Genomic DNA, 72,089 nt, shown 5'->3' with positions numbered 1-72,089 from the left:
CTGAAACCGTACATGCTACCTTTATTTTGGAAAAAAAAAAAAGGGTTTTTTGCAGATGTGATTAAGGACCTAGAGATGAGGGGAATATCCTGGATTATGTGGTGGACTCTAAATGCAATCACATGTCTTGTGGTTGAGGGAAGCAGAGGGAGACTGCTGTAGACAGAAAAGGATAACCCTCTCCCACGATACTGCAAACAAAGGCAGCGATGAGGATGACTTCTCACCCCTCACCCTATGTGGAACATGTGAACAACTTCTTCTTTGAGGACCGTTGCCAGGCAGAGAAAATTCTTTGTGTACCTCTGCATTGCCATTGACCCTTAGATGACAGTGAGTGAGCTAGTTTATTTCTGCTGCTCCCGCCCTGGAGCTGAGCCCCTCCCGCGCCATTGGCACTGCACCTGTGGGGCGGACACAGCTGCGAATGGCAGCACCAAGGTAATTATGGGAAGAATATGCTAATAAGCAGATGCCCGTGATTAACTTGTCTTTTTTGTTGCCTGTCAAACCCAAGCTGCATTTGTTGGAAAAGATAATTAAATTGAAATCAGATGCCTACTGTAAATATTTTATTTGGAGCCTTATACAACAATAGAGCACATTGACTGAAGTCCGCCTTCAAATACCCTCCTTTGTTGGGGGCGTGGGCCAGTCTCAGGATTTGAGCTGAGACTGCTTATATGAGCTTCTTGCTAAACAATCAAGGGCTCAAGATTAGCTTGTTAATGCCAAGCTACTATGGCAATTCTTATTTTTTCCTTAAGAGTAGATAGACTTGACTGTGCAATCCACAGTGACTGGCCACTCAGGCCTAGCCTCACCCTGCATATCTTCTTTGAGGTCTCCTTTGACTATCACACCTGTACATCCTGGTTGTGAATCCCCCCTGCTTCCTGCATGTCCTTTCACTCTGAGGGAAGAGATTATATTTTAGACTCTGTTCCCTGACCCCAGAGGCTGTCCCAAACACCATTATTGATGCTGGAGCTCCGTATCTGGACACACATTCAGCCTCTCTCCTGCTCTGACCTGCTTTGGCCAGTGACAGTCCTGATGGTGATTTTGGTATCACAATCTAATAGGACAAACCTGTTAGATTCCTTTTCCTCATGTGATGTGTTAGTTCTCCAGCATCTTATAGAACAGGATGATGAAGAGTGCTTAAGTGGCAAGTGGTGATTTATTTTGGGCCCAAATGGTAGTTTTCTCTGAGAACTTAATGGAAGGAAAATATGTGTAAAAAAAAAAAAGAAGGCAGTATGCCCTGTCACCCCTTCTTCCCTAGATTCTTCCTTATGCCCTAGGTCCAGAGATGGATGTGTAACTGACCCCATCTCTTATTTGTTAGCAATAGAGAAAGGAGGATCAGAAAAGGAAGCACAGAGGAGGGACCCAACCATTAAATACAGAAGCCGAATGTGGCTATGTCCACTTTAAATTTCAGGAACTCCTTGTTCTGTAGACCTGTTGGTCAGAAAGCTTTCTTCTGCATACCTAAGACATGAGTCACTCCTATGATTCACTTTTATTTTACTTTATTGCTGACTATTTTAAAATTTTTATTAGCATAAATTAATTGTATAAAGGGGTTTCATTGTGATGTATATAATGTATTTTTGTTTGGCAATGCTGGGGAAATTTTTTTTTTTCAGTACTAGGGTTTGAACTCAAGGCTTCATACTTGCTAGGCATGCACTCTACCACTTGAGTCATGCCTCCAGTACTATACTTTTGGGGTGGAGGAATATTGGGATTTGAACTCAGGGCCTTGTGCTTGCTGGGCTGGTGCTCTAACATCAAGCCATGTCCCCAGCCCTCTGTGTTCCACTTTTAATTTGTAATTAGGTACATCAATGTAAAAAGCTTCTGAATGGCAAGAGAAGTAACAGAGTGAAAGGGCAACCTACAGAATGAGAGAAAATAATTGCAAACCAATATGTGATAAGGAGTCAGTTTCCAAAACATGTAAGGTGTTCCTAAAACTTCACAGCAAGAACAAACAAACAACAAAACTCCCCTAAAAGATTGGCAAAGGGCTATTTCTCTAAAAGTCACATATAGATGGCCAAGGGATTTATGAAAAGAATCATCTTGAAAGTGAAAATCAAAACTATAATGTTTTATGAGATGTTACTACACACCAGTTAGGGTGACTATTGTAAGAAAAACAAAGGACAGCAAGTGTTGGCAGAGGTGTGGAGAAAAGGAAACCTTTGTACACTGTTGATGGGAATGGGAAACAGTACAGGTGGCATGGGAAACATGAGGGTTCCTCAAAAAATTAAAAATAGGACTAACATATAATCCACCAATCCCACTTCTGGGTACATATCCAAAAGAATGAAAATATGGATCTTAAAGAGGCATCTGCACTCCCATTTTTATTGCTGCATTACTCACAATATCTAAGTTATGATAAAACCTAAATGTCTACCAACAGATGAATGGATAAAGAAAATGTGGTATATCTGTAAAATAGGATAAGATTCAACTGTTAAAAAGAAGGAAATCCTACCATTTGCAACAAAATCAGTGGACCTAGAAGACTTCGCACTAAATGAAATAAGTTGGTCACAGAGGGACAAACATCACATGATTCTTTATATAAGGAATCCAAGATAAAGGTACAGAAAGTAGGCAATAGAAAGTTAATTATCGGGGAGGGTAAGGAGAAAACACGGAGCTCTGTTGTTCAGTGGATATAGTTATATTTATACAAGGAAAGTTTCATCCATCTGTGCAACACAGAACCTAGTTAACAATAAGGTTTGTCCACTGAAAAAACTTAAGAGGGTAAATCTTATGTTAAGTGTTCTAACCACAAAGCAAAACAAAATCCAAAGGAACACAAGAGGTGATGGGTATATTAATTACTTGGATTAATCTTCTTAAGTAAAAAAATAATTTATAATTAGAGATGGGGAGAAGAGATTTCTCCTCCACCCTCTCCTATACATTTCTCTGTTGAGGCAAGAGTAGAGGTATTTAATTGTAAAAGTCTTTAATGATTAAATCTAAAGATTTAATTTAAAGATTCCCTCATCTGTAATGCCTCGAGGTTATCTTATGTTTAAAACATGTATTCAGATATTCAGTTGAATCAATTCATAAGTTAGTGAATCCATCAAGTATTTATTTATTTATTTATTGATGGTACTGGAGTTTGAACTGAGGGCCTTAAGCTTGCTAGGCAGGCACTTTACCACTTAAACCATAGCCCCAGGCCCTCCCCCTCCCCCAGATAATGTTTTGTGGTTTTGCCCAGAGTTGGCCTCAGATTGTAAACCTCCTACCTATGACCTCCTGGGCAGCTGGGATCACAGATGCATGCCAACACATCCGACTTATTGAAGGAGTTAGGGTCTCCCTAACTTTTTTCCTGGACTTGTCTTGAACCAAGATCTTTCTGATCTCTGCCTTCTGAGAAGCTGGGATTAGAGGCGTGAGCCATTGCTCCTGGCTCCAGCAAACACTTAAGAGTAATACCACATACCAGACAGTCTTTTTGGTGTTGGCTTTGCAGAGCTGTATAGCACAGCTGGGCCCTCTGCCCTCAAGGAATTTATAGTCAAGTGCAAGCCGAAACAGACCACATTTGAGCAGACCTGGCATGGCTGCTGTTTCTGCCAGTAACAGTGCAAGGTCCTCCTTAGGGTGGGCTTATCAGAGGTGAATAACATGGGGCTTTGTCTGGAAAAGTGACTCAGTCTCCATGAGCAATAGAATTGGCCAAGCTTCAGCTTAAACAGTTACTTCCCTGAACAAACACTGTGACTTCTTTATGTACCTTGAACATTTAATTGGAGACACACTGTGACCACTTTCAAAGGCATACCATCTGGATTCCTTTCTGAATGGCCTTTTTTTGTATGACTCAAGGCACACTCATTTGAGTGGACAGGTGGCCAAAAGGCCATCATCCAATGTTCTCACATAGGAACTTTGCAGATCTTGTAAATAGAAAAATTTTGCTTTGAAAATCTTGAGTGAGATTTGGGAATGAATAAAGAGCTGATCTATTTCCTTAGCATTCTTCATTTTGGTTTTTTGCCTGTCTCCACAGAGAAAGCATCCTTAAAGAACAAAACAAAACAATACTTCCCCCTTCCAGGATGTGATGTACTGAGGACAGCAGGGTGACCTGGCAGAAGCAAGAGGGCCAGGAGCTGCTGTGGGATGAAATTCAGGAGCTGTGACCAGAGGCTAGCCACCACTAGGTGTGAGCAGTGTAGGATGAGAAGACTTCAGAAGTGGAGCTGGTGGGAGATAAGTTCAATATGGGTGTGTTAGCATTCTGTCACTGTGACAAAGCCTATGAGAATATTAACTTAAAAGGAAGAAAGATTTATTTTGGCTTTTGGTTTCAGAGGTTTCAGTCCTTGTTGCTTGTCCCTGTTGCTTTTGGGCCTGTGGTGAGGCAGAACATCATGGCAGGAGTATAGGACAGAGGAAATTCCCTTCATGGTGGATGGGAAACCAAGAGAGAGACAGGCAGGGGCTGGGGTCCCAATATTCCTTCAAGAGCATGCCCCTACTCACCCAGCTTCCTTACAGAGTGTCAGCTTTTTGGCCAGTTCCCCAAGTCCCACATTCCATAGGGCAACATAAAGAGGGTGAGACAATGACTCATACTGAAGGGTTTAGATTATAGTAGAGAGCATGAGAACGCAAATGCGTGATGTCAGGCAATAAGCTTGTCTGACCTTTGTTATGCATGGAGATATTTTTTTCCACTGGACAGGAAATGCAATTGCTTTATCTTTATCTTCCAAGGCTGTTTGCTACATAGCCTTTCCCCCTTAAAGGGTAGCTCCCCAAAAGGGGTCTCTTTGCATGCAAAACATGCAGAAACCCAAAAGATACATGGTGAATTATTTGCCAATTAATTATATACTTCAAAATGTTTTTTCTAAGATTGTTTTCTTCCATGGAAGGAGAAGGTAAAGGCTTTGCAAGGCTTAGAGGCAGTGCCTGGAACATGGTGAGTACTGAATAAAAGTTGGTTTCCATCATTAAGAAAATTCAGGGCTGGGTGTTGTGGCACATGCTTATAATGCCAGCTACTTGGGAGGCAGAGGTAGGAGGATCACAGTTGGAGGCCAGTCAACACAAAGTTAGCACAAAACCCTATCTGAAAAATAAAATTAAAAGCAAAAGGACTGGAGGTATGGCTCAAGTGGTAGAGCACTCGCCTAGCAAGCCCAGGGTCCTGAGTTAAACCATCAGTAACGCACACACACACACAAGTTCCATCAAAAAAGTCTCTGCCGGTCAGCTGACCTTGACACATATCGTTTCACCTACACTTTCTATCCAATTTCAATGCTCCCTGGCCACCATCTATAATGCTGATTTTTAAACCACTTTCCTTCCTTTTCCTTCTTGTCTTTTAGGGCAGGAAATACCAACAACTTATCAAGGTGTCAGTTTAGAAAAATCTAGTGAAGACTTATTTTAGAGAACATATTTTTTGTGTGTGTGTGTGGTACTGAGGATCAAACCCAGAGCCTCATGAATGCTTAGCATGAACTCAACCACTGAGCTACATCCCCAATCCTAGAGAAGATTTAGATTTTCAATACTCTCTCCAAATAAAGTTTCTCTGCTATAGAAAGTAGAGCTACATGGAACACACCTGATCTCTTAGAATCAAGAAATTTTATAGACCATCTTCATAAGTAAAGAGACTTTTAAAATGTCTGCTACTGAACCTTATGCATAAAAATGCAGGAGTTACTTTAACAGAATTGAAAGCCATAATCTCTACTATTTCAGAAGGTAATTAAGAGCAAAAGAAACATGTACAATATAGTCAGGCAGGCTAAGATGAGCTAGATAGGCAAAGGAGGGTTGCAGGGAAGAAGGTCTCAGGGAGAACATCACAGATAGTCTACCTGAGAGATTAAATCCATCTTAAATCTAAAAATACTTACAGCAACTAGACCGATAGGAAGGGCATTTTAAAGTCCTTGTCATTTCCTGGCCCAGGCAAATGATTTCAAGAGACAGATTCTACTTAATGGAGCATATGAGCCAGGTGCCAGTGGCTCTTGCCTGTAATCCTATCTATTCAGGAGGCAGAGATCAGGAGGACAGCAATTCAAAGCCAGCCCAGACAAACAGTTCTTGAGACCCTATCTCAAAAAAAAAAAACAAAAAGAACTCTTCACACACACACACAAAAAGGGCTAGTGGAGTGTTTCAAGGTGTAGGCCCTGAGTTGAAACCTCAGTACTGAAAAAAAAAAAAAGCATATGTGATTTAAGATAGTTGGACTAGAAATGTGGCTCAAGTGGTAAAGTGCCTGCTTTGCAAGTGTGAAGTCCTGAATTCAACACCCCCCCCAAAAAAAGTCTTCGAAACTCATAACTTTGGAGAAGGGGGTGAAAGAAAAAGGGAAGAGTCTATTGTTTTTAAAAATAAAATTTAGTTTTATTGTATAGTGATCAAGTGTTTAGGTTTTTTTCATAAAAATGGCTAATTTTTTTGTAACCTAGCCCTTAAAATAATATTATAGTTACACGGTATTTGAGAAAAGGAAAAAATATTAGGAAAACAGGAGATGGGTGGTTTCCAGGGGTGAGATGCAGGAGAGGAGTATAAGGAAATTTTGTCTGTTGGGGTATAAGAATCTGCATCTGTAAAAAAAAAACAAAAAACAAAAAATAACTCATTGAAGAGTAACACCCTGATTCCCTATGAGTGATCTCAGGGCCTGGTACCAAGGAAGTAGTCAGAAGTTATTTGTTTGATGGAATTAAATGTTGGAAAGGCATGTGTGTGTTTTCATGGAGGAATGAAGTGCATTGACTGTGATAGGGCTCCCATGGTTCTGTTGCTGTTTCTCTACTTTGATCCTACATTGACAAGATTGGGGTGGTTCTGTACTGTAAGTTGTTGAATATTAGGGGAGCATGGTGATAAAGAATGAGTAAGTAAACCGAGGAAGGTTTAATTTGATTAAAGCCCAATATATATAGGCCTGAAGTACCAAGGTGAACCCCCCTTGGACTATCAATATATACTTTAAAAAATGAAAAATAGGTCTTTTCTGGGGCTGAGTACCAGTGGGAGGTGGGCAGGCACAAGGAAAGGGGGAATGAGAGTGAACATGGTGGATGTATTTTGTATCCAATGATACAAAGTGTGTACTTTTTGGATATGAAAATAGAAAAATGAAGTCTGCTGAAATTGTTCTAAGAAGTGGGGAGAGGGGGGCAGAGGGAGAATGATGGAGAGGGAAAATCTAACTAAGGTGTATTGTAAGAGCATATGTAAATATCACAATGTATCCCCCTGTGCAACTACCATATGCTAATAAAATAATTTTAAAAGATTGGCATGGCTTGTGATCATTTTTGTATTTGAACGGAACTGTTATAGACCTGCACTACAACAAGCCACTGTGTAAAAACTATCTTTAGTTCTGGTGACTATGTGGCAAATTGGTACAGGAGACTTTTCAGTGATTCCGATATGGGACAGAAAATTTTGTTTAGAAAAAAAGAAAAATTGAGCTTAAGCAGTAGAGTACTTGCCTAGGAAGTGCAAGGCCCCAATAATGAAGAGAGAGAGAGTGAGAGAGAGGGGGAGAGAGAGAGAGAGAGAGAGAGAGAGTCTCTATCTTTACCTTTATTTGTGAAATCATTTTACCGATGCAACTTTATCTTCATTTTTAAAAAGTGCTGATTTCACAGGGAAATAAACTAACCATACGTTTCCAATTAAAGAATTAGAACTGTACAGTAGTTCAGTGTGTGCATGACTGGTGTGAAGGATTAGGATAATAACTTAGCCCATACGCAGTGGTCCTGATGGACCTGCAATATGAAAGCCATAGCCTTCCATTCAGTGGAGCCTGGATGCAGACTTTACTGCCAAGGGCTAAAGATCAATGTCTATCAATCAGTCCAGAAGGTTAGAGATGTTTTGATCAAAGTCTCACTCAGCATATTCCTCTATTGAGTGGTAATCTCTTTCCTTTATTTGAAAATGTGTAATTTAATACCTAAATTATGCAGGAAGCACTTAGGATGCACCTAAGTTTGGGGAAGCTTGAATCTCATACAGTTTTTGTTACTCTCACTAACAAAAAGGCAATGAAAATTACAAGGAAAGAATTAGGTACAAAAGAAAATTTTAGAGGCCAAAAAATATCACAAAATCCAGGGAAACATTTTTATTAACTCCCTGTCATGTCTGAATTATATTAGCTTCCAGCATTTTATAACTACGTGTTTTTGATCAATTTTGTAATGCCTTTTGTACAGACAAATTAAAAAGATAATTCAGCCTTTCTTCTGACTGATGCATTTTTATTTGTTGTTAATAAATAATATGCACAACACATGTAGCTCCACATAGAGCTAAGCCCCCACTCCATTTGCAATACTGACTGAAAGAAGCTGCAGATACAGGAATTCTAACCACTATGATTTTGTGTGATTCCTATCAAAAAAGAAAAGCCAAATCACCTAGCTTGCAATCCTTGTGTGTTCCAGAGAGAGAGAGAGAGAGAGACAGAGAGAGAGAGAGAGAGAGAAGGACAGATAGAGATAAAGAAAGAGAATGAGGAGAGAAAGTGGGAGAGAGAGAGAGAAAGATATTCTGTTTTGACTCTTGCTTGTGATCACTGCCTCCTGGCTTACGATTCTCAAGTGTGATGATTAAGCCACTGCCCACTTGGGATGTGGGAACAGTGGGACCTGATTCTGTCATGAAAATTCTCTGACTGTGGCTAGAACAGTTTTATTTCAGTAGCTACAATGCTCAGTTCTGTGTAGGAATCAGCCCTATGAGCTCCATCCAGCCAGAACTCATGCCTGTCTGAGACTTGTAGATCCTCAGTGAGGGTACGGGTTCATCTCCTTTTCTGTGAGCTCTCATTTATAAACCCTTCAGGGTAGCTCCTGGAAAGTGGAAAAGACATGACCTGCCTGCTGCAGTTATGTTTTGGTGCTGGGGCGTTAGTGTGAATGAGGTGCTCTGCCAAATCTCTCCAGAGTGGGAGCATACTGGAGAGCTTCCAGGGCATCCTGAAATGCAAGATGTGCTTCCTTATGCTGGTCATTTTCAACTCTTTGTCCTAAGGCTTTGCAGCAACTTCCACTACCCCTCTCTTCTGGGTTATTTTGCCTCTCCAAGGTGGACTACTTGGGCAAAGTATCCTTTAAGGAATTGAACTGCAGGTCAATTCCCCTGCAGATTCCAGGACTTGTCCTTATAAAGGGTATGCATTGGAGGAGTAGAGCTGCTCCCACTGAAGCCTCTCCTCTCTAAGCTCAGGCCTTTGAAGGCATGTGCAAGGCCCTTGGAGAGGAAGCTCTCAGCCTCCGCACAGGAGTGATCTCAATCCTCCTTCAGCTGCTCAGAGCTACAGTATGGAGAGGATTCCTGCTGGCCAGAGCTGGTTTGAACATCATTTAGCAAACCCAGTCTAGGTTATAGGGGTAGCCATATTTTCTTTAATTGAAACTAAGACAAAGGCCCTCCCAAATTAATCCCATGTTATAGAAACATGTATCTCTCTCTCTCTTTTTCTTTTCCTCAATCTCTGTATAAGAGATTACTGGCTTGGCAGCACTGGTCCTCAGTCCTGGACAGCCCTGAGACTACCTGTCCCTTTTGCCTCTGACCTAGTTGCCATTTTAATTGTCCACATTGCTCAAGACTGTGGCCCTACCCATCTATTGTTGAATTTCTATCCATTTCTGGTCTAGAACTACATTAGTTATGACACTCCTCCCTAACAGATTTGTGGGGTTTCCTTTATCAATTTGCTGAATCTCAGAAATTTTCTTTGCAGTCACACAAGGTGAATGTTTGGGTGGAGGTGTGGTGGAGGTGGTTGTATCAGTGGTAGAGTTATTTGGTGGAAGTGGGAGTGATGGTGTGGGTTGTGAAGGCGGTGGAGGTGGTGATGATAGAGGCAGAGGTGGAGTCTGTGAGGCTGTGGCAGAGCAGACACAAAGCAATCCTACAGGAATTGTCTGCACTCCTGGGGTTGGACTTCTACAGAACACAATCTCCATTGAAGATGAGCTCACTGTAAACACAATTACACATTGTAGAAGAAATGAATTCTACAGTGGAGGGTGAGCAGATAACCCAAAAGGGAGAATTTGCATCTCAAGTCCCTGAGTTAAGATCTAAAAGAGATCCAGGAAGCAGATCATTTACAGAAAGAAATTTTAAAAAGAATTTATAACTCTGATTGTTGAAACACACCTGGTCCTGAGCATAAAAAAAGAAAACAAATTCATACCTAAATATAATGAACTTTTGGAACTTCAAAGAGAAAGAAAAAACCTAAAGTCTAATGAGGGAAATGACAGATTAGGGAAAGGAGGTAGGCGGGCAGCTGGTGGTCCTCTATGGACAGTGGCTGATAGCAGATCAACAAGGAGCGATTCCAGAAGAAAACGAGTACAAAAGACACATAAGAATTCTGAAAATATCAACAGCAGCCACAGGTCCTCATTGGAATATAAAAAATAACTAGAACTTGAACTTCAGAGAAAGGAAAATCAACCTAAAAGCCAAGAATGAGCTACAGAAAACAGTGATGAAGACGGATTCCAGGAACATGTTGGCAAATCCAAATTAGTGTTAATTATAAATAATAAGACTCAGAACTGATCTAGGTGGTTTGTAAGAAGTGGTAGAACTGAAACATTGGGAAACAGTAAATACTGAAGGTAAAAATTTACAAAAGAATCAACTCTAGGAGCCCTGTATTCTGCAGGGCAGGAACAGAGAGACCTATTACCTGTCAATGATGTGAACTAATCATGTTAAAATTAAACAATAACCTCTCAAAGAATGTGACTAGAATGTATGGCTTCTAAGCCAGTTGGAACAATATAGAAACAAAGAAAACTTTCCAATAACATAGCAGAAAAGGAGAGGGGAGAGGAAGCAAAGAAAATACATGGTCCATAAAACACAGGAAAGAGATGGGATGAGGTAGTCTTGGAGGAGGGCAGCTCTGTGTGAGGTGGAAGCATCTCTCTCTCTCTCTCTCTCTCTCTCTCTCTCTCTCTCTCTCTCTCTCTCTCTCATAGCACCCTGCCATAAGCCTCACAGGCTGATTGGGAACCTCACAAGCCGAGAATAGGAAATGGGAGTGGCCTGGTTGGCAGCAATGAGCAGAATCATTGATCTACCCGTGTTGGGTGTGACTCCTGCCACCACTCAGAACAACTTCTCCTTTCTCAGCTCTTGTCCTCTTTTCCAAACCAGTATATTGTACCTCTGTTGTCAGTAGGCGTCTGCAGGTCCTTCAGGGTCCAATATGTTGCTGGGTCCACAGTCATCTTAGGTGGATGAAATTATCCAAGAGTGTGGCACACGGTTGCGTTTTTCAGAGACAATAAGCTCTACACAACAGACATTTATAGTCTGTTCTCTACTAATCTGTGCTCCAGGTGCTTCCCTGTGGGTTGCACCACCCCTGAAGTTTCAGGAATAAATGTCTACACTTCCAGTTAGAGGGTAGATGAAAAGCAAAGGATGATAGTGTGCTTACAAGAAGAGTGGATTCCTTTCTGCTCACATTTTCACGTGGTTATAGAGTTTAAAATTGGCTCCTTAAAACATATGAACTCCATAACCCAGATATCACGCAGCCTGCTTCTATTTTAGGAAGCTATTTGAAACCTATTCTATCAAGGCAAGTGCAGCGGCTTGATGGATAGACATGCTTTCTGCCTGGGCCCATTTCATTCTACCCATTGGTTTCCTTTCTTTGAAAAGAGAGTCAAAGAGAAGGCAGGAAAAAGCACCTTTCCACCTGAACTTCTATTCTTGCCCTGCTAAAAAGATGATTCTTGCCAGCCTGGAGTTAGACGGAAAGAAGCCTGAAGTTCTTCAGTAGAAAAAGGCTGGGCTCCTAGGGACATCTTGCTGCTGGGTTTAAAGACACAGTCTGAACAAACCTCAGGAGGTTCTTGGTGATCCAGGACTAGCCAAGCAAGGAAAAGAAGGAGAATGTGCCATGTTTGGGGTCCTTGGCATTTGTTCAGGGAGGCCGCTCTGCATTTAGCTCATTGCATTGCCATGTGAGCTTACTGGCCTGGCCCATGCTTCCATCAGGAGTCCCAACAAGACCCAGCCTTTGCTTTGTCCTCATAGACTTGTTCCTCTTAAACTCTAAATATCTTTCTTGAAGGCCCTCTTCTCTTTCTGTATTAGGCATAATTTTAAAAATTTCTTGAATGCTATAGTTTGGATCTTAAATGTCCCCCAAAAGTCCATGTGTAAAGGTTTAATTGCCAGCTTGATTCTATTGGAAAGTGGTGGAACCTTCAAGGGCTGGGGCCTAGTGGGAAGTCTTTGGGTCTTAGAAAAGTGCCATTGTGGGTTTCTTTTTTTGTTTGTTCAATGGTGGTACTGGGGATTGAGCCCAGGGCTTCAGCTTGCTAGGCAAGAGGTCTACCACTTGAGCCAAACCCCCAGCCATGGGGACTAACCCTTGAAGGATAGTGGCCTCCACTGCCTAAATTCTGGGATTATACCACCATGCTTGGCCCTTACATATACTCTTAATATTTTTCAGCAGTTTAGTATGTGACCTTTTTCTCTTTTTAAGAGTTTTTGTTTTTTTAAAACAAGGTCTCACAATTATTGCCAAGGCTGGCTTTCAACTCCTTGGCTCAAACAATTCTCCTGCCTCAACCTCCCGAGTGGCTGACATTATAAGTGCATGCCACCACACCCAGCTTGGTGACCATGTTTGAACTCCTACTATGCACCAGCACAACCGGGAAGCTGCCTTCAACCTGGCAGCTGTTGAGGAATACAGAACCGACCCATCTATACCAAACCAAGTGTATTTTCACAAGACCATTTAAACTCTTGAGGTGCTGTGATAGCCACTGAGTCTTTCTAGGAGGAAGAAATCCAGCAGATGTAAAATAATTGAATGCTGCCCTTGAAGTCACCAACTTTTGTTTTCTAAAGGAGCTTAAGATCCACAGACTTTGTTCCTTTTGATGTATGGTCTTGCTTCCCACTATTAGGCCGCTGGCTGAAGGAGGCTTGCTCATATATTGGCCAATTAGTTTCCCATCGTCTGTATTATGCCCTTAATTTCCCTAAGGTAATCATGCCATTAGCCACAACACAGTCAACAAAGAACAACACCAGGGCATTAGACAGAGAGGGTTAGCAGGAAAGCAGGAAGCACCTCCTGACAGGGATCTGAAAACTTCTCTTGCCTTCATTTCCCTGCAAAAAACAGAGTGGACCTACTGACATAGCTGGCTGTGAGTTAAGACATGCATCCTCTGACTTGAGTCTATAATAATCTTCCTCTCCCTTTTACACCCTACTGGGTAGTCTGAGCACACACTGTATATTGGACCTTTTTTTCCCCCCTTAGGATTGGAGTACTTTGAAGAAAATTAGCCAGCTCTGTTGCTGGCAAGAAAAAAAACACATCCTTTTCTGTGTAGGTCCCAGATAATAACAGAGCCCAATTCTTTTTTGAATACCAAAAATAGAACAGGCTAAGCCAAGATAAGCAGATGTCTTACCCCAAATCCTGAACAGGGTACTAAAGCCATGAACTAAACAGCTCAGAGTACCTCGAACAGAGTCCTATCCCTGTCTGGTCCTTTCTTCACAAAGCTTGGCAGGGCAGATATCCCTCAGTGCATGTGATGTGTGCACTGTTCAAATGCTGGTTTTTTAAATTAAATGTTTGCCATTAAATTATTTTGCAGATGGGATGCTAATTATTGAAGGAATCTTATGATGAGATTGCTTTCCTAAAACAATCAGTCTTTATATTTATTTAACCATAAAACTGATATAATAGAATTACAGAAGATGTCAACAATGAAATCAATCACCTGTAACCTCTAAACTTGAATATGAATCTTTCAATTATGCTTTTTTTGAGCTTTTGTGTATGAGGCATGTATTTTATTCAACTGAAACTACAGAATCAATAATAGCACAAAGCCAAATGCCAGTGGCTCACGCCTGTAACCCTAGCTACTCAGGAGGCAGAGATCAAGAGGATCGTGGGTGAAGCCAGCCTGGGCAAATAGTTCACGAGACCCTATCTCGAAGAAACCGTCACACAACAGACTGATGGAGTGGCTCAAGGTGGAGGCCCTGAGTTCAAACCCCAGTACCACGTACAAAAAAATGGTACCAGGTTCTTCTTCTCCTCCAACCTATGTTACAATAACTTATTTTCCACTTTCAATAATAATTGTACATGTAACTTGTTCCTGTATTTTTTAACCATGATGGTAGACGTGAGTAATATTTTGAGATTATCAACCCCACACACATATGACTAATTCACAGCAGTAGCAGTAGGGGGCATGGCCTCTGTGGGCCGGCGTAAGGCCATGTGGCTGCTAATGGAAAACTAAGTTTTCTCTAGAATCATTTCCTAAATAAATTCCAAAGAACAGCATATTAGGTCAGAGAATCCTTTTATAATTACCAGCAAAAGTAATGTTTTAAATCCTAACTTTGAGTTTACTTCAATAGGGCAAATGACTTTGCATAACCTTTTTCTAGTGTCTTTTTTTTTCATATGGCATCTTCTGGTTAATAAGAATGACCTCTCCTTGACCCTTTCAATTTGATTTGTTCTACAAGTGCACAAATCAGGTAATTCTTACAAAACAAGGTTCTCAGAAATCAAAGCAGAGTAGTATTTGAGACATAAAAACTTGTTCTTGCTAAAAGTGCAAGAACAGACATCTTTTGTTGGAAAAGTGAGGTCTAATTGCTGATTCCCTGCCCTGCAGGATCCTGAATCAGAAAAGCATCTCCAAATTCTCAGGTCCAACACTGAGACTTAGCATGGATATGTGTGCCAGGCACTGTGTCAGGTACTTCATTAACCTTAGCTCCTATAGAACATAGCCCATCAAAAAATGAAAATACAAAGGTCTATATCTTCTTATAAGTTACTTATTTTCTGAAGGTACTTAAGGTGTGTTAGTCAGCTTTCTGTTACTGTGACAAGATACCTGAGATAATCAACTTAAAGTGAAGAAAGGTCTATTTTGGCTCACAGTTTTGGAAATTTCAGTTTATGGTCACTTGGCCCCATTGCTTTTGGGTCTGTTTTAGCACATCTTGGCAGGGGTCCATGGTAGAAGAAGCTGGTCACCTCAGTAAAGGGAAGAAGTGAAAAAGAGACAGGAAGGGACAAAGATCTCAATATCCCTTTCAAAATCATGTCCTTAGTGACCTAACTTCCTCCCCCTAGGCCCCACCTCTCAAAGGTCCCACCGCTTCCCAATAACACCACTGGCTAAGGAGTGAGCTCTTGAGGATGTTGGAGGACACTTACACAAGCTATAGCAGGAGGCATCCAAAAGCCTCCAGTCATGTGTTGAACAGATCTATGCTTCTTTCACTTAACCTGAAACATCAGTAAACCTGGTACTTTCTTGAACCTTAGACCTAGGGGAAATGAGGGTATTGTGTGTGGCTCTGGGCAGCTTGCATTGTGTCTCATTAAATAAATTTATTTTTTATGTGTTTAGGGATATGAAACAGTTACAGAAAACCCCTCACAAGGTCTGATTCAACTAAGGAGCACTGGTGCAATGATCATCTAGCTCTAGAATTCGAATGTTTCTAGGACCCCCAGGCTGCCCTCCTTCTAGGCTCCCTCCTTTTAGAAAGGTGGTCACATTATTTTTCTATTGCTGTTGTAGAACACCAGAGAATGCACACCATCTCAAAATTGTCTCCTGGAGGTCAGAAGGCCAAAATGGTTTACACTGGTCTAAAATCCAGGTGTTGGCAGGATGGGATTCCTTTCTGGAGGCCCTAGGGATAATTCATTTCCTTGTATTTTCCAGCTTCTAGAGGTCACCCATATTCCTTGGGTGATGGCCCCTTCTCTATTTTCAAAGCCACCAATGGTCAGTTAAATCCTCCTCACTTGGCTTCTTGGTCATGCCTGTGATCCTCTGACTCTCCTGCCTCCTTATTTAACTTCTAAGGACCTTTGTGATGATACTGGGCCCTTGGGATCATCCAGGATATTCTCTCAATTTCAAGGTATTTAACCTTAATTACATATGAAAAGTCCTTTTTTCCATGCAAGGTAACATTTATTTGTAGGTTCTGGGGATTAGTGTGTTGACAGTCTTATTCTGTCTACTACAGTGACACTATTATGACTTCTTGCATTATGATTTGGATTCCTGACATTATTCCATATATACTTTTTTGTGTGTCTGACCTTTTTTCCTATGTACTGTGTAAGATTCGCCATACTGTTGTATGTAACTCTACATCATTTATTCTTAATTATATAATATCCTGTTTGTGATTACACCACAATTTATTTTTGTATTTTAAGTGCATACACATTTGGGCCATTTCTAGTTTGGGGCTTTTGCATTTGATACTGCTGTGTACCTTATTAGGTTGGTGTCTGAGTATTCCTAATGAGCCACATTGCTGGGTAAGAATTGCTGGAGATGTGGCTCAAGCAGTAGAGTACCTGCCTTGAAAGAATGAAGCCCTGAGTTCAAATCCCATTCTGCCAAAGAAAATTAAAATGCACTACAATTGATGTGATCATAGTTCCTGGTTTCCCTGAAACAGTCCCAAATCACGCTGCTTGTCCGATCTGGTTAGAGCCTCCATCCACTCTCCAAAATAGGTTCGCTCTTGTCATATTGATGCTTAGTTTCAACTCCAATAATAATGCCAGTTTCCAGATGATAATTTGTGGTTCACCAGCAGTCTGCTCCACACCCAGGCCAACACTCGTGATTGGGCATCTTTCTTATTGTGGTTTAATTTGCATTTCCCCAGCTACTATATCTATTGTCCACGTAGGGCAATGAAACTATTGGGAAATCCCTTTTGAGATCACTTGCCCATTTTTCAACAGTACTTTTTGTTTTTTTACTGACTTTTTAGGAAAACTTTGGATATTCTGGACTGCAGATATCTTATCTCACTCTGTGGCTTGGCTTTTTCCCTCTCTCTGCCTCCCACCCTTCTCCCTTCCTTCTTTTAGGTGCTGGGGGTTGAACTCAGGGCCTCATGCATTCCAGGCAAGTGCTCTATCATTGAACTACACCCCAGCCCCCTTTCACTTTCTCTATGATGCCTTTTCAAGAACAGACTTTCTTACTTTAAATGGAGTTTAATTATAACTAATTATGTAATTAGTTATCATTTTCCTATGATTAGCTCTTTTTATGACCTCTTAAGAATTCTTTCCCTGGATTGGAGGCATGGCTCAAGCAGTAGAGCACCTGCTTTGCAAGAGTAAAGTCCTGAGTTCAACTCTGAAAGTAATAGGTATAGGCAAGGACTTCCTCAATAGAACCTCAGCAGCTCAGCAACTAAAAGAAACTATGGACAAATGGGACTACATAAAATTAAAAAGCTTCTGCACAACAAAAGAAATGGTCTCTAAACAGAAGAGACCACCCACAGAGTGGGAGGAAATATTTGTCAGCTATATATTAGACAAAGAACTGATAACCAGAATATACAGGGAGCTCAAAAACCCAAACTCTCCCAAAATCAATGAACCAATAAAGAAATGGGAAACTGAACTAAATAGAACTTTCTCAAAAGAAGAAATTCAAATGGCCAAAAAACACATGAAAAAAATGCTCCCCATCTCTGGCCATAAAGGAAATGCTAATCAAAGCCACACTAAGATTTCACCTTACCCCTGTTAGAATAGCCATCATCAAAAACACCACCACCAACATGTGTTGGCAAGGATGTGGGGAAAAAGGAACCCTCATGCACTTCTGGTGGCAATGCAAGCTGGTGCAACCACTCTGGAAAACGATATGGAGGCTTCTTTAAAATCTAAACATAGATCTGCCATATGATCCAGCATTCCCACTCCTAGGGATACACCCAAAGGAATGTGACACAGGGGAGAAATGACCCAAACAATGTATGCACATGTGAATAAACGAATAAAAATTAAAAACGTCTTGAGTTCAAACCCCAATCCCACCTTAAAGAAAAGAAAGAAAAAGAAATCTTTGCTCCCTCCAATGTCATTATTTTCCTCTATTTCATTCTTGATAACATGTTCTGCCTTTCATATTTAGATCTGTAATCTACTTGAACTTGATTTTTGTGTAAGTGGTCAACTGAAATTCTTTACTTGAAAGAATATGTGCTCAACCCAACAGCACTTACCTAAAATACTGTTTATTGTGCCACCTTTTTGAACATCAAGTATTAAAATATCCATTAGTCTGCTGGGTGCAGTGGCTCACACCTGTAAGCCTAGCTACACAGGAGGCACAGATCGGGAGTATTGTGACTCAAAGTCAGCCTTAGCATAAAGTTCAGGAGACCCCATCTCAATGAAGAATTGAGGCATGGTGGTTCACATCTGTGATCCCATCTACACAGGCAGTGTAAACAAGAGGATAATAGTCCTACTGGCTGGGACATAAATGTGAGACCCTATTTTAAAAAGTAATGCAAAAAAGGGCTGAATGCCTGTTTCAAGTAGTTGAGCACCACACACAAGGCCCTGAGTCCCAGTACTGCCTCTCTCTCTCTCTCTCTCTCTCTCTCTGTATACATATATATGCATATATATATTTCTGTATGTCATATTACGATGTATATATTTAGGCTTTCATCCTCAGTTTCTGATTCATAACTCCAAGCCATGCCGTATACATTAGAATTTCTCTTTCCCAAGATGGGTCATAGGAACTCTAATCTTTCCCTGCCTTTAGCTGGCCATAAAGAAATTCTCTAACCTACCTTGTGTAATCATAGGTCATAAGACCCTCCTTATTCCAGAGAGGTCCTGCCCTATGTCTCAGAGGAAGAATGCTAAGGGTCTGGACAGACAGACCTTGCTGGGTTTCCACATCCAGACTACTGGCAATCAGGTCTATGTAATGAAACCTCCATAAACCCCACAAAGACAGAACTGGAAGAGTTTTCTGAGGCTCTTCTGTCTCTAGAGGGCATGGAAGCTCCACACCCCCTCTCCCAGAGCTCCTCCTGTGCCTCTTTCCCTTTCTATCCTTTGCAATATCCTTTATAATAGACAATTAGACCTGTTCCCTTGAGTTTTTGAGCTGCTTAAGCAATTAATTGTACTCAAGGAGGTAGTTATGGGAACCTTGGCTTATAGCCCATTGCTCAGAAGCACAAGTAAAACCCTGGGCTTGTAACTGGCATTGAAAGTGTGGGAGCTGAGCCCTGCACCTGTGGGATCTGACGCTGACTCCAGATTGACAGTGAATGAATTCACTAAAATGGAAATGAATTGAATTATAGGACACCTGGCTGGTGTCCACTGCAGAACTGATTGCGTTCTTGTGAGGAGGAATTCCCACACTTTGCCAGGTCACAAAAATCTTCAGTGTCGATTGCAGCAGTGTGAGAGCAGAGGAAAAGTTGTTTTTCCTCCAGACAAGGCTGTCTGTTTCACATGTCATTAATCTGTTTATCTACCCTTAGGACAATATTGTGCTGTTTGAACTACTGCAGCTTGTGACAAATCGTGATATGTGGAAGAGGAAATCCTCCCTTGTTGGTCTTCAATGGTGTCTTAACTGTTTTTGCTTCTTTGAAAACTTTCAGAATTATATTATTATTAACATTCTTCAAAACAAATTCTGTTGGAATTTTTGTTGAGATTGCATAGATCAGTTTAGGAAGAACTTACATTTTTACATTATTACATTTTTAAAATATGAAATTGTTTCAGAAAAAGGAATAAATGTCACTGATAACTAAAATATTACAATTTTAAGTCACTAAAGTAGCATAAATCCTAGCTTTGCATCTAGACGCATGGCACCCAATATTAATTCCCATAATACAACCATAGCCATAGGCTATGGTTTTGATCTGAAATGTCCCCCAAAGGACCATATGCTATAGGCTTGGTTCCCTGCCTGTGGCGCTATTGACAGGTGGTGGGCCTCCAGGAGGTGGGGCTAGCAGAAGGGGGTGCTAAGACCCTGCCCCTCCTTTCTATCTCTCTGTTTCCCAGCTGCCATGAGGTTGCTGCTGCATCATGTGCTTCTCACCCTGATATTCCATCTCACCACAGGTCTAAAGCAAGGGGAACAACCAGCCATGGACCAAAACTTCTGAAACCGTGAGCCACAGCACGCCTTTCCTGTTTATGAGCTGCTTAACTCGGTAAGCAATAGAAAACTAAGACAGCCACCGTATTTTGGTGGTGTGAATCAATCTCAAGGATGTGATAAACCTCTTTGGTGTTTTGTTGGAAGATATGCCATTTATCTAGAGGCCTTTTGTTTTGTTTTTAGTAGGAACATTTTGGGAAGGTGGCTCTTGAGGGCTGGATCTCAGGATGAAGATTCTAAAAACTCTGGTACCATAGGCAGCTTCTGGTTTTCCAATAAGTGGTATCCAAGTAGTGTGTGGTTTGAAATAGCTTTTCCAGTGAAGTATTGGTCTGCGGTGGCTTAGTCCCAGAAAAAGCCCCCAAAGCCCAAGTGACACATACAGTTATCCACATTTTACACATGAGAAAATCAAGGGCGAGGTGCATTAAGTGACTTGCTTCAGCTCACACAGCCATAAGCGGTACTGTTGGTACTTGAATTTCGGAGGGTTGGCTCAAGAGCTACAGTTGTTACCCATGGCACAACATTGCCTTAAAAGAATTGCTCACACAAATTGTTTTTCTTTGTGAATAAGGAATCTGGAAATTGTTACTGGCCATGTTTCAGCATCTCCAGGACACAATTTGTATCTGTTACTCCCTTAGTCTTTTGTTCATGATCACAAAATGGCTGCCACACTCCAGGCATCTCTACATCTCTACTTTTAAGTTGATCCATTGGAAATTTGCATTAGGAAAGAGAACAGGTGCCAGCATGGTGGTACACACCCATAATCCCAGCACTTGGGGAGGCTGAGGCAGGAGGATCTCGAGTTTCAGGCCAGCCTGGGCTACATAGTAAGACCCTATCTCAAAATAAAATAAAATAAAATAAAAATAAAAACAAAAAGATCTAGCATGATTACCCTGAGAGCAGAGAGCTTTTTATATTTATCTCTGTAATTCTTCATAAAAATCAGCACAACTGACCCTTGGGCAGAGAAGAGAGTCAATAAACATTTATTGATCTGACTTGTTATCTATAAAAGTAGGGCAAGAAAATTGTATATTTGGCATTTAAATGTTATAAAACTAGACAATGGAAAGCAGTAAAACACCTGTGTAAAGTCACCCCCAAACGTGGATCAATTACTTGAGTATCTAAATCTGTCTCAAATTGAAGTCTTCATGCACAATAAAATTTCTTTATGCTGGTTATTAGCACAGCATCTCTTCCTCCACCCTCTCTTTCCTTTGATCAAGAGTTTGGTCTCATGAGCAGCTCTGACCCTCAGCAGCAACTAATTCAAAGAATCAATCTTCCTCCCTGCACAGAGAAGCAGAGTGAAGACCAAGGGCTGGAGTGGGTCTGCTCAACCTGACTTCAACATACTTTCCACATCAATTTATTGAGCTCATGAATAATTCCAACTTCCTGTTTCACGAAGGCAGAGAGGAGACTTTGCTCGTAGTGAATATCAAGGTGACCTCTCTCTCCAAATCCTCTGAGTTTTTGCATAAAGTGGGTAAGTGATAAAGTCAGATGCTGTTGACTCATGCCTGTAATCCTAGCTACCGGATAGACTGAGATTGGGAGGATTGATTTCGATTTGAGGCCAGCCTAGGCAAAAAGTTCGCTGCGACCCCATCTCAAAGGAAAAAAGCTTGGTGTGGTGGCATGTTCCTGTCAACTCAGCAATGGCAGGAAGCATAAAATAGGGAGGATTGTGATCTAGGATGTCCTGGGCAAAAAAGCAAGATCCTATTTCCAAAATAATCAAAGTGAAAAGGGTTTGGGGGTGTGGCTTAAGTGGTAGAGCACCTGCCTAGCAAATGCAAAGCCCTGAATTCAAACCCCAGTAGCACCAAATTAAATGAATGAATAAATAAATAAATAAAACCAAACATAAGTTGGTGATGAACAGAGAGTCAAGTACAAATTTTAGGCAGGCCATTCTATCTCCCTAATGTCTGAGTTGAAATAGGAGCAATGGAAATTCTTCTTTCTTTTAAAAATAGAAACATACTGATTGTGCGTGTGAAGGGGTTCAGTGCAATATTTCATTCCTGCATGCAGTGTGACTGTTGGATCCTACTTCCCTTTTCTACCCTTTTCTCTGCACACCATTCCCAATCCTTGGATCACTAGTTTACACTCCACAGGTGAGGGAGAAAGTGGTATTTGTCTTTCCTGATAGCTTGTTGTAACTAACATACCTCCAGTTCTGCCCATTTTACTGCAATTGACAAGATTTCTTGTCTATGGCTGAGTAAAATTCTGTTGAATTCATATACCAAATTTTCTTTCTCCATTCCCCTGTTGCTGCAATGAACACGGGTGTGCAGGTATCTGTATTGTATGCTGATTTTGATACTGTTAGCTCTGTGCCCAGGAGTGCTAATTGCAGGGTCATATATGGCTCTATTTTTAGACATCTGAGGAACCTCCTTCCAATTCTCCACAGTGACTACACTAATTTACATTCCCACCAGTTGCAAATAAGAGCTCCTTTTTATTTATTTTAGACGATTGAATGTATCCTAAGAGGACAGTGCTCTGAACTATTTGAAGGAAATGGTGTTTTTTGGTTTTGGTTTTTGCAGCTTCCTGCTGCCGGTGTTTTGTGCCCCTGGAGCAGATTCTCATATCTGTTGTTCATCTGCATGGCCTACTTCCAAGATCTGGGCTGAGAGCCAAGGTTTGGTAACATGTAACCAAAGAGGAAAGAGTCTCATTTCTCTCCACTGTTTCATTTGAGTCAAAGTATACATGGCATCCAGGGCAAAGAGAACACATTTGTCCACTCCACTGTCAGCCTTTGAAATACAGCTGATGTGTGACTCTGGTCTGCTCGTGACCCGATGGGATGATCCCGGTACTCCAATCGACATGGTTTCTTCCTATGTCTCCTCCCGGGCTTTTCACCTCTCTCCCACCCCATCAGATTTCCATCTCTCATTCAAGCCGCAGTCTGTCTGGTTTCTGCCTTTCTTTTCCTCTTGCTCCCGCTCTTGTCAGTTTCTCTGGTTCATTGCCGTCCCTTGCCCTGTCCCTACTTCCTTCTTCTTTGTCATAGCGCTTCTCTTTGATTTTTCTCTTCTTTTTATTTTCCCCTTTGGTCTTTCTCTATGTCTGTGCCTTAGAACTGCTGCAACCATTTATGGATCTTAGAGGGAACTCATAATCTTGGCCTAGGCAGACACCTGTAAAGCCCGTTCAGTCAGCCTCTGCTAGGTGCTCGGAACAGGAGCCAAAAGGTTACATGCCCTGGTCCAGCATCATGAGGACAGCAAGGATCATGCCTGAGAATAATCACGAGGCTGGGGATACAGTCAGTGGTAGTGTTTGCCTTGTGTGTGTAAGACCCTGAGTTTGATCCCCAATACCACCAAAAAAAATCAATTATAGTTATGACTGTGACCCATGAATTTATTTGCACATCCCCTAACCAACTATCAATTGGGTATGGTTATTTCAGACACCAAACTGAACACCAGGGACTGGGGATGCAGAAGTGGACATGCCGCTTTGGTCCTCAAAGATAGAAAGTTTATATTTATGGCATTTCTACCAGAGTCGTCCAATTAATCCTCATGTTTTTAACATAAAACAAGTGTGAAGCCTTACATTGACAAATACAGTCACTTAATGATCTAAGTAAATGCCTAGTGATTTGATCACTACCCCAAGCAACAAGAAACTGTTCTAAGCCAAAAGGTTTGCAATTAAATTAGGGCAGATGCTTTAACGTCTCAGTTGAATCATACTCTGTCACAGCAATCTGAGGCATCTTTAGAAACTTATATAACATTCTTTGAATGATTTTCTATAGTGAGCTACACCAAAGACTGTCCATAAGTCACTAACTACAGCCATGTGATACAACCTTCATCCATCTTTTGAAAAATGGATGAAAGCAAGTGAGACTGGATTTGAATGGTCCTGATGTTCTTCCAGAGAAGTAACTTCTGAACAGTTTCATTGACCAGACAATTTAAACAAATATTGAAACTACATCAGGCACCTAGTTTGCCATTACTAAGAAGTATGTGATAGAGTGCACTGCCAGTGGAATTTCTGTAGACCCTTGTGGCTCATACCTGTAATCCTAGCTACTTAGGAGACAAAAGATCAGGAGGATAGTGGTTTGAATCCAGCCTGGGCAAACAGTTTGCGAGACCCTATCTCAAAAAAATCCTTCACAAAAAGGGCTGGTGGAGTAGCTCAAGGTGTAGACCCTGCAAAAAAAATTAATGGAGTTTCTCAATAAAGTCAACACAGTGGCTGTATTAGGGCTATGTGTTTTGTTGAATTAGGGTTATTGAATTCTTCTGAAACACTGTCATAATAAATCCTCTAGAGCTATGACCTCCAGGTTTCACACGGTGAAAAGAATTACTAAAACTGCTCTTTAATGTTCATGCTTCTTGGTAATGTGAGCATATTGAGATTCCAGAAGCTTTTGATTTCTGTCTCCCAAGAGCTTGTCACAGTTGCCTGCCTGCTCTTAAGCAGGTGGTTGACAAATGTTGGTGGATGGTTGTCTCTACTGAGTAACCCAGTTAATCGGACAGAGTCATTTCCAACAGTGCTGATGAAACTCCCCGCCTCCCCGTGCAGTATGCATCTGACTTTTCAGAACTCACTATTCATGAGCCAGTGAGTCACTCTCTTCCCACTCACACACTGCAATCCCATTGTTGGCAGAGTGGCTACATGCTTATGTAGCGATTCACTAGGAAAGTGAGGGGAACCAAGTTAAGGGAGGAGAACAGAAAAGAAGAACAAAGTTGGAAGAAGAGAGTAATGAAGTGCTAGTGGACACATAGCTCAATGGTAAAGGGTATGCTTAGCAAGCATGAGGCCCTGGGTTCAATTCCAGCATCAAAAGGAAAAAAAAAAAACTTCAAAAAGCTGTTAGATCAGGGAATAAGATTTTTGATGGTGGAGTGGCTCAAGTGGTCGAGTACCTGCCTACCTGCGTGAGAGGCCCTGAGTTCAAACCCTGGTGCTGCCAAAAAGAAGATAAAAAGATATTAGCACTTCTTTTTTTTTTTTTGTCAGTTCTAACGTGTTTGAACACAAAGTCTGCTCTTGCTAGCCAGTTACTCTACCATTTGAGCAAACTCCCAGCCCTTTTGATTTAGTTTATTTTCTAGATAAAGCCTTGCTTTTTGCTTGGTCCAGCCCGGGGACCATTATCCTCCTACCTATGCCTGCTGTGTAGCTGGGATTACAGATCTGCACCATGGCAAATTTTTTAAAAACAAAATGTTAATTTGTTTTAAGGGCCCTATGAAAACCACAAAGAAAATAAACCGAGGGTAAGAAATTTTAAAGAATTTTAAGACAACTCCCAACAGAATGTAGTAGAGTAGATGTAAAAATGGAAAGGAAAAAGAAGACAAGTGTTTAAAGAAGCTTAAGTTGGCAGAAGCGGAGAGGAATTAACAGTGAAGAAAAGGAAGACTAGATTCCTTTTTTCCACACTTAATTACAATACTTTAATAAAGGCTAAGCCCTAACAGCAATGTTTTTCTTGTGCTGTGCCTGACTGTAAAGAACATGATGAATGTGCTCCCCTTACGCAGCTGGGCTCAGCTCTGATGAAATGTAGTGGTATTCAGGACACTGTCCAGCTCCCTGCAAGAGGAAGGGAACCATGCTGGTGTTTTTGTACTTAACTCACTTAATTTCTAATGTGGGCAGGAAGGGGAAGAAGAAGAGAATAAAAACCAATGATGCTCTTAGCTGGTTGCTTTGCAAGCTGTCTCATTTACTCCTCTGCACAAACCTGGGAGTATTTTGTAGATAGTAATATCGAGGTCTGATTCTGATTCACTGATATTAATCTGTACAAACTTTTTTTTGTGGTATTGGGGTTTGAACTCAGGGTCTACACCTTGAGACACCCCACCAACCCCCTTTTTTTGTGTGTGTGGTCAATTTCTTCAAGAAAGGGTCTCATGAACTATTTGCCAGTGCTGGCTTTGAACCATGATCCTCCTGATCTCTGCCTCCTGAGTAACCAGGATTGCAGGTGAAAGCCACCAGAGCCCAGCAAAAATTTCCATTTCTTCTTTTTCTTTGGACAGTACTGGGGCTTGAACTCAGGGCCTCCTGCTTGCTAGGCAGGTGTTCTACCACTTGAGTCACTCCACCAGCAAGCTATTCAAATTTAAATCACACCATGTCATGATATTGATGAAATAATAACCCAAATGAAGATAATAAATATATCCATAATCCAGAAAAATCTCCTCTGCCCTGCCTGGCAACTCCTTCCTCATCTTCAGGAGAGATGCTTCTCTTTCTGCTGTTCTGAATTGGTTTGTCTTTTTTTTTTTTTTAGAATTTTACAAAAATAGGATCATAAAATATTTGCTTTTTTACAGTGTCTTCTAATAGTTATAATTATTCTGAGATTTTTCTCTGTTGTTATGTATACCAATAGTTCATTCATTTTTATTGCTGAGTAATATTCCATTGTGTGCAAGCACAGTGATTTGTTTGTTCTTTCACCTCTTTGGACATCTGGATTGTTTCCAGTTTGGGGCTATTCCAAATGATCTGCTCTGAATGCTTGAATCAAGCCTTTGTGTGAGCATATGCTTTGTTTCCCTTGGATAAATGCCTAGGAGTCAGATTGCTAGGTCATCTGGTTGGTGCATATTTAAGTTCTTAAGAAATAGCCAAAAATGTTTTCCAAAATGATTCTTCGTTTTTCATTTAAATCAGCAATCTGTGGAGAGCTCAGTTGCTTCACGTCCTTGCTCACACTTGGCTAGGGCAGGATCTTTCATTTTTTCCATTCTAGTGGGTATGTAGTGATATTTTACAGTGGGCTTTATTTGCATTTTCCTAGGGGCTTTATATCATGTGCTCATTAGACCTTTGCATATCTTCTTTGGTGACATCACTGCTCAAATGTTTGTTTTCTTGTGTGTGTGTGAGTGTGTGTGGAACTGAGGTTTGAACTCAGAGTCATGCGTATGTTAGGCAGGTGCCCCTACTAGCCATGCCTCCAGTCCTTTTTGCTTTGGTTATTTTTGAGATAGGGTCTTGCATTTATGCCCTAGCCAATCTGGACTATAATCCTCCTAATTATGTTTCCTGTGTAGCTGGGATGACAGGCCCACACCACCACAACCAGATTTTATTAGTTGAGACGAGATGGGGTCTCACAGTCTGCACTAGGATTTTGCAATCTCTGCTTCCCAAGTAGCTAGGATTACAGGCATGTACCATTATACCTGGCCTTATTTTGCTCATTTTAACAGGGTTGTTTGTATTGTCTTAAGTCATAAGAGTTCTTCATAAATGCTAAATATGAATCTTTGCAGGATATAGGTTTTGCAGACAGTTTATCTTTTCATTTTGTCTCTCTGATGAGAAAAAGTGTTTTGGGTTTGAATGAGTCAAATTTATTGAGTTTTTATTTTATAATTTGAACCTTTGCATTGTATGTAATAAATCTTTGCCAAATCCTCAATTTAGTAAACTATGTTCTTAGTTTTCTTTCAAGAAGTTTTATCATTGGAACTCTTACATTTAGGTCTTGGATCCACTTTGAGATAATTTTTATGCATGTTGAAGTGAAAGCCAAGGTTCATTTTCTGCTTGTTTTGGCACCATTTGTTCAAAAGAGTCTTTCCTCCATTGACTTCCTTTGGCATCTTTGTTCCTTCAATCTTGATCAACTGACGACTCCCATTTCTCCAGTGATGGAGTTGATGTACATTTTTGTATTTCTCCTTCTAAGTAAATCTGAAAACTTTGGGAAACTGACATGGTGGTGAGTTCCCTAGGTTTTATTTTTGCTTCATATATTTCACACTGGAAACTGGAGAAGCAGGCAACCCAGAAAAGACAAGAGCCAACATGGAACAAAAAAGCTAAAGAAAAGTTTTCTCTTTGGCCAAAGGATGAAGAAAGCCACAGCCTTCACAGATCAAAAGCCTTTAGTCTCTACTTCAGACTCTCACTATACTTAAAAAGCTGAGCTGGGCCCCAATGGCTCATGCCTGTAATCCTAGCTACTCAGCAGGCAGAGATCAGGAGGATCTTGATTTGAAGTCAGCCAGGACAAATAGTTTGCAAGACCCTATCTTGAAAAACCCCATCACAAAAAAGGGTTGGTGGAGTGGCTTAAGGTGTAGGCTCTGAGTTCAAGCTCCAGTACTACAAAAATAAATAAATAAATAAATAAATAAATAAATAAATAAAAGCTGAGGCCCTACGCCTCCACCTCCAGCAAATGTAGAATGCAGAGCCTAGAGTTCTACATTTGATTTGCAACCTGGACTCCTCCTTCCTTACTAGGGTGGTGTCAGAAATGGCCAAAAAGGAAGCCAGCCCTTCCCTTCTCCTGCAGTGCCAGCAGAGACCACATGAGGGGCTAGACTTCTCCTTTCACCCATCAGGGGTTTGTTGTTGTTTTGGTTCTGGAGACCAAAGGATCTCATCCCTAGCCCATTCATGGGGTTTTGATAAGGCAATTCTCAGCCTTCTCATTGGGATGGAAGTGCCTAGATATGAAGTTTCACCAATGCTTAGGTTTTAAGGCTACCCATCGATGGCTTCAGTGAAGGCCACATGAGGAGTATTAACAGGTGCCCACTGCTTCCTGTGCAGTATATCAATGGTGGCCTGGTGGGGAACACCCACCAACACCCCAATAAAATGGAGCCACCCCTCAGTGAAAGTCAAGTAGGAAATCTGGAAATTTACATATACCTGACAGTGGAGATGCTGCACCCATCCTCTTTCCTGGTAGAGTGGTGTCAAAAGGAGTGAGTGAAAACCACAAGCTTTACCCAAGTGCTGGTTGCTCACAACTGTAATCTTAGCTACTTCTGAGACTGAGATCTGGAGGACTGCAGTTTGAGGTCAGCCTGGGCAAATAGTTCCTGAGACCCTATATCCAAAATAATGAGAGCAAAACATGAACTGGAAGTGTAACTCAAGCAGTAGAGTACCTGCTTTGCAAGTGTGAAGCCCTGAGTTCAAATCCCAGCCTTACCAAAAAAAAAAGAAAAAAACAAGAAGTCTTGATATGATTCACTCGTGATCCATAGTTTTATAACACAATAACTAAAATTTTTAAGAATAGTAAAAACTTACTCATTGTATCAAAAGCCAGGAAGATCCCAATAGTAAACTGAAGAAGAGAGAGGAGGAAAAATCAGTGAACTTGAGGGCAGAATAAGAGAAATTTTTGAAACCAAATAGCAGAGAAAATAGATTTAAGAAATAAAGTCTCCAGATCATATGGGAGTACAAGTAATAAATCTAAATTTTGTGTAATTAGAGCATAAGAAGAGGGGAGCATGAATAATTATTGAAATAACTAAGATACTCTAAATATCAAAACTCAGAAACCTATAGGTCCATAAAACTGAGAAAGCCCCAAATAGTGACAAGCCCAAACAAATCCATCCCAAGACATTATTATTTTCAAACAATAGTAACTAAAAATATAAGAAAAAATCTTGAAATCAGCCAAAGAAAAGTAATATGTTATATATAGGTTTAAAAAACAGGGCTGGTGGAGTGGCAAGTGGTAAGGCACCTGCCTAACAAGCGTGAGGCCCTGAGTTCAAGTCCTAGTATCACAAACAAGCAAGCAGCATGACTGCCAATGTCACACCAGCAACCACGAGTCTAGGGGAAATTTGTATCACATTTTCTAGCACTAAAAGAAAATTTTCCTGGACTGAGGGGAAATGTCTTCTCATATGAAGAGAAACTAAAAGAATTTATTGTTAACAGATCTAACCTAAAAGAACTGGTGTTTTGTGTTTGTTTTGCAGCACTGGGTTTTGAACTCAGGGCCTCAAGCTTGCTGGGCAGGTGCTCTACCACTTGAGCCACTCCACTAGCCCTAAAAGAATTGTTAAAGGAAGTTATCGCAATGAAAGAAATGATCAAGAAAGAATTTAGGAATTTGAGGGAAAATGACAGAATAATAAAAAAAGTAAAGACATAGTAAGTCTAAACGATTTTCTTCCTCCTCAGTTGTTCTCTAAGTAGTATTTGAAGGTTGAAGAAAAAATTGTAGCAAGTCTAAAAAGTTCTCAATGTAGGGGAGGGAAGAATTTTTCACTTTTTGTGAAATGGCAAAATGTCAATACAGTATGTGGTGATATGTTTATGTAATGTAACACCTATAGGCATTAAAAAAACTATACAAAGAACAGTACTCAAAACTTGTCAATAAATCAAAATTGAGTTCTTAATAAATGTTCAAAAACTGCCTGAAAGGCAGGAAAAATAAAATGGAGAAATTAAAAACAGAGAATGTGCAATAAACATAAGATGATAGAGTTAATCTTTAATGTACCAAATACATTAAATGTAAATGTTCTAAACACACCAATTCAAAGCAAGAGACTGGCAGTCTGCACTGAAAAACTACCCAAGTATTTGGTCTTTATAAGAAACTCTCTTCAGATATAACAATGCAGGTAAGTTGAAAAAAAAAGGCTGTAAAAATGTCTATTGATATAAGCACCAATAAGAAGATTCCAGTCAGGAAACTGTAATATCAGATAAAGTAGAATTCAGAAAAAAAAGAATATTATCAAGGACAGAAAAGGATATTACATAACGAAAAAGGGATGAGTCCAGTAAGAAGATAGAAATCCTAAGTATATATATATATGTACCAAACAAGACTGCTAGAAAATCTGTGATGCAAAAAGTGACAGAACTGAAAGTAGAAGTGGAGAAATTCACACTTATATTTAGAAATTTCAATGTCAATCTTCAATAACTGACAGAGAAAGTAGACAGAAAACCATTAACTATCTAGAAAAACTTAACAAACCATAAACCAATAGGATCTAATTTGATATTTACAGAATACTCTATGGAATAATAGTAGAATTGCTTTTTTTAAGTGTCCATGAAAGATATCCTAAGATAATTTATATTCTGTGTGAGAAAACAAACCTCAGCCAATTAAAAGGACTCACAATCACACAGTCTTTGTTTTCTAACCACAACATAGTGAAACTAGAAATCCAATTAGCAGAGACAGAGATAACAGGAAAATCCTAAAATGCCTAGAGGCCAAACAACACATTCCTTAATATTCTATGGATTAAAGAGGAACTATCAAGGGAAACAAAAAATATAGTTAGCTGAGTGAAAATTAACTTATAACATCAAAGTTGTGGAGCAAAGCTACAGTAGCAATTGGAGGGAAATTTATAGCATTAAATAGATTAGAGAATAGACATCTTAAATCAATAATCTAAACTTATTCCTCAAGAAGTCAGACATAGAAGAGCAAAATGAACTCAAAGAAGAAGTAAGGACATCGTAAAGATAACAGCAGAGATCAATAAAATTGAAGATAGAAAAACAATAAAGAAAATCAATAAAACAAAAAGATCAGTAAAATTTGTGAGCATACAGCAAGATATGAAAAGAAGAGGGAGGGTCCAAATCACTCACATCAGGAATAAAGCGAACAATATCCCTGCACACCCTGAAGACATTCAAAGGTTCACAATGGAACACATACTAGACACAGTCCTACATACATAAACTTTATAACTCTGGTGAATCATGTAAAACCACTACAACTTACCTAATATGAAACAAATCATTTGAGCAGCCTTCTCGGTAGGAAGGAAATTAGATTCATAACTTTAAAAGTCCTAAGAAAATTCTAAGCCCGGATAGAAATATACTGACAGCTTAATAAATAAACACCAACTCTACTCAATCTCTTTCAGTTCAAACTAGAAAACTAGTATTACATTGCTATCAAATCCAGATAATACAAAAAGAAAACTACATCCTTCATGGATATAGCAACAAAAATCCTTTTACCAATTACCAAATATGATTCAGCAACATGTAAGAGTAGTAACAAACAATCATACACCATGATCCAGCAAAGCTAGGTCAACGTTTGAAAGTTACCAATTAAAAAGCTAAAGAAGAAAAATCACTCAATCAGATCAACTGATGCAGAACAATTGCTTGACAAAGTTTAATGTTCATTTTTGTACAAACCTTCAAAAATATGAGAATAGAGGAGGTCTTCCTCAATTGCAGAAAGCTTCTACAAAAACTTCATAGCTAATATTACACATAATGGTGAAGACTGAATACTTTCTGTACAAGACAGAAAAGCAAGCAAAGATGGCCGTTCCTACCACTGCAATTGCCTGTAAGCACAGGGAATTCTGGCCAGCACAATAAGGAAGGAATTGGAGGGAAAAAGTATACAAATGAGAATGAAATAAAACGGTCCTATTTATAGAAGACATTATGTAATACATATTGAAAAGTATACAGAAACTCTTAGACCCATTAAGTGAGTTCTGGAAAGTCATAGGATACATGGCTCAACATGCAAAAGCTAATTGTATTTCTATACAATAGCCATGGACATGCAGAAGCCAAATTAAAAATGCAACACCATTAACAATAATTCAAAACAAGAGGGAAATACATAGCTACACAGGTAAGAAAACATGCACAGAACTTATGTGCTGAAAATTACAAAATATAGATGAAAGGAAAGAAAGAAAAGATCTAAATGAATAGAGAAGTATTCCGTGTTTACAGATTTGAACTGCGGGAAGCAGGATATAGTGGGAGGTGGTTAGGTCCTTGGGGGAAATCACCACTGGAAGAGATTAATGTAGTGCTCATTGGACTCTGGTTAGTTCTTTTAATAGAGGGAGGTTATAAAAAGTGCAAGCATGGACCCTGAATCTTTCTCTAATTGCCTCACACTGGTTTCTTCTGCATACACTCCTACTGTGATATCATCCACCATATTGTGATGCAGCCAGATGGCCCTCACTAGAAGCCAAAGGATGAGGCCAGCCCATCTTAGACCATCATCCTCCAAAACTGTGACCTAAACAACCCCTTTTCTTCTTTCAAACCTCTCTTCTTCATAAAGTACCCAGCTGCAGGAATTCTGTTATGGTGACACAAAACAGACTAATACAAGGTATTGGAAACTAGCATAACAACTAACCTTGTTATAAAGTTGCCAACAATTTGACAGCATTGTGTCTGTGCCCTAGGATTTATTTTATGGACTGCAGAAGCTAAATGCATTGAACTAGGATGTCTGGAGTATGAAAATTCTAAGCAGCCAAGCATTCAGGCTACTACATGGCTACTTTTAACAGCTTACAGTAAAATGAGAGAGCAAAGAGATAACTTAAAGGCAGAATACATCATTAAAAGGAAAACAGTGGCAATTTGAAAAATTTCAGCCTGGCTGCGTGGCAAAGAATGAAAGCATTTTCAGGAGAGGAAATCCAGAATTTGGCCTGGATATAGTAACTCTTTAATAACGAGTTATTGTGAATATAAGGGGACCATTGAGACAATGGGAGAAAACCTAGAGGTGTTTCAGAAATTTTCAGGGCTGCCCATCCCCCTGTCACAGGCCCAGAACTCTAGGAGGGTAGAATGGTTTCTGGGGTTTGAGGAACACCTGGAGCACCCTCACAAGTTCACTGCCCAGGACCACCCGGGGTATCTGCCCCTTGGTGTGGTACAGCATTTCTCAGTCACCCAAACTGTGGCTCAATCTGCCACTCTGGCAGGCACAAGCCATAAATCTTGGTGGCATCCACTGTGGTGTCATGCAAGGGCTTTGTGGGAATAACCTTGTCCACTAAGATTTTAAAGAATATCACAGATGGCCTGGGGGTTCAGGCAGAGGCTTGACTCAGGGCAGAGTCACCACAGAGAGCCTCTGCTAGAGCAACACTGAGCAAAAATGTGAGGTCAGAGCCAGAGGCACCACACAGAGTCTCTTTGAGAGTTACACCTATAGGAGCCATGGAGAAAGCAGAACTGCAGAGATACCAGAGTCAATGCCAGCCTGGGAGAGCTGCAGGCACAAGATTACAACCTGATGGAGCTGAAGCATGGACTGAGCCCAGCAAAACTGAGGGGCAGGGCTGCCTGAGGCCATGGGGACCCAACCCTCAGGACAATGTGCACAGAATTGGGATATGGAGTCAAAGAGGTTATTCTTACCTTTAAGACTTTTTTAAAGTTAGTAACTAAAAGATGAAGGAGAAAGCAGATGCAGGGCTCAGTTAGTGGTACAGCGCTTGACTAGGATGTGTGCATAACACACACACACACATACAGAACTAATGGTTTTCCTGATGTGTTTGGGACTTACTTGGGGATAGTTACTCCTTTCTTCTTGACTATTCTCTCTTTTGGAATGGGAACGCCCTTCACCTCTACCACCATCATGTTCTGGAAGTAGAAAACTTGTTTTAATTTTGTGTGCTCATGGCTGGAGTGAATTTGCCCCAGGATAACTCATGTCATTTACCCCATAGAAATGGAGACTTGTGTCTGCACAAACATGCATATGTAATTGCTCACAGAGGCATCATCTGTAATAGCCCAAAACAGGGACACCAAAGTGTTCCTCATAGGTGAATAACTAAACAAACTAGAGTAAATTCATATGATGGAATGTTACTAGAATAAAATAAAATGATACAATATTTGGATATTGTATTGATACAATATAATAGCTATTGATACAGTAACTTGAATATATGCCAAGCACATTATGATAAGTGAAAGAAAAGCCAGTATCCAAAGGTTACACACTGTATAATAGCATTTATATAACACTCTTGAAATTATAAAATTATAGAGATAAAAAAATATTGGTAGTGAGAGTGCACAAAGGATATCTTTGCCCTGTATAGCTCTGTATCTTCTCTGTGACAGTGATTCTGCAAACCTATGTATATGCATCTTCTTTCAATACCAGGATTCTGTGTGCTTTTATTCTTCTACCACTCTTGACTCTTTTCTACCTAAAGTAGCAGAGTCTAAACTGGGAAAGATCTGGTATAGAAAAGGCACAGAATGAGGGACATCTCTCTATGCAAGGAACAGGAGAGGCTACAGAACAGCCTAGAAGGATGCTGATGGCGAGTTACTACCTTTTTCTAGTAGGGTGTTTCTGTAGATATCCAGCAAGGACCTTCAAGAAGAACATGATATGATACAGTGTGTTTCACATCTCTATGGTAAATATTTGAGGAGGTAGATATGTTTGATTTAAATATATCACCAGGTACCCTATTAGTATGTATAATTATGTCTTTATGAATCAGCTAAAAAAGAAATTTAGTTAAAAAGATTGTTTTACATCTTTACAGTGAGTCTGGGTTCAAATAGTAGTCTTCTAACAGATTTTCAAAAATGATTTCAACTTTCTTGTTTGTGCAGCAAAATCCATTCTTCTGGAAATGGATGACTGAGAGGGAATGAACCTTCATAAATGTCTTAAGTGTGGGTGGTAGGAATGGTATTGGGGGGTCCAGTTACTTCTGCTGTATCATTCATGATCTACAGACTTTTAACCTACAGGATTTGGTTAGTTTCAAGGTATTAAAAGTAAACCATTTAAATAATTATTTCCTATACTTATTATAAAAGCCAATATTTGCTGAAGGATTACTCTTTCTTAGAATAAGTTCTCATTCTAGTGAGAAAAGCAATGGTCCAGGAACTTTTTAAAGCAAAATTGCTTTTGGTATATTGAAGAAAACCAATGAAAACAAAATGTCCAAAGCATGCACGAGTGAAATACCAGGGCTGTTTTTTTTTTTTTTGGGTGGTTAAAGCCATTAAATTTTTTTTTTTAATTATACATTTATTCATGTGTGTACATTATTTGGGCCATCTCTCCCCACTGCCCCCCACCCCTACACTTTTTAAATCAGTACAAATAAAATTCAGGAGGGTATTTCAGTGAGTCCATTTTTTAAACCATGTTCTTCTGGGAAGTGTGTTCCAGTCTGGATGCAACCATGTTTTCTTGTTGAAAATAATACTATCATCAGTACAACTAGTTTGGAAGTCTAAGAAAGTAATTTCCCCAAACTTCTAGGTAGAAGTGAAGTTGGCAAGAAAGCTGTACCCCTGGCTTCCTTGCTTCCATTTATACTGATGATATGTTTTATCTCCCTGTTCTCGCCAGATTTCTCATGATAGCTATAAATGGTCCATAGCTGAGCCACTGAATCATTGGATGGAAATTGGGGAAGGGCCAGAGGAAGAAGGATTTAATCTGAGAGGGGGGCTCATTGTCAACCTGTGCCTTTTGAGTTGTCTCCTAGCACGCCTGGAGAACCCAGCCGAGCCACATTTACCAGATGAACGTGCCTGAGCCCAGCCTTTCTTTGTTCTCGCCGATCTGCTAGATTTCTCTCAACAGAGTTGCCCCTCTGTCACCTGCTGAGACACTCGGCACAAGTGCTCTGATTAATTCTTTCTATTACTAGCATTTCCACAGATTCATGGGCAAACTTCATAGCCTAGGACCTGAACAGTGACATGGGGCTCACCTTTGGGCCTGCTGTTGTCACCTTGAAATACTTAGTTTTGATCAAGGAGTCCTGACTTTTCCTTTTGCTGTGGACCCCACAAACTATGTACCAGGCTTGAGTCAATGCCTTGCAGTCTGTGATTTTCACCCACACATGGACAGGATCACAGCCCATGTGCTAGCTTTCACACTTAGCCTTCTGGAGAGCAGTGATTTGCTTCTGTTTCCTTTTACCAGTCAGACTTCTGAAGAATGGAAAATGTGGATGCTTTATCATTTTTTTCCCCAAAATCTGGCCTCAATAAATAGTTGAATATGTGAATAAAGGTTCCTCTGCATCTTTGTCTGCAAGCTTACTAGCAGACTATGAATTCCATAACCGTGTACACACACACACACACACACACACACACACACACACACACTTTACTCAGACATCTAGCTGCTTAGATTTATTGATGAGAAAAAGAACACTGTAAACCTTGCATAAAACCCTTTCGTTCATAGACCATCTCAATCTATACTCTAAAAGATTCACTGGTTAGATAGTGCAAAGTGGTTGCAAAATTCACAGAACATTTCCAAGTGATTTTCGAGTGAATTAAGGCTTGGTCTTATTTACCTAATTATATTTGATTTAGATTGCTATTAAAATTGTTTCCACAGCAAAGCACTTAAGCAAATGGAGAGTTAAGGTGGGGGAGTGTTCCAGGGATCTGCTAGGAACAAACAGGGTCTTACCAGGCTGAGCCAGGGAAGGGTCCCCCACAAAAAGGGATTGAAGGGTTCTGGGAAAGCAAGGGGTACTGCTCACAAGACACTAGGATTGTGATGGGTGCCTCCAGGCACTTCGTTATAAATACCCCAACTTGTATGAGCGATGTTGCTAAGATGTGGAAAAATGGGCTCCCCAACTAGGGAGGGCAAGACTCCCAGGACAGAGCATTTGTGGAAATTCCTGGCCCTAGGGGAAACCATAGAGCAGGCCCCAAGGGGATAGCACTTGTGTTACCGGATGAGTAGTCTCTAAAGGCTCTGGCCAGAAGACTCTTAGGTACTTGCAACCTGTGGAAAAAGAATTCAGGCTAGATGTAAAAATGTAGTAATGTTTATTGAAAGTGAGGGGAAGTTACCAAGAAAAAGCAATGTGGGATAGAACCTTCACATGGGTCTTTATAAATTGAAAGGCCAAAGGACTGGGAAAAATGTGGGCAGTCTTTGCAGGATGGGCTAGGGTAAGTGACAGGTTTGATTGACAAGGTCTTGTCACACAACATGGGGCACTCTGGCATGCATTTTAATTATATGTATAAGGCATGACCAATATTCATGTTTTAAGCAAAGGACTTTTACCTGAGAGGTAATCTAGGACAAGGTGGAATTTCCTGTTTTACAGCTTCTGGGGATTTACAATTGAAAAGGGTTCTGCAACTACTCAGATTTTATAATTGAGAAGAAATTTACAACTGCAAAGGATAGCATTGGGTTGAGATGAGGGGTTTAGCATGAAATTCACTGGGAAAAGTTACATGGCACCGAAAATCCCACCAGCTTCTTCTCTTCTTTCCTTGCCTGCCTCACTTTCTCGTCCTGGAACCCTCCTTCTTACAGATAATCCTGTCTTCCCAGGAATTTTTGCATTTTCATACGAGCCAGAAGACTGTCTAAAGTGGGGTTTCAGGAGGGCAGACAGGGTGCAGGGCATGGAGGATCTCAGGGCCCCTCTGGGATGTTGGTGAAATGCCCTGTGTGAGAATCAACTGAAGTTAGTGAAGGAAGGACTGCAGGAGGTCCATGTGTTCCCAAAAACATGCTGATTAGCCAGGGAGAGAAACTCGCCTTTTCCTTCCCAAGAAACATCTGTTGGTGCCAGAGAGCCACCTCTCGTTCCCAAAAAATCTCTACCATCTGGCAATAAAAAAAGCTATAAAACCCGATGTCCAACCTGATTCAGCGGACAACAGGCTGCGGGTGCCATTGCATGTCCCCATGCGGCCTTTCCCTTCTCTTCTCGACAAACAAAACTCTGACCTTTGCTGCCTTTGATTTCCTTCTAAGCTCAGAAACAAGGATCTTCACCACCTGAAAATCCCAGCATATCACTAGATCTTCAATGTGAAAGGAGTTAATGTAAAACTACCACTGTGTAAATGCCAGCTAACCTCCCCAGTTGCTGCCTGCGTGCTTTGTGAAATGTTGCTTGACCTTGCAATGTTCTTCAAACTAAGAGTTGTTTATCTCCAGATGTCCTAATCTCAAACTGCTTTCTTAAAGATATTGCCCAAAAGAATTTTCTTGTTCTCCCTGCTTCAAGGTCCTCCTTACCCCACGTGCAGAAAGGGAAAAACTGAGCAGACTCCCCACTCAGTGTATTCTGTCTATCAGGATATGGTCTGTGGCTGCACCCTTCTGCAGAAGTAAAACTTTTTGCCTTGCTGAGTGACTCTTGAGTGTTTCTTTGATCATTGTTGGGATGGAGATTGTATGTCCCTTGGGCACATCTATAGACAGAAGGCACAACTGGCATGGCAACTTCCGAGTCTAACCACAGCAAGAGGCTCGTAAGGCACAAGCTGCAGAGACTGCAAGGACCATGCCTGGGCTGTAGTCAGGCACCTCAGCTTGGCTTGTAAGGGTGCAGTGGTCCAGTCACAGAGACCACTGAAGGCCCATGGGCTGGGGGTCAGCTAGGGTCTGCTCTTTGTTTCTGGGCTCTTTGTTGAGAACAAGTCTGTCAATTAACAGAAGCTAGAGCCCTAAAGGCCTGGAGTTTTGCAAGCATCATGGATTGTTCCTTTGAGAATATTCTGAGTGACTCAAAATCTCAAGGGAAAACAGGGATTTCTGACCTCTGAGTGACACTAGTGACAATTTAAGCACACAAGGCACCCCAGAAAGGCAATGGAATCCAAATATTAGGCCTATAGTAGATGTAGAGTGAGAATAAAATGCAAGAAGTGATCACCCTATCCCATGTTTAGAGAATGTAGTGGGAGAGGAGTGCAGGAGCACTATCTTTTAGGATGACAGATCAGGATTTGGGATTTTGTGTAATTTCTGGAAGAGGAGCTGCCTGAGAGCACATGTCACTGAATAAACAAGACTTAGCTGTGTGTGCACTTGTGTGTGTGTGTTTGTGTGTGTGTGAGAGAGAGAGAGAGAGAGAGAAAGTTAGGCCTGGAGCAGAGGATTCCAGCTTTCCTGAGAGCTACCAAGTTGTATGGCTCCAAAAACAGCTTTTCCACATAAGTGATTCTAAGGTGAGAGCCTCAATCTACAAAATGACAATGACTAGATCATCTATAAAAATTGAACTCTGACTCACATCCTACAGCAACCTGCCCAAGAAACCAGTCCCTTACCCATAATAAACAAATCCCCAAAACCAGCCTGCTACAAGCCAGACTTGCAGGAAGCCAGACTGCTATCTCTAGTGACAATCAAGACAGCTAAACTATAACTTCTGTGACAATCAGTCTAAATTGGCCAGGGCTTGATCAATAACTAAAGCTTCCCTAAATGTTGTCCTTACTTCCAATTTAGGACCAATAAGAGAGTCAAATATGTACCTCTTGTCAATCACAATGGAGTCCCTCCCTCTAGTTGGCCCACCCAAATCTTCCCTAGGTCAGTAGCCACCAACTAGGACATAGCCTACCATAAAGCTTTCCCACTCCTCTGCCTGCCTTTGAGTCTCTGTCAGATTCCAAGTGCTGCTGTCTGACTTTCATGCTACAGCAAGCTCTGAATAAATAGGCTTTGCCCTTCTCGTTTGGCTAGCTTTCATTTATTTCCACCAAGTCCACAACCGAAAGACTGGGACACAGCCATGCCTGTCATCTGGTGTTCAGGTCCATCCCCTATGAGGTCAATCTAAGTGCATCTCCAACATGCTTGTGGGTGGCCAGGGTGCGCTTGTCCTCAGCCCCAGAGGAGCAACAGGAAAGGATCTGTTATCTGCAATCGGCATTTTTCAGAAGATCTTGGTCCTTTCACTCAGAATGGAAGAATCCAAGCAGAACACGTGGATGGGGTAAGGTAAAATAGCCTTATTGAGGGAAGGGGAGTCACCAGTTCTACCAGGTGAGGGAAGGGAAGAAGGCTGGGGTCTCTTGGTAGGTCTTGAACTTGGAGGTGAGGAGAAAACACCACGTCATCACCTGGCTTCTCTTACCTGTGGGCTAGGGGAGGAGCCCTTGAGCCAAGATGGGGAGCAATCCCAGACCACCCTCAGAATTTCTCCCAACTGGAAAAGCTTAGCTCTGGTGAGTACCTTGGTTCTAGCATACAGCAAGAGAATTCAAGCCAGACATGAAAGTGTAGCAAAGTTTATTAGAAATGGAATGCATTTTCAATAGACTGAAAGTGGGTCACCTCTAGACTGAGAACTTCAGGGTCAGATTTTGGAGTTGGAATATTTATTGAGAAAGAAATACACCATTTGGCTCCTCAGATGGGTTCCAGGGCCTGGGTCTTTAGATTAGCTGTGTGAAATTCTCAGCCCCTGCTCTGATAGAGAATTCCTGTGTGAAATTCCCAGTTCCTGCTCTATCAGATGCCTAGGGTGCAGCTCCTGGGCCTGGGTCTTTATCTTGTTAAATTAAAGAGACTACCTGTGTAAATTCCAAGCCCCAGGCCTAGCTGATGTTTAGGGTTTGGATTACTCTTGAATAAAGAGAGAATTAAGCTTTAGGTGAGTGACATCCTGTGATATCCTCTGACCTCTGGCTACTTGATCTTAATGGAGATTAGTTATCTGTGGAGCTGGGAAGTTCCTTTCTTTTATGGCACCACTTATATCTAGTTATCTGCCTATCAATTGCTTAGAAAGTTTGTGTCTATTTTCTAGTTTTATGTGGATAACCTGTAGATATGTTTTGTGTGAAACTGTGAACAGCAATAATGTGTGTAGTGTGTGATTAAAATATTTCCAGATTCTTTGTGTCCCAGGTGACACATGGGCGTAAATGAAGTTTATTAAAAATTAAGAAGGAGAATTACAAAAGGGGGCATGGTGGGACCAAGTGGAAGTTGGAAGTTGAAGGGAGGGAGAGGAACTTTCTCTTTTCCAGGTGCTTTTAAAATTGATGCTAATCTATGGGAAGGCCAACAAATGAGTTGGGAGAGGCATTGGTGGTCCCTGGGCCAGGTGAAGGTGATTTTAGTTGTCCCTGAGCTAGGGTGTGAATAACCTGCCTTCTTCTGAAAAGAAGGCTCAGAGAAAAAAAGGATTGTTCAATGTGAAATACAATATTGAGTCAAATATTTTCTAAGAGCCCTGAACGTTTCCTAATTCTAGCCTGCCTCAAAACCACATATTTCCCATATTGATTTACCATGAAGATCATGATTTTGATGGGGATGTAAAAAGCTAGGAAAAAAATCCACTCATCCACCAACATCCATTTAGAGCCTCCAACTCCATGCCAAACACAGGAACACAAAGAAGAATGACATAGCTCCGGCAACCCCTCTTCTCCATGGTTAGGGCACTCACATGCCCCAGGTCCTGTGGGCACATACATGTCAGCGTCCAGCTGCCCAGCATCATGGGCAAAGACATGGTGAAGACCAGAGGCGTCAATGAAGGCTTCTCCTGGGGAGTGGCGTTTGTGTGAGATTGCAGGGGATGCATGGGATGTGCCAGGTGGAGAAGGAAAGGAAGGATGGATTATGAGGAAGGAAATTTGGCATTCGTAAAACTAGTGTCTTTCTCAAAAAGCAGTGTCTTGCATTCAAGTGGGATTCCACTGCAACTGATGGGTTCAGGACGGTGGGGAAGATTTACGGCCTCAGGCAACCCAGGACATAGGACCTGCTAGGCCAGATCCTCTTCTAGATGCCTCAATGGAAAGACAGCATTGAGGTTCTTGATGAACAGGATTGATAGCGGTGGGAAAGTCACCAGTGGTCTTCACAGGTCGGTTTTAGATAGAGCAGATGAGGTTAAGATTTGGGAAACTAAGGAAGCAGATGTAAATGGAGCCCAGGGTCCAAATGAGACTTGTGGAAACTGGTGACAATTACCAGTAGACACCTATTACCCCAGGCCCCAGGGAACCCTGAGTTCTGAGTTCTGGCCAATTTCTTTTTGGGGGTGCTCCAGTATTTTAGTCTCATAAGGGAGCCTCCCATCTTGTCTAGGGTCCTCAGTTCTTTTAGCCTGGGCAGTCGTCGCCCAGACCTTGGAGAAGTCAAGCACTTTTTTCATGAACGGACATAGATACCCTAGAACCCAATCTGTAAGTTACTGAGGATCATGTTTCCTTCAGACACCGATGCCCCAACCTTCAGCTGTTGGGATGGAGAGGCACCACCTGGTTAGCTCCTCAGGTGGGTATGTTGCCTTTGGATTGTATCTAAAATTTTATGATTATTCATCCATTAGTTTATTCAATAAATAATTTGTTCATCAATCAGCAAATATTTATTGAGTGTCTATTATTATGTTCCTAATACTGTGAGCATACAGTAAGACACATTTTATTATCAGTCTGATTAATGATTTATGAAAAATACACATGTTCTATTATGGTTGAGAGTAGTAATTTTTAATAACAATTTCAATAGTAATTGGGTGAGGGGATAGGCAGAGTTTTCTGCTATTGACTAGAGAATATGCCGTGTTCCTTAAGCAGGTTGGAACAGAAAAAGAAGAATCACTGATTTAGGTGCCAAGGCCCAAGAAATTAAAATGTCTATCAGAAAGAACAAAGATGTATATCATGATATATCATAAGGAGTTTGAGATAGGGCTTCTCAAAATCCTAGAAAATAAGGATCCTTCTTTTCAAGGATTCTGTCCTGAGCCTCTCACATGTGGGCTCAGGTTTCTAGGCAAGGGCAATGTGAAACATGGGTCAAAGATTAACCGTGGGCTCTTATCTCTGCCCACAAAAGTCAAGGATAGCTTCAGACAGGAGGTAGAATGGGCAGATCCCCATAGGGACAGCATGAAAGGGCCCTGGACTCAGGCTGGGACCATGTCTGACTTTGCTTAGGACTTGGTGGTATGTATCCTTTTGGTGTTTTTGTGCCTTCCTGGGCTCAACATCCTGAACTGTAAGTGGAGAGTCTGAAGACATGATGCCAAGTTCCCTTCTTGGGTCTCAATGAGTGTAGCCACCTGGCTCCTAGAATCAACAGATTCATCCAAACACACTTTGGTACTGTTGGTACCAAAGATCCTCCCTAGACCACAGGATGCCATCCCACCAGTGTCCAGCCTCTACCAAGGGGCTACCCATCCTTCTGCCCACCTCCTTGGTCATTATTGGCAGTACAGCCTTCTAGTTCCTCACCTGTCCTCCCCCTATGGCTCACAAGTTCAGGGAAAAAAACCATCCCCTGCTTGGAAAAAAGAATTCAAAAGCAGAGGACTATAGAATAAAATGCCTTCCCATCTAGTCATCAGGGGTGCCCCTTTCCCTGAATCGTTTCATATTTCCTTCCAACTGAAAGTGCGTGCTGCAAACACAGTGCGGGCTCTGCACCCCGAGAAGGACACGAGGAACATAATGATCCTGCAGTCTTAGGAGGAGCCAAACTCTGGGAGGTTGCCCAGCCACAGAAAAGGCTCCATCCAACTGCTGCATGCTGTGTTTTTTTGACAGGATTAAGAATGTACCCTTCTACCACAGGGACAGAGAGATCTATAATGTTACTACCACATGTGTATAAATGCAAGCAAGGTCAGACCCCAAGCACGCAGAGTATGTGGTGGTGTGTGTGCAGCACAGTACTCTGTACAGGTAGTGTGCTGAGGTCACACTGACTACCTATAGAACTTCCTGTGAACAAGGAAACCGGCCTGACCCTTGGTCTTTTTAAGTGTTACCTAACCTGAGTAGCTGTTGATGTAAATTGATTTATTTTTAAAAAAATCTTCAAAGCAACTGTCCTGAGATGCCAGTGTCTGAACTTGCAGTTTTCAGTGGCCTCAAAACAGATAAAGCAAGTATCACAATGTGCTGAGCTTTCAGAAAATAAATCATGATCAATCTGAGATTACTTTCTTCTTATTTTTAAAGATCATTAATTTTATTTATTAATCAATGTTATTACTTTTGGGTGTTAGGGATTGAATCTAGAGCCTTGTGTGGACAAAGGATGCATACTACTGAGCTATATCCCCAGTCCTTACTTTTTTGATGTGAAAATATTTTTCCTCTAATTAAATGATGGTGACCATAAATATTTAAAATTTTTAAAAATTCTTATTGGCCAAATAAAAAGAATGCCCCCCCCCATACTATTTAATTTGCTGGCAGTCTGAGAGCCACTAATCGATGTGTTCAATTTCTTCATGGGAAAACATATTTGAGTTTTGGTATTATATAGCTATGGAAACCAGGGAAGACTTAATATTTCAGTGTGCAGAGACAGTTTTTTTTTTCTCAGAATACTCATTAGAACTTTATTCATTGACCTGTAGTCCTTTTGTTGCTTTTGGTGGTAAAATATTGTCTTATTATATTTGTGTGTATGTAATTTTTTTCAACATCTGCCTCACACCTCCTCCCCCTCAGAATACAGATGTTTCATGGCTGGGACAATGACTGGGGGCTGTGAACACAAATGTGTCCCCAACACCAAGGACAGGGACAGGGAGAACAGGGCAGAAGGAGAGAGGAGCTGCACACTCCAGCTGCCAGAGGAAGTCTTTGGGGGCATTTGTAGGAAAAACTTCAGGGTATGGCGACAAAGCCTACAGAATGATGGGGGGTCATACTGCATGTTGCACACCTGGTATTGTTCAAGTGAGTCTAAGGTGCACAGGCAGGACCCCACCCTCCCTGAGCAGAATGTGCTCAAAGAAATCCGTTTTCTATAAACCAAGTAGGAAGAGGGCAATGGGGTCTGCCCCAGGTAGTGAGGGAAGGTGTGTCTTTGAGCACTCTGTATTGCAAAGGATGCTCAGATACATTGTTTCTGAGAATAGTCCTTCTAGATCCATAGCACGGAAAGGGAGTCAGAGCTAGAGGCTGGCCAACCTCACTTACTTGCAACCCACTATATGCAGAACTCAAAGGTGAAAAAAGAGGTAAGAGTTATAAAAATTGGAAAGAGATTTTTTGCATCTGTGTTATTATTTGCATATGATTCCTCCTCCTCCTCCTCCTCCTCCTCCTCCTCCTCCTCTTCCTCCTCCTTCTTTTTCAGTGCTGGGTAATGAGCCCAGGGTGCAAGTGCTTTTCCACTTGAGCCATCCCCTTAGCCCTTTTGTTTTTGAGATAGGGTCTCTGTAACTTTTGCCCTGGGTTGGCCTTGAACTTGTAGTCCTCTTGCCTCCACCTACCAAGTAGCATGAGATACTATTCCGTACTTGGAAAAACAAAACTAAATTAAAAAGTGATAAATAATACGAACACTTAGTTTGTTTTCTAGGCAAAGAAATTAATATGTAGCAACTAAATTATTTAAATATATAGCATGAATAAGTTAGATGACATAAGTGCTTAAAACTCCCGTTTAGAGTAGTTGTAAACAGAATACAATATGCAAGGATAATACTAACCAGAAAACTGCAGCAACTATGAAAAGGAAACTTTAAAAAAGGAAAGGTGTAGTGTTTCACTGCATGGGGGACACAATATTATACAAAAGTTTCTTCAGTTAGTATCAGCAGAATCTTACTTAGCAAAAAACGAATCTGAAGTTTATATGGGAGAAAAGGAAAAATGGCTTAAAATATGTGGAAAAAAAGTATAAATAAGGAATAGCATCCACCAACCTTAATTGTGAAATGGTTTAATATAAAGCTACAGTTATTAGCAGTAGGACCTGGTGAGACATGAAAAAACAGGCAGATTAATGGAATAGAAAGGAACATTCTGAGTTAAGATGAAATTAATGGGAGAGAAATATAGATTTAAAAAAGTAAAGTTGGGATAACTGGGTAGAAATCTAGAAAAACATTTGAATTAATATCTTATACTTTACCAAAAAATAAACTGAAATTTACAAATGAAAAAGCAAACCATCAATGTACCAAAAGAATATGTAAGAGACTTCACAATTTGAATAGGTCAATATGGAGAATTATTCCTGGGAATAATTCAAAACCAAGAAGCCACAACACACAAAGCAGAAAGCAAAGAAGGGAAGGAGCAAGGAAACATTCAGTACATCTGTGTGGAGAAAAATTACCTTAGACAATATCTAAATATTTAAATATATAACAAATAAAAAACAACTCAATTCATAACACACAGAAAGGTTTCTTAATATTTATAGACTATAAGCCAGTAGAAAAATAGTTAACACCTATAAATACTGTTAAAAATACTCTTTTATACACAATAAAATACACAATACCACTTTTCACTGACCAGATTGGCAGGCATTCAATTTGATTCCTCATCACATTGATGACTTGTATTGTGGGAAACTGACATGCTCATAGGAGTAGAAATTCTTATAGCCTTATGGAGAGAAAACTGGCAATGTTCTCATTGTGTGATTCCACTTTGAGGATTTTATCCTGCAATATTAGTCCTTGAAGCATTTTTTTCTAAAGCAAAAATTGGGAAAAGTGTTTAAATTTCTATTGCTATGGTTTGGATAAGTATTCCTAAAGGCCTTTGTGTTAAAGGTCTAGTCCCCTGCCTGTGGTGTTACTGAGAGGTGATGAAACCTTGAAGAAGTGGGACCTAATGGGAGGAGGTTAGGTCATTGGGGTTTGCCTTTGAAAGTGATATTGGGACTGTAGCCACTTCCTCTTTTGCTCTTTGCTTCACAGCCTCTATGAGGTGAGCAGTTTCCTCTGTCTTATGCTCCCCTTGGGATGTGTTACCTCACCACAGGCCCAAAAGCTATAAGCCAACCAACCATGGGCTGAAACCTCTACAACTATGAGCCAAAATAAACCTTTCCTCCTTTTCTAAGTTGATTATCTGAGGTATTTGTCACAGTGATGGAAAGCTGGATCACACACCCATGCACTGGATCCCAGGCAAATATGGAACATCCATAGAATAGGAAACTGTGCGGGCTCTGTATGAACCGACGTGATACAATCACCAATGAGTCTTCCCACAAAATTAATATTTTTTAGTGTTTTGTTAAATATATCCTTAGGCAAATCTGGCATTTAAAACTATCAACAGTGAGTGTGTGGGGTCAAGAATAATACATTAATTACTTTTAAAGTTCAGTGCCATGGGCTGGTGGAGTGGCTCAAGTGGTAAGAGCACCTGCCTAGCAAGCATAAGGCCTTTAGTTCAAGCCCCAGTGCTGCCAAGAAAAACCAGTGTGATAAAGTTCAGTGCCTCTAACTTGGTAAGTGCAAAAATTCTAGTCGTCTTCCTCACCATACTTTCTTACCAGTCGTGCCAAGGTCAATCTTTTTTTTCATGAGCACATTTTATACTGTGTTTGTAAATTCAGAAGAAGTTGGTTAATTGTTTCATTACTTAATTTCTTCTGTGAAACTTTCTTAGGCCTAGACTCAAATACTTTAATCTCCTCCCATAATGTTTAACCAATAAAAACTTTAAAGTGAGCAGTCTTAGCATGTAACTGTTAATAAAGCCAAAATCACTGTCTTTCTTATCACTAAGATATTCTGAAGTGGAAAATGCATGGTAACACCACATGAGTATAGCAAACACAAAGGACTCTCTGTGGACCATGTTTGTCCATAACTATCCCAGGCAACGTGATGCACAAGAAACTGGTAACGTCAGCTTGCTGGGGTTGCTGTTAATTTGGTACTACAACTGGCTCACTCAGACAACAGGAATTTATTGACTCACAATTCCGGAGGCTGCAAGTCTGAGATTAAGGTGTCAGCAGGGTATTTCCTTCTGATCTCTCTCTCTCTCTGGGTTGCAGATGGCATCTTCTCTCTATGTCCGCACGGGATCTGTGTCTCCGTGTCCAATTTTCCCCTTTTCATAAAGACAACATAATATTGCATTAAAGCCCACTCTAATCACCTCATTTTAGCTTGTTTACTTACGCAATGACCCTATCTCCAAATAAGGCCATATTCAGACACTGTGGGTTAGGACTACAATGTTCTTTTTTGGGAAAGACAAAATTCAGCCTGCAATACTGGTGACAGTAATGGCTTTGAAGAGAGGAGAACTGGTGTCCAGAACTGTGAGAGAAATTTATTTAACAACTTGACTGTTCTACATATACTATCTAGTTAAAAATTAAAGACAGTAGTCCCCTCTTCTCCGTGGTTTCAGTTATTCATGGTCAACAGGGCATCAGGGCACTTAACACTCATCTGTCCATCAGGGACACTTGGTGACACTTGCTAATCCCTATTATCACAAATGTGGAATCTGCATTCACTCCTAGTAGCCTATGCCAGGTTCATCCCTGCCATTGAGGCTTTTCTGGACATGATGTAATGATGAGGTTTGGCATTTTGTTGTCATTCAAGGGAAGGTCAGAGAGTGGAGAGGTCACTGTGATATGAGATCCCAGTGTGCCATGTCTCCTGCACCCATGGCACTACACTAATGCTTATGTATAACAAAAATAGTGCATAACCAGTGATAAACATCACAAAGTAGGAAAAACACAAAACAAAGCCACCTCTTTGAATCCTTTTCTGAATACTTCTCATTAAGCTGTTCTTCCTCCTTCCTTCAATGAGCATTATATTATTTTTATTGTTTGCTCTTCAGCTGAAATTGAATAACACTTCAGATGTTTCTATTCCCTGTTTGGGATACTGCAGGCCTTGTGCTACTGTTTTGTTGCATGGTGTACCCACTGGTGTCAGGCAAGGAAACCATTATCTGTTCTGTGACTGGTGACAGATGTTTTGGCCCAGGAGCACTGCTCGTTTCATTCTTACAGGACAACAGAAATTTGTATCCTGTGGCCAACAGGTGGCTCATTAATGACCTTCAAAACCTCTAAAAAACAATAGTCCCAATTAGTGCACCAATTTTCTGGTAATGACAAAGTGAGAAGAGCAATCCTGGGATTTGCAGTGACCAGTGGTGTGAAATATGTTTAGTTGATCTACAGAACCAAGCTTAAGAAATTGGTTTCAATTCAATTAAAATACTTCCTGGGATGGAACAGATCTTGCCTGGAGGGTGGGTACCAGTGAGAGGGGAGAGGAAGTAGGGAAAAGGTGAAGGAGGGTGAATGTGGTACAAATATTGTGTATACATGTACGTAAATGCAAAAATGATACCTGTTGAAACTCTTCCAGGAATGGGAGAGGGGAAAAAAGGAGAATGATGGATGGGGTGAATTCAAGTATGATATCTTTGATATACTGTAAGAACTTTTGTAAATGCCACAATGTACCTCCACCCAGAGCAAAATAAAAATTAAAAAAATGAAGTTAAAATAAAATACTTCCTGTCTGTCTGCTGACCACTGGATGTTGAAATAGGTGTCGAATAAGTACGAAACTGCAGATTATAAGGCAGTCCTCATGGAACTTTAAATCTGATAGATAAGGGACATGAAACAGGTGTACTGAGTTCAAATCCAGTACCCAACTTTACTTTTGGAAAACTCAGTTTCTCTTTACATCTGAGGTTTCACCTGGTGCCAGGTGTTGGGGCCCATGTGATTAGACTTTGCTCTGGGCTCTCTTGAGACACTCTTATTTCTTCTCCCTGTTTCAGAAAGGGCTCCTTTGATCTCTGAAGTGGTCCCTGGTTTTCTGAGTCCCCTTGGTATGAGTGCCTTTCTCATGGGCACTGCAGGATCTCCCAGTCTCTCAGGGGAGGGCTGTCACTTCCCATGAGGTTGATCCTGCCCCTGATAAGGTGTGAGGTTGGTGTCCATCTTTTTCCGACTGTTGTCATTCCATCACAGAAAAGTCATGGCTGTGTGAAAGACATTCCTTCAAGTGCTCTAGCATCAGGGTTGTTTTCTGTTCATCTGAAAGTCTCCTCTGAGCCCCAGTGAGCCCCTGACAGCCTCACACATGGGAAGCTTTGCTTCAGGAGCAGTGGTGTGGGCTGGCTTCCCTCCAGAGGCTACAAGAGACTTTCTCATATCCTTGTCATCCAGTCTTTGTCAGCTGAGTCTACAGTCACTGGCCTCTCTGCAGTCCTAAGAGCTCACAAACTCCCCATAGTGTCTGCAGAAGTCCTTGTGAGCTCTTTCAGAGGTAGTCCAAGGAGAAATCGCTGGTCTTCGTAATCTGAAACAAAAAGAAGGGGCTGGCAATGTAGCTCAGAAGTAGAGCACTTGCCTAGCGTGTGCAAGGCCCTGGGACCCAACCCTGGCAGGGGGAAGAAGGAAGAAAAAGATGCTTGTATGCCCTCAGCACCTAGGGGTTGCTTTAGCAAAGTCCACCCTCTGGGGTGCTTTTCACTTTCTAAGCCCTCTCATGGCAGGCTTCCTTGCATCTTTCCTCCCTGTCCTAAGATCATGGAATTTAATGGATGTGAGGAGTCCAGGGAAGACCTCCTGAGGGATAGACCTCCTGAGATCTGCCATAGAAACATTGAATTATGGGAGAACCACACATGGAAGGAGAGAGGATTCTACAAGAGTGGTACAAATGTGGAGTCTGTTTCATTACCTACTATTATTTTATGTAATTATTTATTAAACAACCTGACTCTCCCAGCTAGACTGTTGGTCAAGGAGGGGAAGGATCTAATTTTGTTCACTGTCAATTCTACAGAGCCTGTAATAGTGCCCAGCATAGCTCAGGTGTGTCAGTACAGATGAACCAAAAGGCTACCCCTAACCCAGTTCAATAGATTTCTCAGCTGTGATGTCTATGAACATGTTTAGGTCTCAGTTATCCTAAAGAAAGCCAACAATTCCAGGGTGTGAGATGGCTTCTCTCCCCTCATTCCTGGCCTGGATGTATGTGACTGATAACCCCTCTGGCTCTCAGAGTTTGGAGAAGGGACTTGTGACCTCTGCTAAGTGGAGGGCTTGTCACTGGGCCTTGAAAATCCGTGCTTGGACAAGTAGCTCAGAATCCTCATCAAGAAAGCAGGTGTGCCAGCTGTGTTATGCTTCTAGTGCAAGTTAATCGCTTGAGAGAGAGAGAGAGACAGAGAGAGAGAGGAAGTTGCTTAATTAAAAAAATTATTTATTTATATTTTTGTGGCACTGGGAATTGAACTCAGGGCCTCACACTTGCTAGGCAATCACTCTACCATGGAGCCATGCCCCAGTCCTTTTTCTTTTAGTTTTAGGGTTTTTTTGTTTGTTTGTTTTGTTTTTTTTTTCATATAGAGCTTTTCACTTTTGCCTGGACCAGCCTCAGTTGGAGTTTCTCCTACCTCCACCTCCCAAGTAGCTGGGATTTCAGGCATGTGCCAATGTGCCACCACACCTGGCCAATATTTTTAAGATATTTACTTTCTTGAGTCTTATTTTATTTTTAAAAAGGTAGGAATCTGCAGTTAAGAAGTCTTCCCTTTCCATTTTAGTATAATGATGACAAGAATCTCTGATGGTGCTGGATCAGTTTGTGTTCTCTGTGTTGTTTTTAGTTTGTGTTTTCCTTATTGAAATAGGAGTTAAGACTATTGTAGCAGAGGGGGAAAACTGAATTTAAATTTGGCAAGGACAGGTGGGGACTTTTAGCCAATGGACAGGGTGAGGAGGCCAATGGATACAAAGTTACTAAGAGAAATTTGATTAGCTATGGAGAGTGCTAAAACAGGTTTCAGCTAGTTAAGGATAAAGCTTAGTTAAGAAGAAGTCTTAGAAAAGCCCACTACAGTTTAGTCATGGAGAGAGCCCTTGTCAGAACTCAGTGAGAAAGCAAGACTGTTATGCTAGAAAACAGTTCATGAGGAATTGAATTCAGCAAATCCAAAAGGAATTGATCTACTGTGATCAACGGAGGAAGGCCCAAGAAAGGGGGCTATACAGATGATTCTGAATTGTAGGGTGTCAAGAGACAGTCTATAGGGACTTGAACTTTAATTTGCAGAGAGAAAAGGCAGATTATTGGAGTGCCTTTTAACATGGAAATGGCTTTATTTGGTCTGACTGGGCTACCAAAAATTTGTAAAAGATGAAATCATTCTTGTCAAACCCAGGTACAATTAGAGCTAGAAAATAGAACAAGAAGAGATCCTGCCTATCTGAGGTGTGCTCTGTCTTAAGGACTTTCTAAAAAACCCCACAATAAATTCCTTTATGTTCTACACACATGCTGTGCTTTGCAAGTTTCCCTCATGTGCACAGATTTCTGTAACAAAGTTTAAACTTTCTGTGAGACTGCAGCATATAAGATGCTCTTGACATAACACTTGCCCAGCAACAGCATCTCCACCAATAAGCAGATGCCAGCTCCTTGCCTCGGGTCTCCAAGACCAATAATCTCTGTATCCAAGCAGCTTAGCTTATGTGATTTTCTTCCTTTTTGCTAACAAAAAAACTTCGCCTCGCCTCAACCTCCTTGGATACATACATATGAGTTTATCCTTATATACATAATCCCGTTGCAACGATATTCCGGAACAAAGTTAATTAATCTTTTGAGAATCTATTTGTTGTTTAGTGTGACAGATGTAAAGGAGTTCTGGTGTATGAGGGATGAATGGGATCTGTGAATCAAAGGAGCATCTGTAGGCAGTGGTCCCTGTGCTCCTGAGTGGTGTGTCGGCACAAGGAGGGAGCAGGAACTCAAATACCTGTCCTTGATCCATCTCCTGGGAGGTGTCTGGAATTTGGGGAGAATGAGAAAATGCTGACACTCAGCCAATGTGGGTATAGCTGGGCTTGCAGCAGAAACAAAGGGACAGTATTGGAGAGGCAAAAGTCATTTCTATTACATCATATGCTATTTTGAAAGCATGTCACAGAATCTTGTTCATTTTAAGTGAGGTTTGCAAGTTATATATATATATCTTGCATATATATATATATATATATATTTTTTTTTTTTTTTGGAGATAGGGTCTCCCTACATGGCTCTGGCTGGCTTCAAACTCATGATCTTCCTGCCCCAATTTCCTGAGTACTGGAATTACAAGTGTGTACCATCATGGCCAGCTTATATTATTTCTGAAGCTAGGTAGAAAGGAAAGACTACAAAGGAATTCAAAAAGTAGCTTCTGCGTGTTCCCTGTTGAACATTTCCTTAGGAGCATGAAGTAGCTAGTGTCTTGGTCAGAAAAAACCGTTGTCTCAGGAGGAGGCAGAGCCTGGAGTCTTGGACTCTGAGACCTGAACAGTGATGTGTGTGTGCTTATGGTGGACAATGCTTCCACGTGCCTTTTGAGTTTCCCATATTATTTAGGTGAATAGAGAGGCTTGGCCCAGCCCGTGGACTCTTCACCTTTCTCAAGAGGGGCACCTTTGAAGCCTTTATTTAGAAAGTTCAGTCCCTTGGCTCATACAAAGGGTAATTTGGACTGTTGAGAGTACAGACTTGACATTGTTCTGAGGCCAGTAAGTGGCTGACTAGAAGAACCAGCTTACACTTCGGAAGCTCGGGGGCCTGCTTCCAGGACTCTTATTTAAAACACATCTCAGAATAGGCCAATGTGGGCGCCAGCAAGACCCATCTCAGAATGCTTTGGGGAAAAAAAATGTTTTCATGGCCAAGTCTGTACATTTATGGAAACCAGGTTTCTATTCAAAACTTGTCAGTGTGACCCGCAGACTGTTGGTTTGTGCCTGTTTCCAGCCACACAATGTCTAAGTTTTTCTCCCTTCTTAGAATCCAGAAATGGATGTCCAAGCTGAGTTCTCAGTGTATCGATAAATTTCCTCACCCTTTGCAAGAAAATAGTAGCAATTGCTCCAGATGTAAGATTATTTTGGTTGTGTCAAATTAACATTGTATGAGGCCACTGTTTTGAACTAAGTTCTTGTACAGGGTCCCAATAGACCAGGTTAAAAATCAAAACCAAGTCACCCATGCTAATGTTCCATGGCACCAAATTAAACTAAGTTGTTATCTGGCCTTCCTGAGAAATCAGCAGAGGTAATAGTGAAATTTTGCAAGCAGGACAATTTCAATTGGCATCATAATGCAGTTCCTTCTGTCTTACTCTTAAAACACACACACAAAAGGTAACCTGAGGTAACCTGTGGTTAACCAATCACTTATTTTTAGTTGTTCTGTCTGTCCCCACCTTACAAGGAAAATAACTTTGAAACAGCCAATCTGCTCCTTGCTATTTTATTTCTTCTTTTTCCAACCTTCCTCTGTCTATAAAATCAGCCTCTTTTGCTTATACCATTGGAACATTTATTCAATGTTATAGAATGAGGTATTTCCTGATTCTAGAATTGAAAGTAAAGATAATTAAGAGGATGTAGCTTAGTGATTGAGCATGTACAATAAAGGGGTAGCATTAATGTTTCATTAATGCTTAAAGCCCAGATATCAATCCCCAGCACTGTAGAAAGAAAAAAAGAAGGAAAGAAAGAAAGAAGAAAGGAAGGAAAGAAGGGAAGAAAAGAAAGAGAGAAGGAAGAAATGAAGGAAGGAAGCAGGGAAGAAAGGAAGGAGGGAAAGAAGGAAGTAAGGAAAGTTAATTAAAATCTTTCAACAATATTGTAATTTTGTCACTTGGCAGTTGAATATAACCACATAAATTCAAATTCTAGCCACCTAAACACTAAAGGGAAGTATTGGCTCAAGTAGCAATCTGGAGATAAAGTAGTACTGTTGGCAATCCTAGCCAAAATCTCCTCTTGATTCCTGGGCCTCCTTGGAGTTAGACATATTTCAGGAACAACAGCAAAAATTCCAGGAGATAAGGAGATATTGATTAGAGTAGAAAGGTTAAACAAGAAGAAGAAGTTCTTTTTTTTTTATTGTTTTATTATTCATATGTGCATACAAGGCTTGGGTCATTTCTCCCCCCTGCCTCCACCCCCTCCCTTACCCCCCACTCTGCCCCCTCCCAAGAAGAAGTTCTTGAGATCTACTGAATGGCATGGTGGCTACAGTTAATAATGACACAAATTTTAAAACTGCTAAGAGCTGAAATTTCAGAGATCACATGTTGATGTGCGGGTATCTCGAGATCTGCCACCAGAATGCTGGGATGCTGACCCACCTGAAGGGCCACAGTGCATGGTGCCAGCAAGAGATGAAATTTTGCCACTTGGCACTGGATCACCACATACTCTTGCCCAGTTGATTCAGTGCCTTCACAACATCACTATGGACCTAAATTATTTCAGTCCTTTCATCCTCTCAAATATGGCAAGTGATGGCAGATAGATTAATAGTAAAAAGTTATACAAATTTATTATATGCGAGGGGACATCTCCAGAAAGAAAAGTGTATACCCCTAAACACAGTGAGCTTTAGAATTTTCGATACCCTCTTCATAGAGGGAAGCAGAGAGGGGCTGACAGCAACTAAAGGGAGAGCAAATGATTTGAGTAGGCCCTCAGAAGAGTAGATGACAGTTTTTGACATAGTTTGTCTCAGTGTTCCACCATCTTCCCGTCCCCTCTCCTGTGATGGTGATGGGAGTCCATCTTCCCTGGTTGATGAGATTCCAAAGAAGATTGTCAATAGCCATTGGATGGATATCTTTTGGAGGCTCTGGCTCCAGGCAATTAAGAACAGTTGAGATAAGTTTCCTTCCTCCATTTGCTGCTCTCTAATGCCCTCAGTTTGAAGTAATCAGTATACAAAGGTGGCATATTTTGGGGTAGCATTTCCCAACTTCTTCACTGTCAAATATCCAATTCTGAATCATCACAGTTAGTCAGTTGTTTTTGAATAACAATGGTGTTCCATAAAAAAGCTGTTAGTTCAGCTCACAACCTAACCACACAATTTCTTTCTCTCAAGATAATTGTAATATTCACCTTTTGTTACTGTGACAAAATACTTGACATAAACAATTTATAAGAAGGAAAGATTTATTTTGCTCCCTGTTTCAGAGGTTTCAATCCACATTGGCTAGCTCCCTTGCTACAGAGCATGATGGTGGAGGGAGTGTGTGGTAGAGGAGGCTGCTCACCTTGTGGCAGCCAGGAAAGAGAGAGAGAGAGAGAGTCAGTCCCGGAACAAGATATATCCTTCAATGGCAGGCCCCCAGTGACCCTTGCACCAACTAAGCCCTACCTATTAATGGCTCATTCACCTATGAACTCATCAATGGATTAGTCTACTGGTGAGTTATCACCCTCATGATCAAATCACTTCTCAATAGTGCCATGAGCTGGGGACTAAACCTTCAACAATGCCCTTTGGGGACATTTCGTATCCAAACCACAAGAATAACCATCATTCCTCATTACGCAACTGGAGTGTTTTATGCACAGTGCCCAGCTTACGTACTGAAAGTTTTAAAGACATTAAAGACATCCTTTAGGGCTGAAGGTATGGCTTAAGTAATAGAGTACCTGCCTAGCAAGCATGAGCTCTGAGTTCAAACCCCAAAACTACCAAGAAAATAAATAAATAAATAAATAAATAAAAGAGAAAAAGGACATCCTTTAGTGTGGTTGGGGTTTTTTTGTTGTTTTCTCTTCTTTTATTGTTTTTGCAAGTGAGCGTCGTGACTACTAGTATAAATTTGGTCACACCTTAATTTGTCTAAGTTCTTACAGTCAAACCAACCATTGTAAATGTTAACACAATGAAAAGGGCAAGTTGTGTCTTAGTATTATTATAAAAATAGTTTTGCCTTGGGGACACCCAAGAGTCCACAGAACCAGAGCTCCTGAGCTAAGCTCTTTCAAGACTTCATGACCTCATTTTGTAATCTAGTGTCTTTATTTGAGCCCTCAAAAAGGTAGCCTTCAGGTTAAATTCAGCCTGTAGACATGTTCTCTTTGGCTAACTCAGAGTTCTTGAAAGTTCTGAGTTGGGAGGCCATTGGGTAGGGCCAGTAGTTGTCCATTTGTTAATCCCTGTAAGCTCCTTCTACTCTTTATCATCTTTCACCATCTATCTATATTCATCTGATTTGCCCACCTATACCTAAAGGTAAATCCTTGTTCCAATCTTTCTCCAATCTCACCTCCACTCAAACATCCATCATGAGATAGCAACTCCTCCAATCGCTCCACAGAACCCCTCCCAGGAACCACCCCTCACTTAATGCATGTCTAAGTTCTTTCCATTTCTCAAAACTAAACTTGCCTCTCCTTTCCTCCAAAAACCTTTACCAGAACCTTGAATTGAGGTGTTAACCACCCCTCAGAGCCCTGATTAAGGGCTGGCAATACCCCTCCTTGGCTGGGAAGTCATATACAACCTTGTGACTTCTCCCCAACTGTTACAATTTCCTTTTATTTAGAGTTTTATAGTATAAATATTTTGTTAGTTTAAAAACACAAGTTGCAAACTATTTAAGCAAAGAAAACACACAAAATTGTGTCTTCATGAAGCATATAGCGTTCTGCCTAGGTAGGTGTCTAACACATACTTCATCAAAAATGAATTGATACTTACATAGCAGTATAAAAAGAAGACTGATGCAGACTCAGCTAACACTTATTGTTGTAAAATTATAGGCCAGATACTGTGAAAGGTGCTATATTATTTAGAGTTCTCCAGTAGAACAGGCATATTTACATGCACACGTACATGTGGACAAAATTGCACACACACACATACATATATACATGTTGATACATACATGCTTATACATACATGTATACAGATATGTACTACATAGCAACAATTTGGTCAATGACAGACCACATATACAATGGTGGTCCCATGAGATTATAATAGAGCTGAAAATTTCCTATCAATCATAATTGTTAATGTTATATAATGCATTACTTATCTGCTTGTGGTGATGACTCAGAGTAGCTGAGTTACTTTTCCCCTGTCAGTCACCCAATCACCAGGTCCCAGTAACACCCCTTCTCTACCTCTGCAGGCCTGAGGAGTACAGTAGTTCCCTGTTACATGTGGCTCCACCTTCCATGGTGTCAGTTACCTGTAGTCAATTGCAGTCCAAAAATATCACATGGAAAATCCTAGAAATAATTCACATGTTTTAAATTGCACTCTATTTGAGTAGCATGATGAAATCTCATGCCATCCTCCTCTGTTCTACCTGGGACACAAATCCTCTTTTGTGCAGTGTATCCACAGTGTATACATTACTTGCCCACCAGTCGCTTATCTTGGTTATCAGGTGGGATGTTGTGGTATCATCACTGTTTATGTGTTCAAGTAACCCTATTTTATTTAATAATGCTCCTAAAGTGTTGCTGGAAATTTGGATACACCCAAGAGAAGTCTTTATTATTATTATTATTATTATTATTATTATTATTATTGTGCTGGGTGGGGGTACATTGTGGCATTTACAAAAGTTCCTACAATATATCAAATATATTATACTTGAATTCACCCTCTCCACCATTCTCCTTTATCACCCTTCTCCCCCCATTCCTGGAATAGTTTCAACAGGTATCATTTTCCCATTTACATCCATGTGTACACAGTATTTGCACTATATTCAACCTCCCATGTCCTTTCCCCACCTTCTCCCTCCTCTCAATGACACTAACCCTGTCCCCCAGGCAGGACCTGTTCCATCCTCCTGTTCTCCTACTTTGCAAAAAGAAAAAATGACATTTTTATTTATTTAACATAGCTACACAGGGAGTTTCCTTTTGTATTTCCATGTATGTATGTATTATAATCCAAATTGGTTCATCTCCTCTACTTTTCTTCTTTCTACCTTACTCCCCTTCTTATGATGGTTTCAACAGGTTTAAAAATTCTATATTCATTATAAGAGAAGTCTTAAAGTACTTCCTTAGAGCAAAAAGGTAAAAGTTCTTGACTTGATAAGGAAAAGAAAGCCTCATATGCCGAGGTTGTTAAGCACAATAAGGTATTGTAGAGAACATAAAGCCTCACTTAACAAACTGCAAAGTTTGCCTGTGCTTTAGGTAAACTGCAGTTTTGAATTGGTGAGCTACCAGACCTCTGGACTATAGATAAACAGCTGTTGCCAACATCAGAACACCGTGTATATGGACAGGACTGATAAGGCATGCAGCCAAGGAGTGCCCAATATGGCAACACTCATGCTAAGACATGATGACATCTAGAGCAGCCTGCCACGGACCCCCACCTTTGGGTGTAACCAATCAACAGAGCACTGAATGACATAAGAGGGGAACACCCTGGAGGAAAAAGACATGTAAAAAGGGCACTTGCTGAGGACCCAGCCGAGCGCACTTTCTTTTTTTTTTTCATTTTTTTTATTGTTTTATTATTCATATCCAACGTCCTTCGATGCTTGCATCAAGGGACTCTCCAGTATGTATCTCTGCTTGCCAGAGAATCTTTCTCTTCTGAGTAAGAGAGCTCTTGCTCTGTGGTAGCTCTGCCTCCCAAGCAGATTGAGTTCCTAGAAATCTTAGTCCAAATGATCTGACTGCTTGGTGGGGTTCCCATACAGAACTTAAGCCCTACCTGCTGTGGTGCCCTGCAAGGTGACCGTCTGCATGCAGTGACTCCCTCCTGGACCTTGTAAATGTGCATTTGAAGTATGAATAAATGTTGCTGCATTGACCCAAGCGTCTGAGTGGTCTTTGAGGGACATTGGTGGTTTCGTTGAGTCTACCCTATGTCTGCCTTGGGCAATATCCCAATTCCAACATAGGGATACTCACCTGGGTTCCGGACATAGCTAACTTCTCCTTTGTGGGAAGAACAATGAAGTCCTGTTCAAGACAGGTATTTTGAGAGACCACACCATATTCACATAACTTTTACTGGAGCATAATGTTATAATTATTCTATTTTATTATTAGTTGTTGCTGTTATCTATTATTTATCTAGTTTATAATTTAAACTTTATCATAGGTATACAGAAAACTATGTCATAGGTATATAGAGGAATCAGCTTCAGGCATCCACAGGGCCTTGGATGTAGCTCATGGATAAAGGAGGAAGACTGTATTTGATGACTGTTGCGAGTTCTGGATGTTTCGGAGCCTTTGAAGTTTCTTTCATGTTGCCCACACTTCTGCCACCAGCTCCTTTATTAGCCTCTTCAGGGAACCTTTTAAATGTGGTCTGTGTTTGGCAAGATTCTGGGACTGGACATTGAGTCATGTAACAGGAATTCAGGAAGCAGATGATTTCAGTATTGTTTCACCTGCAAATTGCTATGAACAAAGGCTCTGTCAATCCTTACCACATGGTCTTAGGAATTCATTTTAACCTGTGTGGTTCATTGCTGCTAAAACTGCAGGGAGTCAAATATAATCACAACCACATTTGCTCTAAGAAGGGGGGCAATTGTATCTTTGTATAAGGGAAGAAATCCTTCTGTCACATTTTGCTTCGAATCCCATGGGCCAAGGATCGAATCCCCCATCCATGCTTGACAGCAGTGAAGAAGGCAGTAGGAAGACTGGCTCAAGGTGGACAGTTAACTATGTCTTCCTCACTCTGGAGATCATGGGTTGTTTGTACTGTGGGCTGGGGTTAAGGAGAAAATGACAAAAGTAATTTCAAGATCCCGCACTGTTAGTAAAATGGAATATTCTAGGCCACACAAAAGCGAGCTGCACAGTCCGTGTATGTTCACCTGGTTTGTGGGCTCTTTGCTGAGTCCCTTTGGTCTGTTTGTCCACCTCTGTACCAAGGCCACACTGTCTACTGCTGTGGCTTTATAAGTTGTGACAAGCCCAGCTTGCATTTCTTCTTCTAGAAAGGCTAGAAAATTCTTTTTTTTTAAATCTTTTTTCATTTTTTGATATAAATTTTAGAATCAACTTATCAAATTCTGCACAAAGTTCTTTTGGAACATTGAGTTTGTGGGGTTTCTTTGATAGATTAGTTTTGGAAGAAATAAAATCTTTACAGTATTCTATTTTAAAATTTATAAATATGATATTTATTTATATCATTTAAAATATTTCTCAATAAAAAAATTTAAGTTTCTTATAGTATCTAAAATATATTTTATCAAATTTATTGCCAGGTACTTACCATTTTGTGGTTTTGCTGATGACAGTTTTTTGTAAAGTATTTAAAAATTATTTGTTGTTGATATGTTGAAATACAATTGATCTTTCTATTTGAGTAAGTATACAATAATCTTGCTGAACTTTTATATTAATTCTAATATTTTACATTCAGATTCTTTTTTTCTACACATAATTGCATTATCTGTAAATAATAAATTATTTGTTTCTACTTCTTTTTATTTTCCTTGCTATCACTTTTAATAAAATATTAAGTAGAACTGGTGATAGAAATTACTTTTATTTTGTTCTCAATTTCAAATAGAAACTTTCAATTTTCACCAATAAATATAATATTTGCTGTAGAATTTATTTCATTTTAGACAGGGTCTTGCTATGTAGCCCAGGTTGACCCTGAACTCATGATCCTCTGGTCTCAGTCTCTCTAGTACTAGGATTGGAGACATGAACCTTCATGCCTAGTGCTGTAGGATTTTGGATATATGTTTTTATTAGTCTAAGTTCCTATTTCTTATTTGGTAAAGATTTTTATTTTATTTACTTATTTTGTGGTACTGGGAATCAAACCCAGGGCCTCATGCATGCTAGGCAAACACTTAACCACTGAGCTACTTCCCTGGCCTTGATAGAGGTTTTTAATCATTAATGGATGTTAAATTTTAGCAAATGATTTTCCATGTCTATTGAAGTGATTAGATATTTTATCATTTTATCTGCTAATAATGGGTAAATTATATTAATTCAGAATTATTTTTCTAACAAGTAAAGTAATCTTACCTTCTTGGCATAAGCCCAACATGGTAATGATATGTTTTATCCTTTTTATCTATTTTTGAATTTTGTTTGCTACAGTTTTATCTAATTATATTTATGTTCAAATGAGGGGGACCTATAATATCTGCCCAGTTTGGTGTCAAGGTAATGTTATCAACTTGAAGTGACTTTCAAGTATACACTCTCTTACCAGTTAGCACATGTTTTTTATATGATTAGAAAAATAATTTCAAATGAAGGTTGAAATGTTCATTATGGGACAAGTTTTATTTCTGATTTACTTTCTTTAATGCTGGCTTATAGGATACTTCAAGCTTAACATGTTCCTCTATCTTTAAATTCCTATAAATTGGGAGTTTAAGCCTATAATCTTGATCAGATTTCAAGTTCAAGTGTTGGCAAGAATACTTCATGAGGTGAGGTTGTACATGTTTAAGAGGAGGTACAAAATGTTTGGTTAGTCCCTTATTTCGATGATAACAATGATTTATGATGCTTTTCCATATCCAAGAATTCACAGGAAGTTATATTTTGCCTTCTTCACATACTAGGTGGAATATTTGAATATTTAACTTTGAATATTATTAGCACATATTAATGATACAGAATAACTAGCTTCATCCTGACATTTTTGTACATGCATATAACATATTTTGATCATATCCACCCCCATTATCCTCTATTACTGTTCCTCCTCATCCTCATCCTCTTCTCTGATAGTCCCCTTCTACTTTCATATCACCTTTTCTCCCCCCAGGTTTCACATATAAGAAGAAAAAATGGAATACTTGTGTTTCTGAGTCTTGTGATTTTCTCATACCCAGAACCCCAAGTAACTGTGATTATGGGTATCCACCACCATGCCTGCCCAGGAATTGTTTGTTATTTACTTTTGCCTTATAATTGTTGAAAATATATGACTCCAAAGTCAAAGTTGTGAAACACACTAAATTGAAAGAAATCTATGGTTTGAAACTCTTCATTACTCTTCACTATTTATGGATCTTATATGTACAAATTTGCCTACCCACTAAAATGCATTTGTAACATAATAGTCAATACTCATGGTACTTCCATGGTTATTCAGGGATATGTACAAAGCAGTGAAACATTTGAGTTACTTGACCCATTCCAACTGAGGCAGAACCTAGCAAAGTTTCACATTCTTGTCCCAGCTCTAATGCCACAAACAAGGGTACCTTGCTTGGTCTAGTAGTGCCACTTTAAAAATATTTTGTAGAGTTTTTAATGGTGATTTCACTGTTTGAAATGGCCTCCAGGTGTCTGTGTTAATCAGCTTCCTATCACTGAGTCAAAACACCTGAGATAATCAGTTTATAAGAAGGAAAGGTGTATTTTGGCACATGGTTTCAGAGATTTAAGTTGTCTATGGTCACTTGCTCCTTTGATTGGGCCTGTGGCAGCACAGAACATTATGGTGGGAACATGTTGCAGGAGTAGCTGTTACTCATGAAGGCCAGTAATGAGAGAGAGTCAGAAAGAGAGAGAGAGAGAGAGAGAGAGAGAAGCAAGACCCTAATATCCCCTTCAAGAGCATACCCCCAGTGACCCCAGTGACTTCACTTTTTTCCACTAGGCCCCACCTCCTAAAAATACCACCACAACCACATCTTAGTACTTCACAGGCTGGGGACCATGCTTTAATACATGGCCTTTGGAGGGGCATTCGAGATCCAAACTAGAGCTGTTTTGAAGTGCTGTCCAGTATTCTCAAGTGCAAGAAGGTTATAATGTCTCTTCAGGTAAAAACAGATGTGGTGAATAAGCTTCATTCAGACATGAGTTTAGTGCTGTCTGTAGTGAGAGCCATGTTAGTGAATCAACAATATAGCACATCCAGAGAGGAAGAAGGGATTCACCACACTGTACAAAAGGCACCCTGGAGAGTAGTGAAGGTGTGTGTATAGTATATGATGAAGCTATGAATAAGATAGAAAGGTGGCTACATTTGCAGGTTCATGAGATGATGATGATAAAAACAGGATAATGGACGGGATGCCTGTGAATTTGAAAGGCAAATAGTTTATAGTCACATTACATAGGAAAATGTGAACTTCTTAGGTAATGCTGGCTCTGTACAGTGTGAAAACCATTAACATTGCATTTGAGGTGTGTGAGGCTGGTTCTGCAGATTAGGAGGCTGCAGGAGAATTTTTGGAATAACTGTTACGTGTCGAACAGAAAAAGGGTTATGAAAAAACTTTAACACTGATGAGGCTGGGTTATTATACATGGACATTGGCAAGTGAATCTATAAACCACAAATGGCCTCTAAAGTCCCAGGCTTTAAATCACTTGAAACCATGCAATTAAATTTTAATAAAAATGTATATTAAATAAGGTGCTTTTAAATAAAAACACACATAAAACAAGGTTATAGGCAGGTTGGTTGATAAAAATGTTGCAACCAGAAGCTCATAGAAATCTTATACTGTATTTCCTCTCCAAGCAATGGTTCAATATTCAATAATTCAGAGTTCTCAGTGACTTTGAAGATTAACTACTGTGAAGAAGAAGAACAAGAATGATTCATCTATCTGTCCATCCATCCATTTATCTACTATAAACTTTTTCTTTCTTTTTCTCTTATCATCTTGGAGCTGACTCTCTAGTAGAATTCCTTTTAATAGTAGTATAGTTCTCCCCATTTTAAAATTATTTTTTGGCAGCACTGGGATTTGAACTCAGAGCCCCAAGCTTGCTAGGGGTCTACCACTTGAGTCACTCCACCAGCCCTTTTGTGTGTTGGGTTTTTGCAAGATAAGTTCTCAAGAACTATTTGCCTGGGTTGGCCTCAAACCATACTCTCCCTGATCTGCCTCCTGAGTAGCTAGTTTTACAGGCACGAGCTACTGGCACCTGGCTACTTTTCCCATTTGTGGGTGTACTATAATCGATTGTGTTAGTTGGCACTCTGTAACTCTAATGAGACATGAGATAATTAACTTATAAAGAGAAAAGGGTTGGGGTGGGGGTAAAAAAAAAAAGAGAAAAGGGTTATTTTTACTCACAGTTTTGAAAGTTCCAGTCCTTGATAATTGACCCTGTTATTTTGGGTTTGTGGCAAGGCACCATATCATGGCAGGAGTTTTTGGCAGAGAAAAACTGCTCACCAACTGGCCAAGAAACAAGAGAGGGTGAGGAGAGGGCCAGGGTCTCATAATCTTCGAATGAGTGCCCTCCCCAATGACCTAAAGACCTCTCATAAAGTCCCACCTCTCTAACATTCCACCAACTCTCAATAGTACCACTCTGGGGACCAATTCATTCACACACAGGCCTTTGGGGGACATCCAAAGTGTAGCATCTGTATTTCAGGAGCTGGGTACAGCATTATGTTAGTCATCGTTCTATTACTGTGACAAAATGCCTAAAATATCAATTTAAAGGAGGAAGGATTGATTTGGTACATGGTATTAGTACATGATCAGTTGGCTCTATTGTCTCTGGGCCTGTAATGAGGCAGAATCTCATGGAGGGAGCACATGGTGGAATAAAAGTGTTCATCTCATGGCATCTGGGAAACAGAGAGAGAGAAGGAGAAGGGGCAAAATGTCTCCTTCAAGGGCACACACCCAGTGATCTACACTCTCTAACTAGGCCCCACCTCCTAAAGTGCCCACCACCTCCCAATAGCCAGTTAAGTTATGAATCCATCAATGGATTAACTCATTGATGAGCTTAGAACCCTCATGATCCAAACAATTACCAAACGCCCCATCTTTGAACTTTGCTGCATTGGGGATAAAGCCTTCAATGCATGTAACATAACAACCACACAGTTCCAACGACCTAAGTCCAAGTTCAAAGCCCATGGTTTCCAGGACCACACAGATGACACAAAGCCAGACTACAAGCTAGGTGTAGGTTGTTTATGTCCACTTTATCCCTATCCTGAGAGTGTTGGCCTTTAGGCTAACCAGGTTCATGTAAGTACAGTTTGTGAGTGGTCACTATTCAGGAACTCTGGGCATGTGATGGTGATTTCTGCTAACCTGATTTCAGTTTTCCTGCTGTTCTTTGTTTATAGAAAAATCTTCAGGGCAAAATTAGCTCTAAGACTTTGGCTTACTTTTTCTGGATGTAATTCAAAGTGTGCTCTGGTCCAAAATAGAACTACCCCACGGCATATTATCATTAAAACAACAAGTTCAGAAACTAGGGAAAGAATATTGAAGGCTGTAAGAGAGAAAAAACCAATAACATACTAAGGTAAACCCATCAAAATCACAGCAGACTTCTCAACAAAAATGTTAAAAGCAAGAAGAGCTTGGGGTGAGATCTTCCAGGCACTGAATGAAAATAACTTCAGCCCTAGGATACTCTACCCAGCAAAACTATCATTCAAAATAGATGGAGCAATAAAAGTCTCCCATGATAAGCAGAAACTAAAACAATATGTGACCACAAAGCCACCACTACAAAAGATTCTTGATTCTTGAAGGGCTTCTGCACACAGAAAGTGAAACCCAACATAACCATGAAAGGGCAGGCAACACCAAACTACAGGAAAGGAAAAAGCAAGAAAGTACAGAGTAACCTCAACTTAGGTACACACAATCAAACCTTCAAACAACTAAGACAACTAAATGACAGGAATCACCACATACCTATCAGTACTGACACTTAATGTTAACGGACTTAATTCACCCAACAAAAGGCACCATTTGACGAAATGGATTAAAAAGGAAGATCCAAAAATTTGTTGCTTACAGGAGACCCATCTCACCAAAAAAATAAGCATAGGCTTAGGATGAAAGGCTGCAAGAAGATTTACCAAGCCAATGGCTCCCAAAAACAGGCAGGAGTAGCATACTTATCTCTGACAAAGTAGACTTCAAACCTACATTGATCAAACGAGATAAAGAAGGACATTCCATACTAATAAAAGGGGAAATAGACCAAAAGGAAATAACAATTATCAACCTATATGCACCCAATGTCAATGCACCCAATTTCATCAAACATACCCTGAAGGACCTAAAAGCATATATTAACTCCAACACAGTAGTCATGGGAGACTTTAACACCCCACTATCATTAATAGGTAGGTCATCCAAACAACAAATCAATAAAGGAATCCTACATCTAAAATATACCATAGATCAAATGGACGTAGTTGATGTCTACAGAACATTTCATCCAACTTCTACACAATATACATTCTTCTCAGCAGCCCACAGAACCTTCTCCAAAATAGATCATATCCTAGGGCACAAAGCAAGCCTCAGCAAATATAAGAAAATAGAAATTATACCATGCAACCTGTCTGATCACAATGCAATAAAACTAGAACTCAACAACAAAAATAAAGACAAAAAACATGCAAACATCTGGAAAGTGAATAACTCATTGCTCAATGAACAATGGGTCATTGATGAAATAAAGGAGGAAAGTAAAAAGTTCCTGGAAGTCAATGAAAATGAAAATACAACCTACCCGAACCTATGGGACACAGCAAAGGCAGTCCTGAGACGAAAGTTTATAGCCATGAGTGCATATATTAAAAAAGACTGAAAGATCCCAAATCAATGACCTAATGATACATCTCAAACTCCTAGAAAACAAGAACAAGCAAATTCCAAAACAAATAGAAGGAGAGAAATAATAAAAATAAGAGCTGAAATCAATGAAATAGACACCAAAAAAACCATACAAAGAATTAATGAAACAAAAGTTGGTTTTTGAAAAAATAAACAAGATTGACAGACTCCTTGCAAACCTGACTAAAATGAGAAGAGAAAAAATCCAAATTATAGAATCAGGAATGCAAAAGGGGAGATAACAACAAACACCTAGAAGTCCAGGAAATCATCAGCCACTACTTCTATCAGATGTTTACCGTGGAAATCCAGGAAATCATCAGAGACTACTTCTATCAGACATTTAAAGAAGAACTAATACTGAACCTCCTTAAACTGTTCCATGAAATAGAAAGGGAAAGAAAACTGCCTAACACATTTTATGAAGCCAGTATTACACTTATCCCAAAACCAGGCAAAGACACCTCCAAAAAGGAGAACTATAGGCCAATCTCCTTAATGAACATTGATGCAAAAATCCTCAATAAAATAATGGCAAATCGAATTCAACAACACATCAAAAAGATTATTCACCACGACCAAGTAGGCTTCATCCCTGGGATGCAGGGGTGGTTCAACATACGAAAATCAATAAACATAATAAACCACATTAACAGAAGCAAAGACAAAAACCACTTGATCATGTCAATAGATGCAGAAAAAGCCTTTGATAAGATCCAACACCATTTCATGATAAAAGCTCTAAGAAAACTAGGAATAGAAGGAAAGTACCTCAACATTATAAAAGCTATATATGACAAACCTACAGCCAGCATTATACTTAAAGGAGTAAAACTGAAACCATTCCCTCTAAAATCAGGAATGAGACAAGGATGCTCACTATCTCCACTCCTATTCAACCTAGTACTGGAATTCCTAGCCACGAATAGCCAAGGCAATAAATACTTAGTAAAAAGAACAACGCTGTAGGTATCACAATACCCGACTTCAAACTATATTACAAAGCAATAACGATAAAAACAGCATGGTACTGGCACAAAAACAGACATGAAGACCAGTGGAACAGAATAGAGGACCCAGATATGAAGCCACACAACTATAACCTGCTTATCTTTGACAAAGGTGCTAAAAATATACGATGGAGAAAAGACAGTCTCTTTAACAAAAACTGCTGGGAAAACTGGTGAGCAGTCTGCAAAAAAACTGAAACTAGATCTATGTTTATCACTCTATACCAATATTAACTCAAAATGGATCAAGGATCTTAATATCAGACCCCAAACTCTAAAGTTGGTACAGGAAAGAGTAGGAAATACTCTGGAGTTAGTAGGTATAGGTAAGAACTTTCTCAATGAAACCCCAGCAGCACAGCAACTAAGAGATAGCATAGATAAATGGGACTTCATAAAACTAAAAAGCTTCTGTTCATCAAAAGAAATGGTCTCTAAACTGAAGAGAACACCCACAGAGTGGGAGAAAATATTTGCCAGCTACACATCAGACAAAGGACTGATAACCAGAATATATAGGGAACTAAAAAAACTAAATTCTCCCAAATCTAATGAACCAATAAAGAAATGGGCAAGTGAACTAAACAGAACTTTCTCAAAAGAAGAAATTCAAATGGCTAAAAAACACATGAAAAAATGCTCACCATCCCTAGCAATAAAGGAAATGCAAATTAAAACCACACTAAGATTCCACCTCACCACTGTTAGAATAGCCATCATCAGCAACACCACCAACAACAGGTGTTGGCGAGGATGCGGGGAAAAAGGAACCCTCTTACACTGTTGGTGGGAATGTAAACTAGTACAACTACTCTGGAAAAAAATTTGTAGGCTACTTAAAAAGCTAAATATTGATCTACCATTTGATCCAGCAATACCACTCTTGGGGATATACCCAAAAGACTGTGACACAGGTTACTCCAGAAGCACCCACACACCCATGTTTATTGCAGCACTATTCACAATAGCCAAGTTATGGAAACAGCCAAGATGCCCCACCACTGACGAATGGATTAAGAAAATGTGGTATCTATACACAATGGAATTTTATGCAGCCATGAAGAAGAACGAAATGTTATCATTTGCAGGTAAACGAATGGAATTAGAGAACATGATTCTGAGTGAGGTTAGCCTGGCCCAAAAGTCCAAAAATTGTATGTTCTTCCTCATATGCAGACATTAGTTCAAGGGCAAACACAACAAGGGGATTGGACTTTGATCACATGATAAAGCGAGAGCACACAAGGGGGATATGAGGATAGGTAGGACACCTAAAAAACTAGAGAGCATTTGTTTCCCTCAATGCAGAGAAACTAAAGCAGATACCTTAAAAGCAACTGAGGTAGATAGGAGAAGGGGACCAGTAACTAGAGAAAAGGTTAGTTCAAGAAGAATTAACTTAAAAGGTAACACACATGTACAGGAAAGCAATGTAGGTCAAGTCCCTGTATACCTAGTCTTATCTCAACTAGCAAAAACCCTTGGTCTTTCTTATTATTGCTTATACTTTCTCGTCAACAAACTTAGAGATAAGGGTAAAATAGTTTCTGCCAGGTAGCGAGGATTAAGGGGGGTAAGAGAGGGAGTGGGAGGGGGAGTAAGGAAGAGGGAAGGCGGAAGAGGGGAGAAATGATCCAAACATTGTATGCACATATGAATAAAAGAAAACAGTGTGGTCTGGTGATTCTTCACTTTCTTGTTAGCTTCGGGATGCTTTTAAGATGATAAATTTTAACATCACCCAGATATTTTCATTTTTCTCAGAAAAGAGGTTGGTCCAAATTACCCAGTCTGCCATTACTGGAACCATTTGTTACTCTTATGGCTGGGGGAAAAATTAAAAAGAGACATCATGCTTATTTGGGAGATCAGTGTCTGTTTTTACTCATAGATACTGAACCAAGGAATAGATCATCTTAGCATTTTTCTCTTCGGTGAATATAATAATATTCTTTCTAATAACATAAGTCCAGGCATGGAAGTTAAGGCTTCTATGGGTGTTTTAGAATGTTCCAATAGCAGTTATAGGTAATGGACTGTGATTTGTTGTGAAGTATTGTAAATCTTTTTAGAGACACCCTTCCAACACACCCAAGTCTCATTACCTTCAAATTGAGGGAGAAGATAGAAGGTGTGTAGACTCCAACAGCTTAGAAGAGGATCAGAGACCCAGATGATCCTGCTCCAACAAAATTAGACATGTATTTTCCTAAACATTCCTATTCTGCTCAACTCCTGAACCCCTCACAGCCATGTTTCCACCCAGCCCAACTAAGCACCACAACATGGAAACTGTCAGTTCAGATGAGTCCGACCTGTGGCTATGTGACAACAAATGGAAGAATGAACAAATGAAGGAATGACCTGAGATTCAAGTGTTTCTAAACCTGAGCCTAATAAAGAGCCCAGTGCTACATTTCCAAAGAATTGTGACCTGACAGGACATGGAGGTGACATCTGAAAACAATTTAAACAACTGTAAATGAAATTATCATGTGCTCAGTTATGTGCCTCATTTTCTACCTGAAGGCCTTTTTCAGAAAATGTTGAAATTCTAATTAGTTAAGTCAGGTAGATGATCTCTGTAGAAAGCCCCTTTGTCTACTTAATTTGTGACTGGGTCAGTAAAAGGCTTCAGTCTGCCAGCAGAACCAGGCCATTTATGAAGAGACCTGAAAGCAGTAGTTAAAAGTAGTCCCTCAGGAGGAAATGCCTTGAGAACAAAACTGACACCAGCTCCTGAAGGGCTGTCCTGCCTTCCACTCTGTGACAATCACAAGATTAATGGGAACGTGGACCATGAGGGGTCCAGGAGAGCAGAACATTTAGGGTAATGCATGTCTAATTTTGTTGGCATGGGGACCCATCTGGCTGTCTCAATGATTCCATATGGCAGGAAGGGTGCGCAAATGGCCCTGTTTGTGCCGTCTGTGCAAATAGGAACTCCTCCCAGCCTCTGGCTGCTGCCAGTGTGGCGCGCTGTGGGCAATGGAATGCCTTGAAGCAGCAGAGGAAGGTTGCACACATGCGGCCTAATCCAGCTTGGGGAAGTGGGAGACCTCAGGGTGTTGAAGATCTTAGTTGGAGTCACCAAGGGCTGGTTTCATGTGTTCTGCTATTAATTGCCAATCAGTGCTTTGTCACAATGATATTCAGAAAAATAGCTCTGCAGAGCATCACCACCACTACTCTATTTAGAGAATGTTCAAGAACTCCAGATCCTCAGCTGGGCAAAGCCCTGTTTGTCCCTGAGACAGCCCTAGTTTCCAGAGTGAATAACCCATCTGCTTTGGGCAGAGACAGGCACTGAGCTGGTTTATTGGTTCACTAGTGCATCCCTGGCCTCTTCTCAGCACCTGTGGGGCTTCCCTGAAGGCCTGGCCAACTGTGCCCTGTGTTTCTGCTCCACTGCTCAGTGACTCATGAAGCATCCACTGGCAATGGGACGCCA

Source organism: Castor canadensis, chromosome 19, assembly GCF_047511655.1.
Source record: "Castor canadensis chromosome 19, mCasCan1.hap1v2, whole genome shotgun sequence".
NCBI classification, from domain to species: Eukaryota; Metazoa; Chordata; class Mammalia; order Rodentia; family Castoridae; genus Castor; species Castor canadensis.
This window is presented reverse-complemented; position numbering follows the sequence as displayed.